At 38.1% G+C, this 72,089-nt stretch overlaps 1 long non-coding RNA gene across 1 annotated transcript; it reads left to right on the top strand.

Moving 5' to 3' along the window:
• Positions 1-11,514: 11,514 nt before the first annotated feature.
• Positions 11,515-53,774, top strand: LOC140595923 (uncharacterized). Its single transcript, XR_011997889.1, has 3 exons — positions 11,515-11,653; positions 42,170-42,235; positions 53,642-53,774. It is a non-coding gene; the product is annotated as an uncharacterized lncRNA (long non-coding RNA).
• The last annotated feature ends 18,315 nt before the right edge of the window (positions 53,775-72,089 follow it).

The raw sequence follows: 72,089 nt of genomic DNA, 5'->3' as shown, positions 1-72,089 counted from the left end.
TGTGTGTGTGTGTGTGTGTGTGTTTTGTTTTTTTTGTTTTTTGGTTTTTTTTTGATAGTCGCAGAGAGAGAGAGAGAGAGGCAGAGACACAGGCAGAGGGAGAAGCAGGCTCCATGCACCGGGAGCCCGATGTGAGACTTGATCCCAGGTTTCCAGGATCGCGCCCTGGGCCAAAGGCAGACGCCAAACCGCTGCACCACCCAGGGATCCCTGTTGTGTTATTTTGGTGGTCACTTTAGGGTTTATGGGATATATCTTTTTCATAGTTCACCTTTAAGCAATATACCATTACTTCACTTAAAAGTATAAGCTTGGATTTTTACTGGTGATAAATCTCTTATCATCTCTATCTTTATTCTTCTTAATGTAATGTACTTTTTTTCTGATTGCTTTTAAGACTTTCTTTTGTCACTAGTGCGCATAATTTGACTATCGTGTGTCTTGGTGAAGTTTTCTTCATATTTGTTATGCTTGAGTTCATTGAACTTCTTGGATATATGATTCATAGTGTATATCAAATTTGGAAATTTTTCTCCAAATAATTTTACTTGTCCTCTTCTCTCTTCCTGGGACTCCAGTTACATGAATAGTAGGCCATATGAAGTTGGCCAGAGTTCACGTATACTGTACATATTTGTTTTTTTTCCCCCTCCCTATGCTTCATTTTGTAAGTTTATATTGTCATTTCTTTAAGTTTACTTATCTTTTTTCTTCTTTGGTATTTTCCATCTCAGAAATTATCATTTCATTATCATTTTTGCCTTTCTACTATTTTTTCAAGTCTCCCATACCTTTTATTAATACGTTCAATCTTTTTTTTTCTCCCTTCTTGAACATGTGTGATATTATTATAAGTATTTAAGTATCCTTACCTATAAATTCTAATTGTTATTTCATTTCTGGATACTTTTGACTTATTGCTTACCCTTTTCATTATGATTCGTATTTTCCTGTTTTTACCTGTCTTGTGGGTTTTGATTTGTATGTGAGACAGCATATAATTTACCTTCTTAGATGCTGGGTATTTTGTATTCATAAAAATATTTTTGAACTTTATCCTGAGACTTGGAAAAAGTTTGCTCTTCTTGAGTGCTATTTTTATGTTTTGCTAGATATGACAGAGAAGTATAGAAGTATTTGGTCTATATCTAAATTTGCCCTATTATGTAGGCAAATCTTGATAATGCCCCTAATAACATCTACCCCTCTTTTTTATGAGAATAAGAATTATTCTTAATTCTTTGTTTCCTGGGTGCCATTTTCTTTAATTTTTTTAGATTAGAATCTTTGGCCTTGAGTTGTTTTCCCACATGCATATGCTGATTAGTATTCAACTGAATATACAAATGATTTCCAGAATTCATACCCTGTAAAGCTTTCTTGTCTTTGGTATTATTTCCTGTGTACTCCATTCACCTTGGCTTCCACACAGACCTCCAATTCTTTCTCCTCAATTCAGGGGACAGCAGACTCTGCTCAGGTTCCCATTTCCCATACCACCCCCTTGTAACTTTCTTCAGTCAGTAAAATAGCAAAGAAATCATTTTTGTTTTCTGTCTCTCAAAGATTAATGTCCTTTATCGACCTCTATGAAATGTCCCAAGACCCATTTTTTCATGTACTTTATCCACTTTTTAAATCATGTTATTTGGGAGGGTAAATTCATTCCCTATTACTCTATTCTGAACAGAAGGGGAAGTACTTCTCATTGTGTATCTTTTAAACCTCCTCTAGGTAGGTTTTTCTCTCTACCACTTTAGTAAATGCACTAAAGTCACCAATGACCTTCATGCTAATGAGTATAATGATCAAGTTTTCCAGACTTGATATTTGTCTTGAATGTTTAGAAGATATCTTGAACTTAAGTTATTCAGAAATTATCCCTTATTTTTCTTTCCCTCTACTACTACTATCCAGGATTTTCCATCATATTTTTATGGATTCTTATGTTTTCTTTGATCCATTTTGAATTAATTTTGTATATAGTATATGGTAAGGATTTAACTTTGTTCTGTAGTATTCCCTGTCTTCTTGTTATCCATAAATTTGCCTTAATCTCTTGGTCTATGTACCTTTTATTGCCTGTCTCCCATTACCAGAAGTTTAACTCTGTGAGGATGGAATTTGTTTTGTTTTTTGTTTTGTTTTATTTTGTGTACTTACTGTTATAGTCCTACTTTTGGTCATGTGGCAGGCATTTGTTAAATATTTATTAAATACATTATATTAAGCCAAATGCTTAATGAAATAAGTTTGTATGGATTATAAAGCTAATGTATAACTTGTGCTGTTAAACCTTTCTTTATCACACTTACCCCAATAAAGATAGGGAAACCACACAACAATTTGAGCAGACAATGTTTAATATAGAGAATAATCAACTATAACAGAGGATTGGAGAAATAACATATTGAGTAGTAAGAAATAAAGAGAATTATAATTAATATAAAATATCAGATGTAAGAAGCATCCCATAGCCCTAGGGCTAAAGTAATACATCCAAGAAGGAGATTACTAGACATTAGACCTAGACCTTATTGGAGAGGGTAGTACTTTGCTTTGTTGAATAGCACAGAAGTCTCAATAGTACCCCAAGGCAGAACTTGCCAGAAGTCTACCCTGAGTTTGCTGGGGGAAAGCTGTTTGCAGGAGGTGCTTCACCAGGATAGTCTGCAACAAAATTGCCTGAGAGACATGCAGCCATGGGATGATGGCTGCTGTGTGCTGCTGTTCACCATGTACAGCAGGACCTGGGCACTGGAAGCTCATGTTGCAGCTCTGCATGCTGCAGGATCTTGCTAATTGAGTACACTGGAGCCAGGAAGCAAACATCTTTCCCTCTCTCAATATCTTTCCACATTCAGTGCTCACTGGTAAAGAGAAAAAAAATATTTAAAAGGTCCATATCCATATTGACAGAGACATCTAACAGGTTGAATTTGGAATCAGGAGGCAAAAAATTGTAAGTGGCATACTTTCTGTGCAAATTAGTATATGAAATATTTTTATTTGTGGACTAAAACTGGGATCCAGAATATAAGGCAAGAGATTTTGTGATTTTATGACTTTGTGATTTTACTTTTACAAGATATAACGTCAAAGAGCCAAGGTAATCGCCTGATTAATATTTGGAAGGAAATTCAAAAGAGGGAACAACTGAGGACTTTCTTTACCTATGTGGCTCTATTAATCTAGAGAGTTAATTTGTTCAATCAGGGGGTCCTAAAACAGATTGTGAGTTTCTACTGTTTTTTTTTCTCTTCAAATATCTTATTTTAATTCATTTTCCCTAAGTGACCAGAAGATCTTACAGATAACTAAATTTTGACCCAAGTTTCTAAATTTGTGAGTTTTATTCTTCAAAGTATATGTGTTAATTCTTGAGCTTCCCCCCATATTATGCTTTATATATAAAGAAATATACAGTATATATGCTTTATTTAAAATTAATGGACCAATTTAAAAATAGTTTTGGGTTCACAGTAAAATCAATTAGGAAGTATGGAGAGTTCCCACATATCCCCTCCCCCGACACATACAGCCTTCCTCACCATCAACATCCTGAGCTAGTGTGGGCATATTTGTTACAACCTGATAAACCAACACTGACCCATTGTCAAACAGAGTCTGCAGTTTACCTTGGATTCACTCCTGTGTTGTACATTCTATGGGCTTTGACAAATGTAATGACGTGTACCCATCGTTGTGCTATCATAAAGAATAGTTTCACTGTCCTAAAAATCCCTTGTGTTTCACTTATTTATCCCTCCTATCACTAAACCCCCCAACCCCTGGCAACCATTGATCTTTTTACTGCCTTCATTGTTTTGCTTTTTCCAGTGTCAAATAGCTGAAATCATACCGTATGCAGACATTAGGATTGGCTTCCTTCCATAGTAATATTCATTTAAGTTTCCTCCATGTTTTTCTATGGCTTGATAGCTCATTTCTTTTTAACTCCGGGGTATCAGCCCATTGTATCGATGCACCAGAGTTTATTTATCCATTCATTTATTGAAGAATATTTTGAGTGCTTCTGAATATTGGCAGTTATAAATAAAGTTACTACAAACATCCTGTGCAGGTTTTTGTGTTTTGTGTGAACCTATGTTTTTAACTAATTTGGTAAATATCAAGGAGCACAATTGCTGGATGATATGTTAAAAGTGTGTCTGGTTTTGTGAGAAATTGCCAAACTGTCTTCCAAAATGGCTTTACTATTTTGCATGCAATGAGTGAGACTTCCTGTTACTCAATATTCTTGTCGGCATTAGGTGTTGTGAGTGTTTTGGATTTAAGTCATTCTGACAGGTATAGAGTGGGTATGTATGTTTTTAATCGAGCAACTGTTTCTATTTCTTTATAAGCTTATTAATTTACTACCTTTTGTAGTTACAGACAGAAAGATAAATAATATTAAAAAGTACTTAAGTTTCTTTTAGGGAGCAAAATGAAAATGCTCTTTTGCTTTCAAGTTTATATGGGCAACTCTCGTACAACATTTTCATATTTAGCATTTGTTTGGAAGTTCCAGGGCAATACCATTGATATTGATGAACAACAAGACAGTCTGATACTTATAAGGTAACAAATAAGATTTGAACTATTGAAGTCCAATTTCTTGAAATTTTCATATCCTACAATTTTAGTATTTTCAGCTGTTTTAGCATCATCTGAAACTGAGAAATGATATTAATCACTGCTAGACTCACACAGGCTAGATTACACTTGTTTAACATTTGAAACAGGAAATAACAACAATAATACTACCATTAAATGATTTTGCATCATCATAATATATCAGATACCATGCTGATAAAATTTGTACTATTTTTCACTCTCTTTTGCGATTATCCTTGTGGGATTTGTGAAATGCAGAGAATTGATGACTTTCACTTTGTTATTTGTTAGTGACATGAGTCTTCAAATGATCTCACACACCAAAGAGAAGAATGAGATATCCAGGGAACTTTAGCCAGCTTTGGATTGCTGACGGCAATTTCAAAGTTCTCACTTTTTCCTAATGCAGATATAAGTTGAGGCCTCTTTTGCTTGAGCTACCATCTGAATAGTGATGTATTATTGCACACATTATAACAGTCTTTGACTACTTGTGGTCATAGTTTGTAATATCATAATTTGTTAATATTCAGGACTGAATTGAAGACATCAATAATATCAGGTAACAGAATGACTTCTAGAAAGTGATCCACAGCTTCTTGAAGCTTTGTACCTTCTTAGCCTGAAAATTAAAATCTTTCTGTGTAGAAAATATCATCATGCTACCAGGATGACAGTTGCATGTATTGGAAAAGATATTCATTTTGTAGTTGAATCCATTTAGGTTCAATTCCGGGTTGAGTTCTTACTGGCTAAATGACTTTAGATGAGTTATTTGAACTCTATGGCCCTTCCTTTCCTCATATGATAAATGGGTTGTTAATTCTTCATTACTATTTAATTGTAAGCATTGGCTCAGTGAAAATAAAGCCCTTTGGTATAATTAATATTGCTAAACGTTCAATAAATTATAGCAACTTTTTGTTATAGACTTTATAAAGCTAAAATAATATTAGATTACCTGGGATTTGTGCACAATGATTAAACAGATACACAGATAAAGTCATTGTCCTTTGTAGTGTGCCCATTATCTGATAGTCATTAATTATCTAAAATCACCAGGAAGGATAATGTAATTATTATAAGAAAAATAATAAGGCTAAATTAATTGAATTATTAAATATAAAAAGATTAAAATATAAAAATAACTAGAAATAAAATGCATTAGCTAAGACACCAGTAATAATGGCACAATAGAATTCTAATATAGAAAGAAATAAAGAATAAAATAAAAATTAATACAATAGAAAATGAAAACATAGCGATGCCTGGGTGGCTTAGCAGTTGAGTATCTGCCTTTGGCTCAAGGCATGACCCCAGGATCCAGGATCAAGTCCTACATCAGGCTCCCTGCAGGAAGCCTGCTTCTCCTTCTGCCTGTGTCTCTGCCTCTGTGTCTCTGTGTCTCTCATCAATAAATAAATAAAATCTTTAAAAAAAAGAAAATGAAAATATAATCCTCAAGGCCCTAAAAGAAACGGCTAAAATATTAAAATAATGTTAACTGGCAATGAATAGCTTTTAAATAAGCATGAGAAAAATCAATTCTAATATGCTAGGCTTGAGATGGAGGTTATAAGGTAGGGAGAGTAGTATAGTAAAATGATTAAAAGCCTGGATTTGATGACAGAAAGATCTGAGGTTGTATCTGGGTATTTCTGTTTTTGAACAATGTACCCTTAAATTATTTATACACTTATTGAAACAGTTATGTCTGTTTCCTTCTTTATAATATGCCAAAAATTATTACCTATCTCACAGATACATTATAAAAATAAAATGTATTTAAAGATCTCAGCATGGTATCTGATATATTATGATGATGCAAAATCATTTAATGGTAGTATTATTGTTGTTATTTCCTGTTTCAAATGTTAAACAAGTGTAATCTAGCCTGTGTGAGTCTAGCAGTGATTAATATCATTTCTCAGTTTCAGATGATGCTAAAACAGCTGAAAATACTAAAATTGTAGGATATGAAAATTTCAAGAAATTGGACTTCTAAGCAAGTTTCATGAGAGGCAAAACTGTACTCTGAATCGCACTGGCAAACTTTCTTAGGGCTAATTTGATTCCCTAGCATTTATTCCCAAAAGGAAATGAGGGCAAGGCAAATCATCACAAACACAACGCGCCTTACACCATAGGCCAAGCCCCAGTCAATCATGTTCAGTAACTACTCATTCCTTCTGGTTGAATAGTACGTAGAAGACGCTGGGCTTGTTGGGTGGTAATGAGGGATGAACTTGGAAAAACTCAGGAGCCAGTCGATAGAAGGGCTTGGTCTTGATAAATGTGCATAGAAAGATTCTATTTCTTAACCAGATGTATGTTGCATATGGAAATAGTTATGTCTCTCCAAGAGGGGTTCGTGTTCAACACTCTATTGTGTAACATTAGAAAAGAAATTTTTTTCCATATGAATGTTGAGATGATGCAAATCAATTACAGTGTTTCTGCAGTCAATACAGAATATGTCCCATTTTAGACATGCTTAAGAATGACCTAAAGTATTGACCTAACTTTTGTTCTACATTTATTTGAATAACCACATAGGCAAAAGTAAAGGACTAAATAGCAGTATTGGCAAAACTTTCAGCATTTGTTTGCCAAACAGTGCCATCTTTCATGTCACATTACTACTTACTAGAGTTATACCAAAAAAATGGACTTACAGATGGAAAACTAAGAACGTAACAACAAATTTAGGGTTTAGGAGCCAGTCAGTGATATCTAAGTAGCAAGAATATTAAAAAAATTAAATCTTTCCGAGATCATGTCTGTAATTGCAGAAATCAAACTTTTCCTTTTTACATCTACAGAACTCTTTAATGGTGATAATATATAGTTATATTTGAACAATTGTCAGCCCATTATTTTCTCAATATTTTGAAGACTTGAATAAGTACTATTTGTATGATTATAATTTTAATTTCCAAGGAGATGCTCAGTGAGCCATTGTTTTCTGAGGATGATGATTTCAACAGTCAGAAGGTAGGTTCGTGGGATAGAAGGGTTGGCAAAACAGCACATCTGGTGGTTCATATTTCCTGGAGACTTTACACTTGTCCTTACTCTTCATCTGTCAGATTCAGATTTATTCCAAGTGGGATTCTAGCAGAAAGCAGGTGCTGTTTTTTGTATTCTTATGCAATATTTTATGTCTTTGGGAGGAAACTAATACAATACGGCATCTTGTTGAAATGCATGTGGAACATGTTTCTGAGAGCCTTATTCTTCCTTGTACCTGGTGCCTGCTCATATGACACCATAGAGAGAGTCAAGGAACACCCTTAATACTTGTCTTTCTTAAAAGTTTTAATTTAAATTCCATTTAGTTAAAATACAGTGTAATATTAATTTTAGATGTACAATATAGTGATTAAACATTTCCATATAACACCCAGTGTTCATCATCTTTAATCCCTGTCACCTATGTCACCCATCCCCCCACCCACCTCCCTCTGGTAACCGTTGGTTTGTTCTCTATAGTTAATAGTCTGTTTCTTGGTTTGCCCCCTCTCTCTTTCTTCCCCCTTTACTCATTTGTTTTGTTTAACTTCCACATATGAATGAAATCATACAGTATTTGTCTTTCTCTGATTGATTTATTTCCCTTAGCATAATACTCTGTAGCTCCATCCATGTTGTTGAAAATGGCAAGATTTCATTCTTTTTATGGCTGCATAATATTCCACTGTATATACATACCACCCCTTCTTTATTTTTTTCATCACTTGGTGGACACTTGTTTCTATACTTTGGTTATTGTTGATAGTGTTGCTATAAACATTGGGGTACATGTACCCCTTTGAATTAGCATCTTCCTCTTCTTTGGGTAAATGTCTAGCATTACAATTGCTGGGTCATAGGGTAGCTCTATTTTTAACTTCTTGAGGAACACATACTGTTTTCCAGAGTGGCTCCATGAGCCTGCATTCCTCCAGCAGTGTAGGAGGGTTCCCTTTTCTCCACATCCTCACCAGCACCTGTTGTTTCTTGTGTTATTGATTTTAACCATTCTGACAGGTATGAGGTGATATCTCATTGTAGTTTTGATTTGTATTTACCCTGATGATGAGTGATGTTGAACATCTTTTTATGTGCCTGTTGGCCATCTGCTTGTCTTCTTTGGAAAGAAGTCTATTCATGCTTTCTGCCCATTTTAAAAAATTAGATTATTCATTTTTTTGGTTTATCTGAAATGAAAGGATAAGATAAAGCCACAGCCAGAGATCTAAGTGAAATGAGTATAAGTAACATGCCTGATGGAGAATCTAAAGCAGCAATCATAAGGATACTGACTGGGCTTGAGGAAAGAATAGAAAACACCAGTGAGACATTTGCCACAGAAATACTTGCTTTTATTTTATTTTTCCCCAGCTTTATTGACATATAATTGACAATATTGTGTATATTTAAAGTATATAATATGATGATTTTTTTAATATGATGATTTGATATACCTGCTTCTGTTTTAAAAAATGTCTTGGTAGCCAATTTGATTTTGTCCAACTTTTAGGATAATCTAAATTATTTTCTTATTGCTATAACTCTGAGATTTTGAAGACTACATGTTAAGTAGATCTTTAATTTAAATGATTAACTACTCAGTACACTTATTACATTGCACTATTATTATTTCATAAACTCCATGAGGACATAGATCTAGACCTAGCCCTTAATACCTATTTATGACAAATACTATGCATTTAAAAATTGATTAAACAACTTTATTGACCTGATCAATGGAATTTGTATTTGTGTTGTCCTACATAATCTATATTCAGAACATATTAAAGTATATAATGTATAACATAGATATAATATTAACATATTTTCCTGCACTTTAACTGTTTTCTACTGAAAACAGTATTATAGAATTTAAAACTATGTAAATTCATCAGCAAATTTCTTTTTATATCTATGATTTGCAATTATGACTTAGACAAAGGCTTAGAATTCAGTTACAGTATTTCCTTAATATTTTATAGGAAAATGGAAAAAAAACTTCCTTATACTTTCTTTTATTACAAATGTGGTAAAATCAACCTATAATATATGACTATCTTTTATTTCTAACTGTCCTTTCCTTCGTTTTCCAATAAGCAGGACTCTTTCTCAGAATTTTGTCTTTTTCTCACTCACAATTATAAGTGATCACATATTTTATGGAATGATACTTGTTTATATTCTGAACTAGTACAACTGAAATTTTTTTGACTGCCCCTAGTAAACACAGAGGTATTCTTAAAAGAAATCAGGAAGGTGTGTTCTTTTCAATGCTACTTTATATTAATTTTCCTTTATTCCTTTTTCAATTAATCTCACTACATCCATCGTATATTTTATATTTATAGCAAAATATTAAAGGAAATCTTACATTCAGTGTGGCTGGCTGATCAAGTGAAGTTTGTTAATATTCTCTAGGTTTACATTTTAAAAGTTCTGGCATAAATAAATATTTTTTAAAAGTTTTGGCTAACAACCCAGAAATTTGGACTTTTTCCATGCTGTTTACATGTAGTAAATAAATATTTGGGAGGGAGATTAAATTTAATTATGTCTCCTGTCTCTGTCAGCTCTAAAATTTCCATGGTTCTCTGATTTTTGTCATTTCTCTTCAATATGCTAAACATAAAATTTAGAAAAAAAAAATCTTGTAAGATATTTGGTTATGGGAAAAGAATTTTAGCCATTAAAAGATGTTTATGCTCTGTGCTCATATAAAATACAGGAGACAAACAACATTTTATTGTCTACTTGTAAATCACTGTAGCAAAAAATAAGAACTCCAATTATCACAGTGAAATACTAAATCACTGCTCCCCTGCTGTACCTAATAAATAGTGTTCAAAAGACTGTTTATTATAGTAAACAAGAGGAAAGGAGTAACGGTTTCATATTTTGTTGTGCTTTTCTGTTTTAACTTTTTTATACATAAGACATTTATCCTAGTACACTTGAGGTACCTATTTGCCAGAGCAGGAACAAAGACTTGGTGAAACAAAGAAAAACAGCTAGTAAAATGTGATTTTCTTTGCTTTTTTTTTTTTTTTAAGTTTTATTTATTTATTCATGAGAGACACAAAGAGGCAGAGACACAGGCAGAGGGAGAAGCAGGCTCCTTATGGGGAGCGCGATGAGGGACTCGATCCCAGGACTCCGGGATCACGCCCTGAGCCAAAGGCAGACGCTCAACCACTGAGCCACTCAGGGGCTCCATAAAATGTAATTTTCATATCCAAATTTAGATTATAAGACCTTCAGGCCAGGGTGCTATCCAAAACAAGTTTCTCCCCCAATTTGTATCTCCATCTGATCTTAAAGAGAATCCTGTCCATGACTGAAGTGTCTGATTGAAACAGGATTTGTTACAAGGGCAATGGGCTGACCTGTAGTCAGAGAGAGAGAAAGGAGGTAGGGGAGACAAAAGCTGGGGAGCAAAATGATTCCAATTTTGTCCCAAACAAGATATAATTGTGTCAGACAAGTGATGGAGTTGAAGGCTTGTGTCTCAAGAATTCTAAGAATTTGGTTCTAAGAATTCTAAAAGGATGTGATCACAAGGTAGCCCCTGTATCAGCTGGGAGGGGGGTTGCCAACTGCATGATGTACTACTGACAGTAGAGCAGAGCCTTGAGGGTTAGCAATCTCCTGTGTCCTTTCATCTCCTGGGCTGTCGACAAGAAGTAGCAGGCCTTCTGGCCGGGAGATTCTGAGGGAGGGTGTGAGGATGAGATGAGGTGACCATATGCCTGCGTCCACAGAGCTGACCTCGAGGCCAGGCCAGAGAAGAGTGCAGCCAGATTCCAGGGCCTGTGGCATTCCAAGAGCTGGCTTTGGAGGAAGGCCATCTGGCTTTGATTGAAGCTCAGGTCAGGGTTACAGCAGCTACAGACTCAGCCGCATGGAGCAACTCAGAAGGACAAGGGACACAGGAGGAGACGGGAGCTGGAGGGGACCCCTCTTCCATCGCAATAAGATAAACACACCTTCTTGGTTCCCTACTTCCACCCACCGTTTAGGGCAGGTAAGCATGTGTGCAGAAAGCTGACTCTGTAAGGAGACTGAGTGACTGAATGTTCGTTTTGCATAATACATTGAACAATGCCTATCAGAAAATTTTAGGTGATAAGATAGGGCCACATTTAAAATCTAAGATTAAAAGTCTTTCCCACCTCCAGTAAATTATGGGCAGGAACTTTTGAAGATTATTAAATTAGTCACTTAAAATAAAACAGATTTTCTTTCTTTCTTTCTTTCTTTCTTTCTTTCTTTCTTTCTTTCTTTCTTTTTCTTTCTTCTTTCTTTCTTTCCTTCTTTCTTTTTCTTTCTTTCTTCCTTCCTTCCTTCCTTCCTTCCTTTCTTCCTTCCTTCCTTCCTTCCTTCCTCTTTCTCTTTCTATTTCTTTTTCTCTTTCTCTGAATTGTTTGAAGTTTGTACCAGCTCTTCACAGTATGAGATTAAAATACAGATTTTTATTCAAAGACATGATTTTGTAGTTTAGACATATTTGCCACAAATATTATATGCATGGAGTCTCAGATACTGACTTAAACTACTTTCAGGAAAAAAAGGTTTTTCCTTAATAAAACTACCCTCTAGTGTTTTTAATAGTTCTCATCTTTTGCAAAGTCTAACTGTATGTTGTGAATCTATAAGGTTTTCATAAAAGCCTTACTGCTTGCCTATTTATCTGCATGGCTGCTGTTTCGTTAAGATGCACCTGCCTATTTACACTTCCTGTGGTCTTAGAGGTTGGGAGCACATCTTTATCTAGATGGATAATACAATATCCCAACTATATTCCTTTTCTGAACACTATTCAGGAACACAACTCATCACTGTACAGTATACATATACCCACACAAGTGTACACACACACAACCTATTTCTAAATTTGTATAAATTATTTTAAACCATGATTATATTTTAGAGATAAACTACTTGAAAACTAGAGAAGAACGCATCATGCAATTTCAGAAACACTAAGAAGATTAATCTGGAAAAAAATATTGGATTTATACTAAAAAGTTATGAAAATAATTTTATTAATTGAAAAAATCCACTTTTCTATGTAAAAGATTTTTTTTTCAAAAATTTATAAGAGAAAACAATTATCTTTGGCTCTTGAATCCATTTGAAATAGTTCTGGTGGCTTCCTTGTTTTCTGCTGTGACAATATGTTGCTGAATCAACGTGGACATCTCCTGACTCAGATTTGGCTTCACACTGTTTTCCATGGATACAAATTCTTATTAAATGGGAACAGTTGGTAAATGATTTTTTCAGCCATCTGAACTACAAAATATGAATATTTTAAGAGAAAATATATCATGAGATCTTACTATTACTTCCAATTCAAATTAGGAGCAGAGAGATGTTATTAAACTCATCCATCTTACATTTATTAACTCCATTATTGTGTTCTCAATGATGCTAACACAATTACCCATTTGTTTTATCCCACAGCATATACACACCTACACACTGGACTCAGGATAAAACTAACATCTCTACCATAATAAACAAATTAAATAAACAAATAAATACTACAGAAAAGAGGTCAATGGTTTTGTGAAGTTCTTTTTCTTCTTAGAAATACCCTTAGATTATACCCTTTTTAGGGTATATCTATAGTCAAACCTCTGTGTTTTAAAGTCATTGTGTGACTATCCCACTAACTTGATATGCAACTTGGCTCATTTGTTTCATCTTGCTTTTAATTTTTTATGGATAACTTATCAAAAAGTAACTTCACTTTATATATGTTTAAAGTCCCAAATAGAATTGACATATAGAGCACACACAGAGAATTCTAGTTTCTGTTCAGTTTCTTTTCCACATGCACAGACACTGTACTCTACCCCCAAAATGTGGATAACTCTTATTTTAACGTTTTTTTTTTCATCTAATTCTTAAAGAAGTACATTCTTGGAACAATTTAAATTTACAAAATGTTTGCAGGAATAGCACAAAGAATTGCACACAACTCACCCACAGGGCCCCATTCATGCTCTGTCCGTGTCCTAGGTTGTCATGGAATCAATCCTGGAGCATGCAAGGCTCCCACTTGTTATGTTCCCTTGTCTCCTGGTTGCTGATCTTTCCTTGATTTCCGTGACCTTGACATTTTTGAAGCTGTCAGTCATTTTGTAGAATATCCCTCGATTTCTATTTGTCTGATGTTTTTTCATGTAACCTCATGTCATCTATTTGGCCCAGGGATAGCATAGCATTTGATGCTGGGTTCTCGCTGTGTCCTATCAGGTGGTGTAGAATGTGGATTTGATTAAGAGTGATGGCCAAGTCTTCGCATGATAAAATGACTTTGTGTGTTATTTTTCTTCATTCTTATTAATGAATAATCTGTGGGTAGATCTCTTGAGATTATGTAATTATTTCATTTAGTTTTTGAATTTTATTGAGTAAGTTTTATTGAATTTTTATGTTTTAATTTTACTGAAGATTCTGAAATAATTAACAATAAATGCTAGTAATTATTGGTGCAAAATGGTGATTATCCAATTCCACAACTTGGGATGCCTGGGTGGCTCAGTGGTTGAGTGTCTGCCTTGGGCTCAGGGCGTGACCCCAGGGTCCTGGGATCGAGTCCCACATTGGGCTCCCCATGAAGAGCCTGCTACTCCCTCTGCCTGTGTGTCTGCCTCTCTCTGTGTCTCTCATGAATAAATAAATAAAATCTTTTAAAAAAATTCCACAACTCATTCTGCATGTTTTTTTGTTATTCTGCTATACAGGTGAGATTTTTCTTCTTTCTTATTTACTAGTTGTTTTATCTGTGTGAACACATGAAAATGTATTGTATTTATTAACTTATAATCTCTGCTGTCTACTAAATATCTATCATCTATCTATATCAATCATCTATTCATTTTAAGTATAAGTTAGATGAAGTTTTGTAAATTTGTTGTGTATTCTGGTGGTCAACTCATAGACCTGCCTGGGGAGCCTCTTCAGGCTGGCTTCTGTATCATTTTGATATGTTTCATTTACCCTTTGAGTACTTCTTCAATTTTTGGATTTTTTTGAAAAGATTTTATTTATTTACTCATGAGACACACACACACACACACACACACACACACACAGAGGCAGAGACACAGGCAGAGGGAGAAGCAGGCTCCATGCAGGGAGCCCGACGTGGGACTCGATCCCAGGACCACAGGATCATGCCCTGGGCTGAAGGCAGGCACTAAACTGCTGAGCCACCTGGGGATCCCAATTTTGGGATTTATTTTTTTTTTTAAATTTTTTTATTTATTTATGATAGTCACAGAGAGAGAGAGAGAGGCAGAGACATAGGCGGAGGGAGAAGCAGGCTCCATGCACCGGGAGCCCGATGTGGGATTCGATCCCGGGTCTCCAGGATCGCGCCCTGGGCCAAAGGCAGGCGCCAAACTGCTGCGCCACCCAGGGATCAATTTTGGGATTTATTATAAGGAACTGGCTTACTGATTATAAACACTGAGAAGTCCCACTGTCTACCATTTGCTGGTGACCCAAGAAAACCAGTGTTGTAGTTTGAAGGCCTGAGATCCAGAGCTAATGGTGTAGATTTCAGTCTTAGGGTAAAGATTTGAGAACCAGGAGCAGCAGAGTAGGAAGGAAACTGATGTCTCAGCTCAACAATCAGGCACAAATTCAACCTTCCTCCTCTTTCTTGTTCTATTCAGACCTTCAATGAATTAGATGATGCTCGTTCCATATCAGGGAACACTACCTTCTTTTTTCAGTCCACCCATTCAAATCTCTTCTGAGGGTGTTTACCCTCCCAAACACACTTAGAAATAATGTTTCACCAGATATCCGGGAATGAAAGGCCTCGTCGAGTTAACGTACATAATTAATCCTTATGGGGCATCTGTTTAAAATCCCCTTACAGGATGCTATAAAATTGCATTAGCTAGTTTTAAAAGTAAGCGCAGTATAAAAAAGAGGTGGGTATTTATCACAAAGCTGGAAATTCATACTTTGCATGGACTGGCTGCTGAATAAATATCACCTCAATCAAAATACAGTGTTCCCTCCTTATCTGCAGTTTTGCTTTCTACAGTTTCAGTCATGCCCAACCACTGCTTCCACCTGATTCTCCTTCTGACATATTATCAGAAGGTCAGTTGTAGCCTAGAGCTGTGTCCAATGTCTATGTCATTCACCTCACTTCATCTCATCACACAGGTGTTTGATCATCTCACATCAGCATAAGAAGAAGAAGGGTGAATATAATACAATGAGATACTCTGAGAAGGAGACCACATTCACATAATTTTTATTACAATATATTGTGGGGGTTTTTAAAAAGATTTTATTTAATTTTTCATGAGAGACACAGAGATAGAGGCAGAGACACAGGCAGAGGGAGAAGCAGGCTCCATTCAGGGAGCCTGATATGGGACTCGATCTCAGGACCCTGGGATCATACCCTGAGCCAAAGGGTAGAGGCTCAACCCTAGAGCCACTCAGGCACTGCTACAATATATTGTTATGATTGTTCTATATTATTAGTTACTGTGGCTAAACTTGTGCCTAATTTATAAGTTGAACTTTACCATCAGTGTGTATGTATAGAAAAACATATGGCATATATAAGGTTCAGTATGCCCCATGGTTTCAGACATCCACTGGGGGTCTTGAAGTGTGTCCTCTGTGGTTAAGGGGAAGTAGTACAGTTACACAGCATTTTCATCTTAGGTAATTGTTATATTTGCGTGTTTATTCTTTTATGGCATTTACACTAACATTTCATTTTAGACAAAAAAAATGAAGTAATTGATAGAAATTCCTTATCTTTATTATTTCATGTTTTGAATAAAAGGGAAAAAAGGCAAAAATAATTGAGTTTTAAAAAGGCAAAAATAATTGAGTTTAATAATGATATTTTCTACTGTTCACTTTGCAAGTTTAAGGCCCCAAATTTTTTCTAAGAAAGTAAGATAGAAGTCAAAATATGTACACCAAGGAGTAATGGATATTTCAGGTTGCAATGAAATGTCACTGAGTAAGACCTCATCTCTGATAAGAAAATTCCATATTGTGCAGTAACAGATTGATTTTGCCAATGTAAAGGATTTTTATGTTTCCATGAAGATATTAATGATGATGTAATGTTTGCTATGGACAAAGTCTTATTCTAAGCTTTTTAAATATATCTAATCCTTTACTTCTGGCAAAAGCTGTATGAGGTAAATATTATTATTATCATCTTATTTAAACATAAGGAAGCAGAAGCTGAAAACAGTAGAATAATTTGCCCAAAGTCACATCATTGTTAAGTGAGGGAGCCAGTGTTTAGCCTGGCAATCTGGCCCATGAGGCTGCTCGCATGCATTCTGCTACAAAGCTCTACAACTTATAAATTAATAAATTAGTTGTCAGCAAATTCCATTGTATTTTCTCATCTCGTTATAGAGCAATATGAGATTTTCCTTGAAAACTTCTTTTTTCAGTGGCTTAGAAAATACATTTTTAGAAAGTAAGACCCTTTAGTGAAATACAGGATTTTTTTTTCTGACTTGAGATCAGATATTATTTTAAGAGTTTTCTCTTACATATGATCAATGTAATATGCTAAGTAGCAAGACATTTTAACCTACTTTTATATTATGTTTGTCAACATCCCATTATTTTTGATATCTTGATGAGACTACATATCTGCTCCAACTCAAAAAGGAGAAAGTGACTATGGATTAGCAAAAAGAAGACAGATGATTAGTCTCCTCGGGTTTATCTTTTATGTTACCATACTACACATTAATATTCTCTGTTAAAGATTTGGATGGTTGAGCACTTGACCAAATTGCATTCTTTATAAAAAGTGTTAATGTGAATGGCCAAATCCTCCTATATTGACGAAGTCTTTGGATAGCTGCTTAGCTATGTGTTTTGCCTAATGTGAAACAAATGAGAATGAGGCTATAATCCTCCAGAATGAGTTTTAAAATGACCACCTATGCTAGAGCTGTGGTATATTTAAAGATGAATTTTAGGGGGTGGGAAGATGGACTGTAAGGTGAAGGGAATAGACGTACAAATTTCCATTTGTGAAATAAGTCACAGGGATGCAAAAGCACAGCATAGGGAATAGAGTCAATAGTATTGTAGTAACTTCATATAAGGTGACAGATCGTAACTAGACTTACTGTGGTGACAATTTCATGAAATATAGAAATGTTGAATCGCTATGTGCACCTGAAACTAATATAATATGGCATGTCAACTATACTTCAATAAAGAATAAATTTGAGAGGCACCTGGGTGGCTCAGGTGTTTGAGCCTCTGCTTTTGGCTCAGGTCATGATCTCAGGCTCCTGGGGTTGAGCCCCGCGTTGGGCTCCACACGCAGCGTCGAGTCTGCTTCTCCCTCTCCCTCTCCCTCTCCCTTTGTGCTCTCTTTCTCTTGTTCTTGCTCTCTCTCAAAATAAATAAATAAAACCTTTTAAAAAATAAAATACCTAAAATTTTAAAAAATAAATAAAAGTGGATGTTATGAAGCAAAAAAAAAAAAATGTAGCACAGTGTGTTGCACATTTCCATTTGGAACGAAGGTACATTTTGGGACCATCAAGGTGTTTTTATGAGTAACCCCAAAACACCTTGTAGCTGTTTAAAAATCTATTGGGTCATGAGGCACACAAAGCTGAGGAAGAAGGGATGAAGGACATTTAGAAATATATACCCTCAAGGTAAAATAGAAGTTAATTAAATGTATCTAGTTAAAATAACATTGTGACTGCTCCAGTTTTAAAACTCATTCCCACTGTAATTTTTTTTTTTTTTTTTTATGTTAGAAAAGAAGATATAGGCATGTTTTAGAATAATCTAAACCCAAAGACACAAACCTGCGGCAGGAACTGAAAAGTGCCCGTCTCTGGGCATACACGGGCCGCGGTTGTCCAGGTTGTCTCCTCTGACGCGGCGCGTGGAAGGCGCCCTGGGCCCGGGGGCGGGGCGTGGGCCCGGCCGCCTCCGCCTGCAGCCGCGCCTCCGCCGGCCCTGACGCTTCCCTGCGGGGAGCACCCCGCCCCGCCGGGCCGCCCTCAGTGGGTCTGCCTTGCTCCTGGGTGAGCCTGCTCTGGTTTTTGAGGATTCAAGCTAATGATATATTACGACCGGATCTGCCCTTGGGGTCCTGTCAGGCGCCCGGGGGGCTCAGCGGTTAAGTGGCTGCCCTGGGCCCAGGGCGTGACCCCGGGATCCAGTCCCGCGTCGGGCTCCCTGCACGGAGCCTGCTTCTCCCTCTGCCTGGGTCTCCGCTTCTCTCTCTGCCTCTCAGGAATAAATAAATAAAATCTTTAAAAATACTTATTAAAAAAAAAAGATTCTCTCCCCCTCTCTCTGCTGCTCCTTCCCTCAAAAAAAAGTTTAATACCCAGTTAATATAAGCTAACACATTGTGCTCGATATTCTAAGCATTGTTTTACATATTTAAAGTACTGTATGCCAATCTTTTGAGACAGGTTATTTGATTATGCTCAGTTTATACATGAAGAAACTGAGGTACCCTGCAGTGTCTCAGAAAGACGCAGAATCTGTTCCAGGTTCACCATCAAACGTATTGGCTTTTTTATTTGAAAACCACTTATAGAACAGGGCAAAAGAAAGATGAGCACAAAAAAAACACCACTTCATCTATGGAAAATGCTTGAAGGATAATCTAAAATTTAACAGTCAGTAATACGCACTGACTCTTGTATGTGTAGTTAAATTTAAATGGATGATAATATGACTGAGATTTTGCACTTTTAAGGATAGAGATTTTTTAAAACAGCAGAGGCATGCCACCAGTGTAAATCTCAAGAGCTCAGAATTAAGAATTATTTCAACAAAAGTCATAGAATCTAATATTTGAGAGGGCAAGTGTGGGAAAATGGGGAAATAAACGTATTCTAAAGGTTTTTTACTAGTGGGTTTGGAATAACATAAATAAATGAGGCATCTAATTGAAATAATATCTTAAATTTATTTCCATATAGTTAAATTTAGAAAAATCTAGTTTTAGATATGAATACAAGAAATAGAACAGTAACACGTACTAGCTGAATTTCTGTGTCTCCCCAGATTTATATATTGAAAACCTAACTCCCATGGTGGGACAGAGCCTTTGGGAGCCCCTATGGGTTAGATGAAGTCAGGAAGGCAAGGTCTTCACCATGGGATCAGTGTCCTTATACGAAGAGATGGCAGAAATCTTGCTCTCTCTCTGTCCCCCGTAAGGATGCCGCAAGGAGGCAGTCATCTTCAAGCTGGGAAGAGAGCTCTCACCAGGAACTGAGTGGGCCAGCATCTTGATTTAGGACTTCTAGGATTCAGAACTGTGAGAAAATAAATTCCTGTCATTAAGGCATCTGCCCTTGGGGTTTTGTTATGAGAGTTGAGCAGACTAATACATAAACATTTGTAGAAATGATAAGCCATAGCAGAAACTTCCAAATCAGCAAGGAGGACAAAAGGAACACAATAAATTAAGTCAAGAAACAATCTGGTACAAAGTAGACTCTTAAAAGATCTAAATAGACATTTTCTCCAAAGAAGACATACATACAGATGATGAACAGGCACATGAGAAGTGTTCAATATCATTCATGATCCGAGGAAATGCAAATCGAAACCCCAGTGGGAGATCACCTCACCCCTGTCAGAATGGCTACTACGAAAAAGACAAGAAAGAACAAGTGTCGGCAAGATTGTGGAGAAAAGAGAACTCTTATTCACTGTTAGTGAGAATGTAAAACACTATCAAGATCCACAAAAAATAAAAAATAGAACTACTATATGGTCTAGTAATTCCATGTTTGAGTACTTTTCCGAAGGAAATGAAAACACTAATTCAAAAAGGTATCTGTATCTCTCACATTCATTGCAACATTCCTCCAATAGCCATGAGGTAGTAGCAGGCAGCTCGTCCACTGACAGAGGAACAAATAAGGAAAGGGTGCTCTATGTACAGTGGAACAGTACTTAGCTATAAAAAATAGTGAGACCTTGCCCTTTGCAGCAATGCAAATGGAGCTAGCAAGTATAATGCCAAGCAAAATAAGTCAGAGAAAGAGATAAATACCACATGATTTCACTCATCTGTGGAATTCAGGGAACAAAGCAAATAAGCAAAGGGAAAAGGGAAAGAGAGAGAGACATAGTAAGAAGCAGACTTTTAGTTAGAGGGAACAAACTGATGGTTACTGGAGGGCAAAGGCTGGAAGATGGGTGAACTAGGTGATGGGGGTCAAGGAGGGCCTGTGTGACGAGCCCCGTGCTGTACGGAAGTGTTGAATTACCATATCACACCTGAAATTAATATAACCCCGTGTGTAAACTAACTGGAACTAAAGTAGAAACTTAAAAAGAACATGAGACCTTGAAATATAATCATTAAACTTGCGTGTTTGTGTAAGTACGGTTGTGCATGGATGGATGCTGTTCTCTGTATTATTGCTTTTGGCTTTGGGGTTTCACTCTAGTTACAAGCTAACTTAGCCTATGACTGTTAAGTGAATATTGCATAAGACACCAGACTCCTGGCTGAGAGAAAAAGTATTCATTTCTGATGCCATAATAAAGCATGTGAGCATGCTTGAATCATTTCCTTGTATTTTCTGCTTCTTTACGTGGGTGAGACAGATAATGAAGGTGCATGCCTGCCCTTGTAGTGGACTGTATCATGGATCAAAAAGACTGCATTTGAGGAATCCATCACTTTTATAATGAGAGGCAAGTAAACGTGGTCTTTATCGAGAGACAGAGAGAGAGAGGGCTTCATCCTGCCAGGTTGTTGCTGCAGATACAACCTGGAGAAATCACCTGGATTCAGAGCAGTGAGGGCTTTTCATTCTTAGGACACTCAGCAAGAACACAGAGTGATGCAAATGCTCACTGAGTGATGAACACACACGATGGAATATTACTCAGCCATCAAAAAGAATGGAATCTGGCCATTTGCAGCAGCAGGGATGGAAATACAGAGAATAATACTAAGCAAAATAAGTCAACCAGAGAAAGACAAATGTCCTATGATTTCACTCATATGTAGAGCTTAAGAAACAAAAAAAATGAACATGGGGGGAAAAAGAGAGGCAAACCAGGAAACAGACTCTTAACTACAGAGAACACACCGATGGTCAGGAGAGGGGATTTGGGGAGGGGTGAGTGGGTTAAAGAGGTGTTAGAGATTATGGAGGGCTCTTGCGATGAGCACCAGGTGCTGTATGGAATTGTTGAATTACTAAATTCTGTACCTAAAACTAACATTGTACTGTATGTTAACCAGCTGGAATTCAAATAAAAACTTGAGGAAAAAAAAAAAAAGAATATACAGGGATGCTCAGGTCCCACAACGGGTTGACTTTCTCAACAAATATATTGGAGATTTCAACACACTCATTAAAAACATTAACTGTTCCCCTAGGAGGAAATAAAAACAGACCCCAAGATACTGCATCCTATGATAAATTATGTATACATTGAAATAATTGAAATATTTCCTTTTTAAAAAAGATGTACATGATTTAGGGAGGGAGGGAGAGAGAGAGAGAGAGAGAGAGAGAATGTAAGTCTGTAGGCATGCATGAGCAAGGGGAGGTGCAGAGGGAGATGAAGAGGAGTAAGGTTCCTCTGAGCGCAGGGTCCAAGATGGGGCTCAATGGCACAACCTGAGATTGCAACTCGAGCTGGAATTAAGAGTCAGACGTTTAGCAGACTAAGCCCCCCAAGTAGCACTTGAAATACTTCGATAAATCTAAAAGACATTTTTAAAAAAAGGGCAGGAAACAATTCTAAAACAATACCAGAAACCTGGAAGCCAGAAAAAAAAAAAAAAAAAAAGAAAAGAAAAGAAAAACCTGGATAATTTTTTACTAAGCTGCAAAAAAATTGTTTTGAATGTCAACAGAAAAACAAGCTAGGTGCATATATTTCTGCAGCACAGAGGATTACTATCTGTAATGTTAGTGGAAGAATAAAATCCGAGAACAAAGAAAAAGAAGAGATGATGTGAGTGGGAAAATCACAGAAGAGCAAAGCTCAATAGTAAGTATTAGTAGTCGGGATAATGAAATCAAGGCAAAAGTGAGATAAAAATTTTCTTTAGGAATGGCAAAAATTGTAAAAAGCGGTAACACTTCTACAGTAGGTCTGGATGCTGACATAAATCTGATGATCCCACTCCTGGGAAACTAAAAAGCTTAAAGAATGAGTATGTTCTCCCCTGTTTCCTATCACGTCATGTTACATAGAATGTCATTCTTTTTGCAAAAATCTGGAAACGATGTAAATAATCCATTAAGGAGCAGGCACCTGCCCAGGAGGGGGGCATTCCCTCAGGCAGGATGCGCTCTGGATGCCAGAAGGTAAGGCCAAGCGGGGGGGGGGGGGGGGGGACGTGCAAGCAGAGGCGGAGAAGCGGGACCGGGTACATGCGGGGGGGCTGCCGGGGGCGGGGGGAGGGGGGTACAGCACGGGCCGGAGCAAGGACCCGGGGGACCTGCAGGCCCGGCCGCCAGGGCGCGTCTTAGGCTGCGCGGGGTCAGCGGTGACGTGCGAGTGACGCGGGGTCGGGAAGGGAAGGCGAGCGGGGCGCCCCGTCCGCGGCACGAACGCAGCTTCTAGGCTCGGAGGAGCGCGAGCACCGGCTGTTTCGTGCAGCCGCGCGGGTCTGCCAGGTGTGTGCAGTTACACTGGCAGGCTTGGAGAAGCGACTTAATAAGGAAACCAATACAAGAGTGAGGGCCGCCACGTCCTCCCACGCAGAGAAGGCAGAGTCGTGTGAGCCGTGGGGGCGGGTGCTCCCCACCCCCGGGCCCTCGGCCACGTCACGCGGAGCGGGAGGAGCGAGCGATGGGAGGGGCGAGCGATGGGAGGGGCGAGCGATGGGAGGGGCGAGCGATGGGAGGGGCGAGCGCTGCACGGGAGCCGCCTGTGCGTGAGCTGAGGCTTCGTGTGCAACCCGCGGGATGTGTCACGGGGAAAACCCACCTCAGGGATCGCACTGTGAGGGACAAAAGAAGTCTGCGGTTCTGGAGGTGTTCGTAAGGATTGACTTAGATGCCTGAGAGAGAGAGAGAGGTCACACGGGGCGGGGGGGGGAGAATCCCAAGCAGGCTGCGGGCGTGCGCAGAGCTCGGTCCACGCCGGGTCACGGCCTCAGCCGAAGGGCCGGGCTCGCGACGGCCCAGGCGCCAGGCGCCCGGTGGCCCCTCCGGAAGCCCCCCGGGAGCCCTTGTATACGAAAGCTTTTAAAGAAAGATTAATGATTACTCCAAAAATAAACTATGTTAAAAATATGAAAGAATTTCTTAAAGATGGTATGTAGGCTTATAGGGTATTTATTTCTACAGCACATATGAATCTCTGGAGAAAGCTCTGCCTTTTAAGACCATAGGAAATTAGAGGAAGCCGGAGAGAGAGAGAGAGAGAGAAACTCTTAAAAGGCACAACGTGTTGGTTCGCGTCAGCATTTCAGGCATTGCTTAACAATCTGTTGAAAATGCAACTTGAACTAAACAAGAAGCGGGCACATTTTACTCGCTTTCCAAGAGCGACAGGTGCAAAGAAGCTTGAGGAAAAGGCATTCATTATGGCAAAGGTTAAAATTAGGTACTTAAAAATCGTCATCTAATTTAGGTCATTTATCATCCTCCTCAAAGCCCCTTTTGTCCGACTGAATACTGAAGCACTCAGCTTACTATTAGCTCATCACAGCTGCTGCAGCATCACTCAAAGCAGATGTTCCGCAGACAGAGAGAGCCCACTAATTTGAACAGAAACACGGTGACTGCAAGTCACTTCTTGGCAGGCCCAGCAGTGACTGTGAATATACCATGCAGGTGCAACTGTACGTGGTGAATTGTAGGATAAATGCTTTGGGAAAGAGAAAAGTGATATTGGTGAGAGATCCCTGAAAGGCTCTTGTTCCTGATGGATTAGAAATCTGGAGCCTGTGGACGGTGGTCTGCTGTGATGTGACTCAAACTATCCCTACCCTATGGAAAGGGGGGAACAGACACGTAAAATGGTGGGGCTAATTATCCCGTACCCTTGCGATCATTTTCCAAATCAGTTTACACTTGGAAGTAAAATATTGACAACATTTCTTTCACTTAAATCAAGAATCCTTGTAGTAACATCTTGCCGATTTTTGCCCCTCCTGACCGCCGGGTCGGTATTTATATTTCTATATGTTTAGGTATATTTACAAGCATACGTAAAGATTAGAAGAAACCTGAAAAACCCAGAAATACTGGACACATACCGTGAATTCCTTATCTGATTTCTTATTATTGTAATTCACAGCATGACATTTCTGTGGAAAGGAAAATGGTCCTTCCGCTTACAAAAACCAGGTAGAGAAGTTTGTGACAAGTGGCTAAGTTAATTCTTGTGCTCGGAAGACAACTAAATATAGTTGAGTTAAATGGGAGGGAAAGCCTTGATTAGTTATAAAAAGTTTAAAAAATATGAATTGCAGCCATTAGATTTTAATTTCTTATCCAATCACTGTCCTTGATATATATATAATGTACATATTCATTTACATATATTTATCAACATATATGCATATGTATAATGCATTTTAATTTACAAAAGTATATTCCTTTTTTTTTTAATTTTTATTTATTTATGACAGTCACAGAGAGAGAGAGAGAGAGAGGTGCAGAGACACAGGCAGAGGGAGAAGCAGGCTCCATGCACTGGGAGCCTGATGTGGGATTCGATCCCGGGTCTCCAGGATCGCGCCCTGGGCCAAAGGCAGGCGCCAAACCGCTGCGCCACCCAGGGATCCCACAAAAATATATTCCTAAAGAACATGTATGATATTTTTAAAAGTTTTTATGACAATAAAACCTTTGGCATCATACCAGTTTCCTAGGGCAACTGTAAAAAATTACGATGAATTGGGTGGCTTACAATGGCAGGAATTAACCGCCTCACAGCTCCGGAGGCCACATGCCCTCCAGCGTCACTAGGGGAACATCCCTTCTTGCTGCTTCTGGCTTCTGGGGGCTCCCCGTGTTCTTTGGCTCAGGGCAGCATCAATCCAATCTCTGCCCTCATTGTCACACGATCTTCTCCGATTTCTCCCTCTGTCTTCTCCTCCTGTGTCTCTCGGAAGAACACGTAATCTTGAATTTAGAACCCGTGTAGGTAATCCAGTGTGACCTCCTCCCAAGGTACTTAATTGCCCCTGTAGAAGTCTGTTTTCCACATACAGTCATGTCTTTATGGGTCTGGGGGTTAGTTACAGACCAAACTTTGGGGGAGCTGCCATCCAACTCACAACAGACATTATAGATGGAAACAGATACCTTAAGCAGTGCTATTCGAACTCCAGTTCTCAGACAGCTACCGAGTTGGTCCACTGTCTGCTGTTGGTCCACAAAAAGACAAGGAGCTCACTCGCACCAGGATGTCAAGCAACTTCATTACAAAGCACCACATTGGGTTGGGCTAACGTTTTGGGGGGAAAGATTTTTTGATAACAGAAATGGTACATTGGTTGGTTTTCTAGAACAAGCTCCTTATTGCATCACGGACCAGCACTTTCCGAGTAGTAGAACTTTAAAATATGTTGGCGCAATTGATACTACGTGGCCATGTCAAGTGTAGTCTTATTGGACTGTGAGTCTCATATGGTAGTGATGGAAAACTTCTGCTGGTTGGGGTTGGGGTCATTACATAAGATACCTGGTCATTGTGGAAACTGTTGATTTATGGGTGCTAAGTAGGCTCGGACCAGGTGGCATGGAGCAAGGTGATGCCATTTAAACGAAGAAAAACGAGCATCTCTAAGTGTTTGGAAACATCGTTGCCTAACCATCCATGGATTTGTTCCGCCTTTGTTTCCTGTTTCACATTACTTCCCACAGAATCCTAAGTACAGTGTGCAATACAGTATATAAAGTTGTTTTTATTGTCATTAAATGGAACATGTGCTGTCAAAATCACAGCCACTGGATTTTTACCTCACCTATAAAACTGACGTCATCATCTCCAAGGTGTCATTTGCGAGCTCCATCTGCAAGCCTGTTCAAATCCATGGATGTCTCTGTTGGCTAAGAAAATTCGATTTGTCCTCCATTGCGTGCAAGGCAGCACAACTCCTCCTCTGGCTTATCTTGAAGTACAGCATGTTTCTTCGAACTTTTAAGCTAAGATAACCATTAGAAACTGCAGTAATATTTCGTCATCCAATGCCATATTCACTTTTCTCTATTGATCATCATCTTTGCTCTTTAGAGATCTGTTGCTTTTGGTAACCAGAGTGACTCAGGGATGTGTCTCTAGTCAATTGGTTCTTAGGCCACATTCATTTTTGTTGTGTATTTCTGTGTTCATCCTATTACATATTGTTTTCATTTCCAAAGTTAGGAGCATAAAATCATATTTCCTAAGGATAAAAAGGGCCTAAATCAATTTCCCTAAAGTACATTCTGAAAGCAGCACTGAGTGTGGCATTCACCTTCATTAGCCATTGAACTTGAATTTGTTGAACTGGGGAAGTTAAGATGTTAATGTCAGACTAAATCACAAAACTAGTCTTGGGTCATCACGGTCCATTCAGAATTGTCACTTGAGTATACAGTATATAGAACGACCCTGTAAAAATCCCAACATATTTTGAAAATAATTTCTTTTTTTTCCCCTCTGTCCCTAGGGAACAGTTTTAAGCAAAGCATTTCCATATGGAAGGAGTGAGGGGATTTAACGGGCTGTACAGCATCACTCATGAATAGTATTTAAGTCTCGAGAGCATAACTGGGCTTGAAGATTAGGGTATATAAAAGCATTTCATTCCCTAGTATGTTCATATACTGTCAGGGCAGGAAACTCCACAAACACAATATAAACAACCCCAAAAGCCATGTAATCAAGCCTGCCATCACACCATCTCGTTGGACCTGGAGGCTCCCACTGTAATAGTAAAAAGGAAAACAATACAGTAGCTTCCGGGTCACTCGTTCTTGTGAAAGTAAGGTTGGAATAGCATTTGGACATTAGCATTTTCACACACTGGAAGGAATAATCGGGCAAAGATGATCATTTTTAGACTTAGTGATTTAATAATCGTTTCTAGATTATTGACCTCAGAATGTCCCTTTCCATGGCTTTCTATGAACTTGAAGGGAGGCAGTTGCTCTCAGGCCTGAGTACATTAGGGGGTGAAAGAGCTGGCAACCTTTAACAACGTCAGATGCCCAGGTCCCGTGCTGACCTAAGATTCTGATTCATTTGGTTTAACTTTTTCAAAGTTAATTCACTTTTTTTCAAAGGTGAATTAAATGTGCCAGAATTTGGACAAGAAGACTTGTTCAAAGGCAACGATTATCAAATTCTGGTATATAAGAATCATATGGTAGTTTAATAAATGTATATTCTGGTGCTAACCTTCCAGAAATTTCGATAGAGTATGTCTCAGTCAAGATCCCATAATCACATTTTTGAAAGCATCCCAGGGGATCCTATACCCATGGTCCATGTGCTATGTTAGTTGAGCACGAATTAAGCAGAGTCCTGAGGGAGATGTCCTACCCACTCGGGTACTGCTTCATACAACATTGATCTTGCAGGGAGTTTAACTACCGTGGCTTATATAATCACATTCATGCTCAGTTTCCATTTATGATTGGGAAACATACAAAAATTCCAACTTTATAAATGAAAAAAAAAAAAACAGGCCACAGAATGTTAAACTGGCTTCACTAATTCTATAAAAGAGACATATCACACCCAGATTAATTCTGGTTGATTGTTTTGTCAGTCTCCCCAGATAATCTCAGATTATCTACATGGCATCCAAATACAGTCACAATGGTCTTGCTCTGGGATCAAATACATTATTTTAAGGCAAAACAATACCAGAAGATATGTCAGCATAGAAACTTCATACCTAAAAGGCAGTATAGTCTAGGGGACAAGACAGGGGCTTGGGAGCCAGAGTGTAGGGTGTGTGTAGACACTGGCGCTGCCGCTAACCAGCTGTGTGACTCTAGGCAACTTACTTAATTTCTCTGTGCCTCGGTTTCCTCAATTGTCACATAAGGGTAATTCCTATCTCAACGTTTTTTGCAAGGGTAAGTGGATTATTATGTGTAAACTCCTCAAACAGCATAAATAAGTGCTATGCTGACGTACTTGCCATACATAGTCGGCTTCTACTATTGGACAGAGAGCACCAGGTATTTGTAGGGACCATATTTAGATGAGGTGCTGTGACTGATGTCATATGGGGAAGACCACGTTTTTGCATTTGGTAAATTTTATCGAATTTTCCATTGTATGTAACCATAGGCTACATTTAAAATACCTTTTCCTTTAATCAAATGAGTTGAGAATTCTATGGGAGGGGATTTATAATCCAAAATTTCTTTTCATTCTATTTGGCTAAGCATCTGCTCTACTCCTCCTCCATAAGAACAGAACAAAACCATACAGAACTTGGTTTGCAACTGTGTGATGATATCCCAGAATGCATGCTGTGATATATATTATATATATAAGATAGATATCTATAGCTATCTTATATTATATATATATATATATATATATATATATATATATATATATATATATAGATCCCATGACACCAAAAGAAAAAGTAATGCTTCCAGGCCAGTTGTGAAAGTTGGGGTGCACTGACTGCAGGCTCATGAAGGGTGGGTTCTCAAAGAGAAGGCTGGGATGGGGGTATATTCTGTACCTGGTTTCTAGGAGAAGCACGAGCCCATCATTTTGGGGCACTTTTCCACGGCCAGGTCTAAAAGCCAAGCCAGCTTTGCCCAGCAGCAGGGGCCCCCACGAGCAACATCCAATGATTTTGACAAACTGTGGTGAAAGACTCTAATGACATCGGATGGCAGCCATGGGGAGTGGGGACACTGTCACCGTAATGAGCAGTCTTGAAATGACAATAATTATGGTGCAATGAGTCTGAGAGGAAAGGTTTTAGAGGCGAGTTTTAGGCTCACGTAATGGCCATCTCTTGCTTTTAGCAACTTCCCTGGACCACCTGGTATGGTTTGTTGGCCCAGTTTCATAATTTCCCTTCTCTGATTTTCTCTTTGCTCTATGTCACTCGACTATGCACTGAATCCTTTTGAGGTGGGGAGGGGGTGCAAAGCAGGGACTAAAAATATGTAAGTGAAAAGAAATAATGTTGCAGTGCATGAAGGAATAAAATTTTGCCAATAGTATGTGGACTCGGGATTTCAGGTTACCTATGGTTTGATGGTCTCCCTTCTGATAGTGGAACACTTTCTAAAACAGGACATAGGATAAACTCTCTATTTTTTTTTTTAAATTTTAATTCTAGTGCAGTCAACATATAGTGGTATATTAGTTTCAGGTGTGCAACCCGGGGATTCAGCAACTCTATACATTATTCAATGAGACAGAAAATCATTTTTTACCCATGAATAATTCTGTCTTTGCTGAGAGGAGGAATGAGTGTTGTTACCTGCTGGTCTCATAGGGTAAATGATGCATGTTATTCCACCCCCTACCCACAGGAAGTTGTGTTTGGGTTCAGAAATGGATTGAGTGTTTTATTTACTTTTGTTTTTGTCATCATAGTTGTTTTACAAAGCCACCAAAGATACGTAGCATGGGCTGGCTTCGGTCACCCCCCAGACAAGGAGTTGGCATAAGAAGCCAGAACTCTGGGTGTGGAGGAGCAAGCAGCTCGTCCCTCAGTATTTGTGATGGTTCCTTCCAACTCACTAAAAATTCTTGCCTCTGTTGCCAAGTGTTTTGAATGTGGAAGTGTTTATAGCTTGGGTTGAGGAAAACACTAGCTGATCTAACATTACTTGTGACACTGATAAATCTCTTCTATTACAGGGCGCTCCGCCCCTGAAGCGAAGGCAAACAGAAGAGGGGGGCCATGCCATGCTTAGGGTGTCATCTGTTCCTTTCCTTCTGCCCCATTTTCCCTTTGTTCTACTTCCGCCATGTGCGTTAATTCCTGGCTTCTTTTTCTTTCCTGTCTTTTGTCCAAAACACACTGTACTGACAGAAATATTTAAACCTGAATATTGTTAACAGAAAGCAGCTGTCTCACATCTTCTCGACCTGGGAAAGGGATGAGCCTTCTTTAAAAATTGGGGGCCTCGAATTGAAGTATTGTCCAGGTTTTAACCTAAGCATGCTACATTTTAGTGACTATATCTAAAGTGTGGCCTTGCCTAGTTTTATTTGTAGAGTAAACCCAGGCCAGCAGCCCCGACTGGGGCTCTATGGCCGCTTGGTGGCGATGTTGTAGAGGGGATTCAACAGAGGACAGGGTAGGAAAACCTAAGGCCCTTTCCGACCCCCGAGCTCGCTCTAGGATTTACCGGATCTCAGTTCCTCTTGATGACTCAGAGGGCCTGAGAGCATGGGGACTGGCCCAATGTCCCACAGCAGAGATAGAACATGTGCCACACCATCACTTTTACATAAATAGCTGCCATACAAGATTCTCAAGGCTAGCAAAATTAAGGCAAAGTCTTTTTTCCCTTTCTTTTTTCTTCCAAACAACTAAAAATACCTGAAACGTAAAATAGATACTTAAGAAAATAAAAACAGCAACAACAAAACAGAAACCGAAAGAAACCCGAGTTCACATTGTTTGTTAAAAATATATATATATAATGACATACCAAGTCTTACTAAGTCCGACTTTAATTTTCCAACTACAGGTTCGTGTTGTTCAATTTTCTCCATGAATGAAATGCTGAGGCCACAGTAAACACATTTCCCCTTATAGATCCTATGCCTTTTAACAACATCTCTCCATCTATGTGTCTGCTATTTCGCTTGCACAAAATTCCCTGCCACCCACAATCTGCCCAGACCTCTGCAAACCTCTCGTTCTTCAGACAGCCTCCTCTGTTTGTCACCCCTTACTTACTCCTCAACAAAATGTTGCAACTGTACTTTAATCAGATGCAGGCATGTCTCTCTCCCTGGTCAGTTGTGAGTTTTTCAAGGGAAGGGACCAGTTTCATTTGCTGTTTTTGCGATTCTCGATTCTCGCGCTTTCCTGCCTTCTCCCCCCACCACATTCTCTTTAAGTAACTATAATGCATCTGTAATAGAACGTACCTTGCGTGGATATCATGGAGATGATAAGTCCAATATGGCACCTAATTTCATAGTATTTACCATCTCATAAGAAATAAACATTTATTTATTTGGCAGTTAGGAATAACAGTAAAAGCTAAAATATACTGAGTCGTTACCATGTCATAGACACTTATACGAATTTTACTCAAATTGACTTTTTAATCTTTTTAAAAACATTTATTGATATGTAATCTACATACTACAGAGTTCTCTCACTTAAAATGTACATGCACTTCAATGGGAAACCATCACCAAAAACTAATTTTAGATCCCTCCATCATGCCAAGAGGAAGTCCTGGACCCAGTAATAGTTACTCTTTACTCCTACCTCGCATCTTCCCTTAGTCCCTGGCAACCCCGAGTCTATTTTCTATCTCTATGGATTTGCCTATTGTGAACATTTCATATAAACAGAATCATAGAATCTGTGCCCTTTTTTGTCTGGTTTTCTTCAGTTAACACAACGTTTCCAAGGTTCATCCCTTTGTATGTGTCAGTACTCCATCGTATGCTATTGCCAGATGGTATCCTGTTGTACGGATAGACCACATTTCGTTCTTTCATCAGTTGATAAACATTATGGTTGTTTCATAATTCATGTACAAGTTGTGTGTGTGTGTGTGTGTGTGTGTGTATAAGTGTTCATAAATTTCATATATACATACCTAAGGAGGCAAAATACTGGGTTACATAGCAACTTTATGTATAAAGTCGGTCAGACTTTATGTATAAAGTATGGCCAATTGTTTTTCAGAGCTGTGTTATTGTTTGCATCCCCACTAGTAATGTATGAAAGTTCCCATTTCTCCACATTCTTGCCAACACTCGTTATTGTATTTTTTTATAATAGTCATCTTAATGGTGTGAACTGGTATCTCATCACAAGTTTGACTTGCATATCCCTAATGATTGATAATGTTGACCATCTTTTTTACGTGTTACTGGCTATTGATATGTCTTCTTTGGAGAAGAAAGATATATTAAAACCCTTAACATGTTAATCTTGATTTTAATCCATGAATTTGACGCAATTATTATACTCATTTTATGGATGAGGAGGTAGAGGTCAGGCAAAGCCTAGGGACAAACAGCTGGATTGCATCTAAGGTGCTCTGATTCCAGGGTGCATATTGCTAATGACTGTCTATTGCTTCTCATTACATGTAGGTAAAAACACACATGTTGAATGTTGAAGTAACTTCTTTTTCACATGTGATAACCAATTCTTAATAATAAACCATAATCTGATATATTATTTTGAAATGTTTCTATTGATATGCCTTCTAAACTTTTTATCTAAATTATAATTATTTGCTTCTGACTTATACTTACATTTTTTATATTCCCAGTTAAAGTATAAATTCTTAGAAAACACAGACTTCATTTAAGATTTCTTTTCCCCTCTGTTTTTGGTATGGTGCTGGACACATACAAAGTTTACTTACAGTAAAGACCTGACTATTAATTGATTTATTTACAATGCTATTTAAGCTTGTAGATGTTTTTCAAATTTACCCCTTATTGAATTGTTTTTAGTAAAGAATGTAAACCAAAATCATCTGTGGAACTTTTTTTCTCAATGCCCGTAATTGGACTTAGTGTATCATTTTGGATCCAGTCAATTATTAAAACTTGATCTTCTTGCAAGAATTAGGGCTTGAGAAACCAACTCAAGAAAATACTGACACTTTTGCTACTGCTATTACAGGGGATTATGATGTCCTTTGTCTTTGGCCCCAGAGTCTTGTGTTTTCTGCCTGAATCCATAAAAATGTGACAAGCTAAGTTGTTACCTTGCAAGTAAGATAAATCCCAGGTCCTTCACAGTTACTGATATACTTTTTTCCAGGAGAGGCTTATCAGCAACACCTCAATAAACGTTCTCATTTGATTTGAGTTTTAATAAGACCCAGAATCATATATTGAGATTTCATGTAAAATATAAAGACTGGCTGACCCATAATTAGTCCACTTTCTAAGTTAACATTTTCCCTCCAAAACATCTCCTATTCTGTTAACTGTACCGTTCAGACTGTGACATCCACAATCACTATCCTTGGTATAAGTCTCTTTCACCTGCAATCCTCTCCCATAATATTGTTATTCAGCTCTAGCAACTCCTCCTTCATCCGTTAGCTTTCCCTTGGACACTATTACCTATGCTGTTTCTCTCAAGCTCTCTTCTAATAGCTGAAATCCCACCACAAAAATCTTAAGTAATTTTGTTTTCCCCTCATCTGTTTTGGTTCCTTTAGTAGGGAGGAGTAAGGGAATTTTATAGCATTTGTTTTATACTACTTTACAGCCAGTTACTATTATGCTTTTGCCCTTTCTGTATTGTAAACTCCTTAAGAATAGTAATGCAAAAAAAAAAAATAGTAATGCAAGTTTTATTCATTTTGATACCCTCTATCCCCCATAGCCTGGAATAATTACATGAATTTAATGATTAGTAAAACCCTTTATGAATGAATAAATTTTAAATATGTAATTAACATAATTATTGCACATTCACCAAGTGTGTAATATGATTTCAATATAGGCACTTTACTACTTTTTATAAGCCCAAAATACATTAGATGAGCATGGTTTGTACTTACAGAAGGAAATTGGTACATAACTAGATTATTGTCCCAGGGTTTTATTTGCCAAGTTAGGACAGTTAAAATAAAATATCAGTAAGTTTTTAATATTAGGCTAGGTGTGTATATGCAGTCTCTCAACTTGAAAGTTTCATGAATAATAAAATGGGTATTAGGAATATAAACACACCACAAATAATCCAACCAAATTATGCCCCATTAAAGACATTGCTTTAGGCTAAAACTTTAAATCAAAGACCCACAAACATTTGTGTTTTATGAATCACAACAGTTACATGAAATCAATGGTAATTCTATTCACCAGGAAACTCTTTGTCCAAGACATCAAAGACAAAGAATGTCTGGCTGGCTCAGTAGGTGGAGCATGCAACCTACCCTCCTGGAGTTGTGAGTTTGAGCCCCATGTTGGGTGTAGAGATTACTTAAAAAAATAAAATCTTAAAAAAAAAAAAGACTTCAATTACAAAGTATGAAATATATAAAGGAGTTTGTAGGAAGGTGGGGTTTTTTGTGTGTGTGAATCCCATGCATTCTATTATATATCTCCACCTTTACATGAAATCTCGATTTTTTTGAATGTTGCTTAAGGTCTTAGATTAGGAACCCAAATTCATGGGTCCACCCCAAATGGGCTATATAGGGATTTAGACAAATTCTGTAGATCAGTGGCTAAAAAATTTAGGGCTATGCTTGCTAATTTTATCATTAGATATGTATTATGCAACTCAAAACATTATTAAAGCTCATAAAAGCTTATTTTTGTTGTACGGCAATATTTATTCTTGTACAATATATTATGTGATTTTTGTGTAGTATGAAAGTTTTTTCTGAACACAGGAAAATTGGTAGCAAAGGAAGGTGATTTAGAAATGCATTGGGTATTAAGACATTTTAGCTCATTTTTGCTTTTATTTTCTTTGCCTGTGGTGATGTGTCTAGTAAGAAGTTGCTATGGCCAAGGTCAAAGAGGTTTCTCTTCCAGGATTTTGACCATTTCCTGACTCATATTAAGATCTTTATTCATTTTGAATTAATTTTTGTGTATAGTGTTAGAAAGTCCAGTTTCATTCTTTTTCTGTTCAGTTTTCCCAACACCTTTTGTTGAAGACACTGTCTTTTTTCCAATGGTTATTCTTTCCTGATTTGTCAAAGACTAGTTGGCAGTACAGTTGTGGGTCCATTTCTGGGTTCTCTATTCTGTTCCATTGATTCATGTGTCTGTTTTTATGCCAGTACCATACTGTCTTGATGATCACAGATTTGTAATACAGCTTGAAATCCAGAATCATGATCCTTCAGTTCTGTTTTCCTTTTTTCAGAATTACTTTGGCCATTTGAGGTCTTTTGTGGTTCCATACAAGCTTCATCAAGGTAAAAAGCTTCTGCACAGCAAATGAAACAATCAACAAAACCAAAAGGTATCTAGCCTATGCAATGGGAGAAGATATTTGCAAATGATATATTTGATAAAGGATTAGTATCCAAAATCTACAAAGAACTTATGACACTCAACATCCAATAAATAAATAATCCAGTTAAGAAATGAGCAGAAGACATGAATAGACCATTCTCCACAAAAGACATTCAGATGACTAACAGACACATGAAAAGATGGTCAACATCACCCATCATCGGGGAATACAAATCAAAACTATGATGAGATATCACCTCACACCTGTCAGAATGGCTAAAATTAACAACAGAGGAAACAAGTGTTGACAAGGATGTAGAGAAAGGGGAACTCTCTTACACTGTTGGTAAGACTGCAAACTGGTACAACCCCTGTGAAAAACAGTATGGAATTTCCTCAAAAAGTTAAAAATAGAGCTACCCTATGATCCAGCAATTGCACTGCTAGGTATTGACCCAAAGAATACAAAAATACAGATTCAAAGGGGTACTTGCACCCTAATGTTTACAGCAGCATTATCAACAATATCCAAATTATGGAGAGAGCCAAATGTCCATCAACTAATGAATGGATAAAGAAGATGTGAGATATATATATATATGTATATATATATATATATATATATATAATCTCCATATAATACATATTGAATATTACTCAACCATATAAAGAATGAAATTTTGCCATTTGCAATGACATGGATGGAGCTAGAGTGTATTATGCTGAGTGATATAAGTCAGAGAAACACAAATATCATATGATCTCACTTATATGTGGAATTTAAGAAAGAAAACAGAATGTAGGGAAAGGGGGAAAAGAAAAAAAAAAGAGAGAGAGGGAAACAACTGTAAGAGAGTTTTAACAAGAGAACAACCAGAGAGTTGATGGAGGGAGGTGGATGGGGAATGGGCTAGATGGTGATGGCTGTTAAAGAGGGCACTTGCTGTGATGAGCACTGGGTATTATTATATGTAAGTGATGTACCACCAACTTCTACTCCAGAAATTAATATTGCATTGTATGTTAACTACCAAAATTCAAATAAAAATCAATTAATTAATTTAAAAATAGACATCTTGGACTTAGGCAAATATCTATAAAAGAAAAAGAATTTATTTTTTCAGTGAAAATCTGAATTTAAATCTTGGCTCTGGAGACAATATGAAATCAGTGAAAGAATCATAGTATGTATTTAATAAAAATGACTTTGGGTTCTGTGGATGATACTTTGGAGGGAGAAATGATTGTTGGTGGGGTCATAGTTTGATGACTATTAGATGTAAAAAAAAAACACTATTGCATAAATTGTGGAGAAAAAAGATTTTATTTGATTTTTTTTAAAGATTTTATTTATTTATTCATGAGAGACACACACACACACACACAGAGGCAGAGACACAGGCAGAGGGAGAAGCAGGCTCCATACAGGGAGCCCAACATGGGACTCTATTCCGGGTCTCCAGGATCATGCCCTGGGCTGAAGGCAGCACTAAACTGCTGAGCCACCAGGGCTGCCCCCCCCCCTTTTAAGATGAGAGAAAAGATTTTAAAAATCTATGAGAAGAAGTTTTTAAACAAGTAAAAAAAAATGATCCTCTGGTTCTAGGTTTTCACAATTGGATAGGTAGAGTTACCATAATGCCATATATATTTCCACAAGTTTGCAAATAGCAACATTTAATTAGAAAGAGGAACATTAATAAATCATTATCTTTGTGAAAGGAGAGCATGGGAGAGAAGGCAGGATGGGAATATTTCTCTATTATGTTTTATATAATATTGACTTTGAAATAAAAACCATTCTAAATATTCAAAAAGTAAAATGGAATTAGAAAGGAAAATTCAATGGAAGAAATTTCCTAAAAGTAGAAAGCCAACTGGAAAAATGTGTTTTTCAAGTTGCTGACATACTGCATGGAGAAAATAACTACTTCTGATGCTTTTCAAAATTTAGATTGGGAATCTCATACTTAATAGAGTCTATTCTAAAAATTAAAGCAGCCTAAGACTCATTGTAGGTTGCAATATTGATATTTTTATTTGAAAATTTTGTGTGTGTGCTGAGAAAAAGCATATAAATAATTTTGTTAATATTGTCAGGAACCAATAAGATACAAGAAATGTGATTTCAAAATCAAAATGATTGCATGATATTTATTATGAAATGGAGTCCAGCAGGAGCTCATAATCTTTTAAATTAAGTAGTTTCTAATTCTGCTTAATGACAAAGCCAAGATTATGTTTTGCAAAAGTTATTCCCCAAAGTGCAGCATAGGAAATATAGTCAATAATATTGTAATCATGTTGTATATAACAGATGGTGACTACACTTATCAGGTGAGCCCTCAGTAATGCATAGAATTGCTGGATCAATATGCTGTACACTTGAAACTAAATTCACATTGTATATTAATTATAAAAAGAAAAAAGCCTCTTCCACACTAAAGAGAAGAAGGGCTTCCAAGAATAACTGATGATTCTGGGTCTGGGGATAGAAATATACAAAATATATCAATACAGTTTAGAAACAGAAGGAAGAAAAGAGTCTTGGACATGTTGTTTCTGAGTTCCCCTAGGACATGAAATTATGAAAAGGTGTTAGAAGTTCTGATTTTGGACACTGCAGTTTGGAAACTGCAGTTTAACTTTTATAATTTAATTTCTATAAAAAAATTAAATAAAGAGCATAAAGAATTAAATACAAAGATTTTTATGATACTGGCAATTCTCAAAAGTGTATGATTCTATGACTTTAAGTAAAGTGATTATATTCAAGAAAACTCAGAGATATAACATTGGTGCCTGATGAGAGGTCCTGTCATAATCATTTGGAATAAAAAGGATAATGTCAATTCCAAAGTCACTTTGGAATTAGTTGGAGTTAGTGACTTACAGGGGGTAGGTCAAGGAATTTATTTAGTAAAACTAGTGAGGCCTTTTTTTTTTTCTTTTTAATGATTTATATCTAGTTTGATTTGCATGACTGTTTATTTTGACCTGTTTAATTGAAGTTAAAAATAAGCATGTCAAACTGTAAAAATAATTATGTATTCTCTTATTTTATATTCCACATTTACAACGTGTATTCAAGTTTCTTCAACCACTACAGCCAATGATTTCACTCCACCTTTAGTTTTTCCATTCAGACTTCTTCCCCCAGTACTTGTGGTCCATTTTATGAAAAAGTACTTCCTGACATCTGCCTTGAATTTCCTCTTTCCCCCAGTCCCATTCCTGAACCCTCATCTTGTTATCTTCTTTAAGTGGAAAATAGTCTGCTTGACATTATTTCTATCATGTTCAGTTCTGTGTATTTCAGTGAAATCTTTCTTAATTATGTTCTTCCCAAGGGAACACTTAATCTTTTTTAGCCTGTCTTTATAGATTTTTACCTGTTGGCCCCAGGATAAACCCTATTGCTTTTTAAGGCAACTTCAATAGTTTGAAAGTCTTGGATACTTTGTTAAAAGAATCCCCACTAAAACAATATCACAAAATAAAACTCAATTTTCATGCCTTGAAAGAATTTGCTTTCTCTGACAATAAGCAGAAATTCCAAAGAACAAAGTGACATCAAATATGTACAGTCACTCGTACATTTTTATTCCAATCTTTTCCCCTTGGTATCTTACCTTTAGTACCTCGAGGATTCAAACAGAATGATGAAACAGTATTTTTGAGTGTTCATTTGCCTTTAATATTTACTTTCGTTCCAACAGAGCAGAAAGATCTACACCTAGATCATTAAATTAATGTTTCCATTTAGGCTGTTTCTTGTATTTATTCACCTAAAGTCAAAATGCAAAACGGGCCAAGATAAAAAAAAGAAAAAAAAGAAAGAAAAGAGGTATCATGATAAAAATGGGAAAACAAAACAATTATTACTTCTATTTAAAAGGCAATTAATATAATAGCTCAAGATTCACAATGAAGGGAAATATGAGAGGAACTATACATTCCGTCAACCAATATGATTGTACCGACCAATAATATAAATTAATGACTCTCTCTACAGAAAACAGTAAAGAAAAAAAGCTGATTTTACTTTGCATAAGTGCTAAGTATTGTCTATGTTACAACAGTTCCAGTTAAATGGATGTTTTAGGTGAACATGTTGAAGTAATTTACAGAGTACATACTAGTTGGCAATATGTCAAAGATTATCAAAGATTGTGGTTTACTGTGTAAATGGCAGAACAGCTATACTCAAATATTAATAACCTTCAAAGTTTCGGCCTTCTAAATATTTTAATGAATACTTGGTCCCAGTAGCTATTTAATAGGTGTACAAATTGATAAATTTTTCAAAAGTATCTCTATATCAACAATATCTTTAAAAATTTGATAGAATTTTGGATGCTGAACATATGATAGAGCAAAACAATTCTAGAAATTATTTGGAAGGTTTTGGTTTTTGGTCTTTTCCCAGGAGAATTTACTTCAGCTTAGAACTCTGACCAACTTCAGAAGAGATTTTTGCAGTTATTTCAGATCTTTAAGTTTTTCCAGGGAAAGAGTAAAACTGGCCTTCAGACAACAGCAAAAACAAACCATTCAGTCAGTGCTTCTTGTGCAAAGCAATTGTATTCTATATTATGAAGCAGTTTTGGAAAAAGTACAAATGCATGAACTTCCTAGATATCCCCCGTATAGGAGAAAAATGAAACTGATAAAAGCACCACTGCATGAAGGCAGGTTTTTACCTGCTTCCTAAATAGTGGTCCAAAAGTCTAATTAAGTATTTTGGAGAACATGATACAAAGTAAAGTTGCAGATGCTTGGTATGTCAAAAAGAAAAAAAACAACAGACAAAAAAACCACTGTCCCAACTTTGTGCGGTAGCTTACCTGGTGTAAAAAATGATCAATCAACTACTTACTTGTTTGCATTAAACAATATATTTGTTTAATTCATTCTAGGTAATTGTTTAGAAGGCAAAACAAATAGTTCTGAACTATTTGCATCTTTTCAGTTTAGAATATTATACTTTACTAATTAGAATTATACTTTACTAATATCTCATGCACGGGTTTGGGGTCACAAAAAAGCAAATCACTCCAACAGACTTTTGTTAAGGAGTTTACCTGGGCAGTGAGGCTTCATGGATGTAAAAGTATTCTTTTCTCTATTATAAATCTTGATGAATAAAGCAAAAACTGTTATATAAGATAAACCTTTGGGAAATGCCATTTGCTATATCAAGAAAATAAACCAGGAAAATAAGTATACTCTCAAGTATTAAGAATGGAAAATAAATATAAGTGAACAGTGATCTACCCCAGGCCCATCGTGTTCAACTATACTTGTATTTATTTTAAAAAAAATTTTTTTTTAATTTTTATTTATTTATGATAGTCACACACAGAGAGAGAGAGAGAGAGAGAGAGGCAGAGACACAGGCAGAGGGAGAAGCAGGCTCCATGCACTGGGAGCCTGACGTGGGATTCGATCCCGGGTCTCCAGGATCGCGCCCTGAGCCAAAGGCAGGCGCCAAACCGCTGCGCCACCCAGGGATCCCTACTTGTATTTATTTATTTATTGTTCACTTTTTATTTAAATTCCAGTTAGTTAACATACAGTGTACTATTAGTTTAAGGTATATGGTTTAATGATTCAACACTTAGCATACAATACCAAGTGCTCATCGGAAGTGCTCTCCATTATCCCCATCCTCTATTTAACCCACCCCCCTCCAGCAACCGTCAGTTCATTCTCTATAGTTAAGTCTGTTTATGGTTTACTTCTCTCTCTCTCTTTTTCCCTATACTTGTTTGTTTCTTAAACTGAACTGTGGTCTTTCTGAACAGTTGATTGCAATAATAATGTTGCCCTGAACACTATACTTTACAAAAGGTCCCCTCCCTCTTCATAACACTCTTATTTACTAGTAATTCAAACATTACTTCTTCCATGATTCAAGCTGCTACAGATTTATTGCCAATGATTTAATTCAAAGTTTGATACTTTTCAGATGTAAGTCTTTTAAAATATATATTCCTCTTAATATCAAGATAGGTACCTAGTATTGTTTATTAATAAGTTTTCTATACTTGTTTTAATTATTTTTAGTTTAAGCTGAGCTAATGGATAGCTATATATTTTAAAACATGTTTTTATAACCAGCAATATAAATTATTTGTTTTTCCGACTTGTGTTACTTTAAAAAAAATTTGAAAAGTAACCTCTCAACCCTAAAACTCATTTTGGAAGGCAATTTTAAAAAAGAAAAATGGTTCCACTGTTAAGATTCATACTTGCCAGGCCCTCTCCTCAGAATAAATTATTTCTCTTCTAGGGAAATAACTTGTCATTTGGAAATTACCTGGCTCTATTCCAGCTCAATCCATTAAAAACATGAAATGCCCAGTCAAAAAATGGAAAACTCCAGTTAAGGGTTTTTGAATTGTCTTTCCAGGATTGAAGGCCAAAAGTCAGAAGGTCGGTTCTGGGCATTCCAAAGAGAAGTCAGCCCACACGCCAGGTGAGTCAGCATAGCATATCCTTGATTTTCCACAGTCAAAAATGAAAACTGACACAATAAAGAAAGCTTTTGGCTTCTTCTTGCTATTCTTTATGTTTGTTCTCCACATTATTCCACTAAACAACTTCTTTATCCCACTAAATCCTTTTAAACCCCAGTTCTCTTTGCATAACTTTCAGACTGAACCAATCTGTTTTCCCAGGCATGCATTCTTCAAGCTTCTCTCAGTGTTGACAAACCTTTTTGTGTAATGTTCACTTTTCCGTTTTTTGTAATCTCTCATTTCTTTATCTCTCACACTTAGCCTCTTATTTTCAAGTACCATATTAATATTTTAAATAAATGGCTTTAGAAACACCCTAGGGTGAGATGTATAAACAGTATGTTCTCGTGATATGTGAAGGCGTAGCCTCAGAAAAGCTTGTTACTGGCTATTAAGGTTTTGAACAAATAATTTAATTTCTTTAACCCTCTTGATCCTCATGTGTAAAATAGAGGAGATAATAATGCCTCCCTTAGAGAAGATATTAATACAGTTTTCTATTGTTACTATGCAATTATTAACTATTCTTGCCTTTATTTTTTTATATGCTCATTCTCTAGGTAAATCAAAGTTGGCACTGGCTATGGGAAATGTTCTAACTAAAAAAAAAACATAAAATTAATAGGTTATTTTTTTTTCTCCACCAAAACAAATTGAGAATACTTTCTTTTGTTTAGTGACATAGTTTTGTTATCCTTCTTCAACTGTAAAATTTCCAGAAGGCAGCCTACCAGCTGAACCTTAAAGTCCCTTGACAGATACACACCATTGCAGGAAGATGGCCATAAGGTTACCACAATGCAATGACACAATCCTGTAAGCAGATACCATCGCCTTTATTCCAATTCTTTATTCATCATGCACTTTCTGGCATTAAGGAATTTCACAAATGACTTTTCAGTTGTTAAAAGAATATAAACTGGTAATTACACATTTCCTTGTATAGGTACTCTTGATTCCTAGGGCTGAGTATCAATTATAAAACAGGTTTTTGGTAGATGGAATGCTAAGTAGGTTCTTTGAAACAATGAAAAATTTGTTTTTGATTCAATTTTATCATTAAGTGACTGGTAATAAATAATCAAGACAAAAGCAAGTCTGCAAAACCTTTACTATATTTTTTATCATGATATTTTGGATTTGCTATTCAGATTGGATAGAAATTTAATTAGTTCAAGTTGAATCTATAAAGGATAAATTCAACTGAACACACAGTACAGCTCTATTTTTCTCTGTAAGTGTGTTATCACACAAATGAATAAGTTCTGGTTCACTCTCTTGGCTGGGATTCAAACATAAATATATTTAATCAGGTAAAATTATTAAATGGCTTATGAATGCACTAAAAAGACTAGATTATATTCCTGGGGCTGGTGAATATAAATGAGGGATAATTTTAATATCCACTTAGAACAGCTCATTTTAATAGATGACCCAAGGATTTCATGACACATTAACTCCCAGAGCCCCTTGAGATCTGTGGAGGACTAGTAAACTTGTCTTTGTCAACCTACTTTTGAATATCCCTTCTGTTTCTTTTTCTTCTGGAAATTCAGCTGTTCACTGAGGACACACTTCCCCTACAGTTTTGTCAAGTGGAGACATTTTTCCTTCTCGCTCTCATGTGACTTCAGGTCCTATGGGGAGTGGTGTCCTCTGTGCTTCCATTTGCTGTTTTTCCAAACAAATTCTCCTTTCTCTCCCACATTATCTCAATATCTCTGAAGTGCATGCTATGAGACCAAGCTCCAGTCTGAACTCTTCTTGTTAATGTCATTAGCTTATTTCTGTGTCAATTCCCACCTTCATGCCACATTTGTGGAAGGCTTTTTGCATTTCTTTCCATCATTACTCTTGCCTTGATTTTTAGTGTCTTCTATAACCCTGTTAATTATTCACCAAAACTCTGATCCCCTCAGTCGCTTTTCTTCTACTCCACTTCTTCACTACTCAAGATATTCCCATTAAAAATAATTATATCCCAGCTCATGTCTCAATTTTAGTCATTCTATACTATGGCCAGCAACTTCCAGCTCATCCCCATTTTTACAGTATCCAATAATTCTTTGACTTCCATTAAGAGTGGAGACCCATTGATTTCATCACTTTTCCCCTGCAAAAGATCCTTCTTTGTCTTTCCCTTCTGACCCAGCTTATATTCTGTGATATACTACTAATGCATCTCTATTGAAAATACCCTTTACAAATGCACTCTTCTTTTCCTCTGCCCTATCCCAAATATATTTCTACTGAAAAATCCCCAATCTTAGTCTAAGGCACATCTATACAGTTATAAATATAGCCTGATAAATATGGAAAACCATGATGCAGGAGAGAAAGTGAAGATTTCAAGAACAAGCTATTGGGTTAGGTGGAAGGTGATGGAAAACAGGATCATACACAGGTGCAACAGTGGGCCTGAGATAACTTATAAACAATCCATACTTGAACCAGGCATCTTGAGCTTTAGTATCTTCAGGGGTGACGCTTTGGTCAAGTAAATATAAATTATGAGAGAAATGAGCAAAGTAGTTGTGGGAATGTGCACAGAAATGGTTATAATAATGAGTCATGAAATTTAAATTGATTACAAAGGGAAGCATGAACATGAGGTGAGAGATGAGAGGGAATATGCACATTGGAGACCCCGAAGAAATTGAAGAGTCTTTAGAGTGTAGGCAGTGTAGTTGGTGTACTTAGAGGATCAGTGAAAGAATTCAATGCTTGAAATCAAGATTTTGGAGATGGTCCAGTTATTATTAATAAAATCTAGTATGTGGTCATAGGAAAGGATTTGTGAATGGACACATTCCTGTTGATTAAATAACTAGATTTATAAGAAAGTTTTCCTCAGTGCGAAATGATATAATAAGTTACATACTGTTTTGTAACAAGAATGAAAATTATTCATTCATTTCAAAATGTCCTTAAATTTAGTCACCTTCTAATCTAGATTCTAGGATAGCCAGTCTGTGCTTATAATCTCAATTCCTTTCCTTAAACCATGAGAGTCTGATCAAACCTATAAAAACTTTCCCTAAAAAAAATGCTCATAATACAAAATAAGCACATACACAAAATTTCAGGGGATTCGGGATCCCTGGGTGGCGCAGCGGTTTGGCGCCTGCCTTTGGCCCAGGGCGCGATCCTGGAGACCCGGGATCGAATCCCACGTCGGGCTCCCGGTGCATGGAGCCTGCTTCTCCCTCTGCCTGTGTCTCTGCCTCTCTCTCTATCTCTCTGTGACTATCGTAAATAAATAAATAAATAAATTTAAAAAAAAAATTAAAAAAAAAAAAATTTCAGGGGATTCAAATGCCTCCTGAAGTCAGTCATTGGATACTTTTAGGGTAGAAGTATTGGACTGTTAGGGTAGAGCTGTCCAGGTTCTCATTTTTCTAGTTGCTTTGAGCTGCTGCTGCAACTGCCATTTTGAATTTTAAGCATCAGGTGTAAAATGACAAAGGCACTTACTGGAGGAAACTTTCAAATTAGATAAATTGCTACACTTAAGCTGTCTCTTACCTGATGAGCATTTTCTTTAGATACAGGTGCATACTGAAACAAATTTTCCTTCTCAGCTTCATCTCAGGGGATTCCAAATTAAACTGAAGTCTTGAGATGAAGATAGAAAATACCAAGACCATTAACAAATTCCAAGAGAGCTTATTTTGCCCAACTAAAGAGACTTCAAGACTATATTTTAAGCCCAAAGTATATACTTCTCTAACTTTGCAGTTAAGATTTCCATGGTTTCTCCTTTACTTCATATGGCTCATAAAACAGACATCATACCTAAAGATTCTCTGGGCTATGGCCTGACACACCTACTTTTAGTCTTTCATTTGTGTGTGTGTGTGTGTGTGTGTGTGTGTGTGTGTGACTCATATGTTTTACCTTCCTCATTCATAGCAAATTACCTATCCTACCTAGTGACTATTAGATAATTCATGTGAATGTCATTCAACACATACAAAAGGAGAAAAATAATTTTGTATAATTTATTCTAACATAATAACATTCTCAAATTAGCCTTCTTGAGAACATAGTATCCTAGGCCTGTATGCCATAGGTAAGTGTGAGGATATTATTAATAACACTCATATTGATAATCTAAATATTTCCAAAGAAATTGCTTACCACCAGAAGTCTTTTTATTTAAAAAGTTGAATATTATTCAAATAGCTAGTGATTGCCTTTTATTAATTTTTTTAAAAGGGCATATTAGTTAGGAGGTGAGCTTCAAATGATGTAGAAAGATCTGTTTTCTGAAATTGTGTGTGACAACATTAAAAATCAAGTTTAATAAATCAATGAGTGCATTTATTAGAAACCCATAATCTATTCAGTGCTATCTTCTGTAGCCACTATATATAAAGACTAGGGGAAAAATCCATGTTCTCAAAAAGTATATGATTTATTGGGGAATAAAAAATTAAATATAAAATTTATGTATTTAAAATTTATTAATAAAGATATTATATAAAATTGAATTTTAAGTTAATTACAGATTATAAAAGACATAATATTTTATGGAGAAAAGTTCCTTTAGATTATAGAAGTTGTACCGGATTCATTAGTTAATTTATCACCTTAAAAGTTTTATGTTGCTCTCCTGCTATATGTTAGACATTATGATGAGCCTCATAAGAGATGTTGGAAATCCAAAAGTGAATAAGGCAGAGCTTGTCAAGAACTGTGAAGGTTCTGAGATTTTACCCTATGTGCAAATAAGTCACCCTGCCAGTTTTGTGGATAATGGCAGAGGGTATGAGTCTCCTGTTCTTGGAAGTCTTTATACTTAACAGCACAGCAAGAAGGATCTTCATATGTGGGTTAGTTTTCCTCGTATTCCAGGTCTCATGGAGGTGACATGAAGGGAGACAGGTAGATGCTTCTTAGGTAGTGGCTTTGCATCATGGCTGAGGAACCTTGGGCTTAGGGACCTTGAATCTATTACTATGGCCAGTAAGCAAATTTGCCCTTTGCTCTAGGAGGAGACATTCATTATATTGATTAGTAAATGACTCTGTCTTCATTTGTAGGGAGAGACTATTATTCCAGAGTCACTTTCCAAATAGTCATTCTGGACAAGATAGTTCTGAACAAAAGCCATTGATGTCTGTATTAGTTTTCTATTGCTTTTCAACAAATCACCACATACTTAGTGGAGTAAAACATATTTATTTTTTTAAATTTTTTTATTTTTTGTAAAACATATTTATAATCTCATAGTTCCCATAGGTAAAGATTCTGCGCATGGTAACAAGATCCTCTGCCTAAAGTCTCATAGACTGAATTCAAAGTGTCAACTAGGTTAAGTTCTTTTCTGTATCTCAGGATTCTCTTTCAGGCCCATTTGGCTGTTGGCAGAGATCAGATTCTTATGGTATAAGACTGAGAGAGAGAGAGAGAGAGCGAGAGAGCACATGCACATGCAGGCAAGAAGAGGGAGACAGGCAAAGAGGGAGAGAAAGAATCTTAAGCAGGCTCCATGTCCAGCACAGAGCGCAGTGCAGGGCTCGATCTCATGACCCCAAGATCATGACCTGAGCCAAAATCAAGAGTCAGAATTAACTGACTGAGCCACCCCCAGGTACCCCCATGGTGGCTAACTTTTATAAAGCATGCAGGAGTCTCTGAGTCTAGTGTGCTATGATAGAGTCTTACACATAATCATGGGAATGACTATTCCATCATCTTTACCATATAACATAATCTAAGCATGAGTATTCCACTGCTTTTGCTATCTTCTGCTACCTAGAAATGAGTCAATGCTTTCTCTCACACTCACAAGGAGGGAATTACACAGAAATGTAATTAATTAGAGGGTCATTTTAGGACACTTCTATTCACAAGACATTCACAAAAATGAGAGTCAGTGGGAATTATTTCCTGATATGTATCTTGGTAAAGGAAAGCTTAAATTATACTGGTCTTTCTGGTCTTCCAAAACATAGATTTTATATGTAGGTTATATATAAAATTATATATATATATTACATATATGAGTCATAAATTCATAAATATGAATGCACATATTCATAAACACAAATTTGGTAATTAAGGATTGTGATAAATGATACTAAAGAGATATATAGAGTTTGATAGCATAATAGAGGCACTTATTTGGAGACTTAAGATGTTCTTTGAGAATGAATAAGTTTTAGGTAAGTCAGGAATTAGGAGAAAATTGTAAGTAATTGGAATGGTATACAGAAAAGAGAAAGAGAATCACAAAATTTCTTGGGGGGCACTCAGTGAATGTCCAAGTGAAATGAAGCTTACATAACTATTAGAAAGATGAGTAAGCAGAAGAATGGAATAAGGATAGACATTGCAATAAGGATGGAAGTTTACTTGAAAATGATAGGCTAGAGAAGTTAGACTTTATTGTACAGGCAGTGAGAGAGTGAAGGAGGCTAGGATGGAGAGAGGAGGTGTGATTAAGACAATAAATATTTGAACATAGGCTGTGCTTTCTAGGATAGTAAGATGTCCAAACAGAAATATTCAGCAAGCAAGTGATTAGAAATGGGTGACAGGGACTCCGAATGGAAGTAGACTGTAGATTTGAACCCTTGGTGTAGAGTGTGATTTCACATGCCATGAGACTGAGGGAGCTATTAAAAGAAGTGTACAAAGAGAAAAGAAAAAAAAAAGAAAAGAAAAGAAAAAGAAAAGAAAAGAAAGAAAAGAAAAGAAAAGAAAAGAAAAGAAAAGAAAAGAAAAGAAAAGAAAAGAAGGATAAAGGCCAAACTGTTGAGCACAGGAGAATGTTAAGAAAGCAAATCTGATGATGAAGGGGCCTGGGGGACCAGGCTCAGAGAGTGCCATATAAAATAAGGAAACAAACAAAAGAAATGCTGTGGAACATATCTGGAGAATTTGAAGATTCTCTCTGGTTATTTTCAAAGCATTTTGTGAGTTGAGTAGGGTAGACTTTTGACTGGAGACAACCCACAAAAAAGGAAAGGAGGCTGAGAACTGAAACAGTAGGAATGGGCCACTTTTTCTAGACATCAGTCAGGGAAGCAGAGACATTGTTACATAAATAGGACTACTGAGGTCACTGTGACTTTGGCTGGGCCTGAACTGTGTAGAGATTTGGAAGTGCTTTGTAGAGATGCACTTGCAGACAGACCTTGTTTTATTGTACTTTGCAGATACTGCATCTTTTTTTTTTTTTTTTTTTACAAATTGGAGTTTTGTGCCAACCCTGAACTGAGCAAGTCTATTGGCACCTTTTCTTCCAACAGCTTTTATTCACATTCTGTCTCTGTGTCCCATTTTGGTAATTTCAACAAAATTTCAAACTTTTTCATGATTATTGTATTTGTCATGATGATTTGTTATGGCGATCTGATTACATGTCACAGCATTTGGAAGAAGTTAATTGCAGCCCTCATGGAGGACTCTGAGGGGTTCCAGACTTCAGTGGAGGAGGTGGCTGCAGACGGTAGGAATACAGAGACCTAGAACCAGAAGTGGAGCCTGCAGAGGGGGACGAAATCTCATGATAAAACTTTAATGGATGAGATTTTGTTTCTTATGAGTGAGCAAAGAAAGTCATTTCTTGAGATACAATCTATTCCTGGTGAAGACGCTGTAATGATTGCAGAAATGGCAGCGCGGGGTTAAGAACATTCCGTGAGCTTAGTGGGTGAAGAAGTGGCAGGGTGGGAGAGGACGCACTCCAAGTTTGAAAGAAGTTCTACTGTGGGTAAAATGCTATCAAAGTGAGCACATGCTACAGAGAAATCATTTGTGAGAGGAAGAATCCATCAATGTGTCAAATCTCATTGTTGTCTTAAGAAATTGCCACCTCCCCCCCCCCCCCGCCCCCGCCCCAGCTTTCAGCAACTGCCACCTTGGTCAGTGAGTGGCCATCAGCATCAAGGCAAGATCTTCCACCAGCAAAACGGTTACGGCTCACCAACAATGACTCAGATGATGTTAGCATTTTTTTAATCAATAACATATATATTTTTAAAGATTTTATTTATTTATTCATGAGACACACACACACACACACACACACACACACACACAGAGGCAAAGACACAGGCAGAGGGAGAAGCAGGCTCCATGCAGGGAGCCCGACGCGGGACTCGATCCCGGGTCTCCAGGATCACGCCCTGGGCTGCAGGCGGCGCTAAAGACCGATCTTTATTTTTAAAGCATATTTACTATTTATTCAATTGTAGTTCATTAGAGATATCTCAGCTAAAGACCGCTGAGCCACTGGGGCTGCCCCCTATTTTTGTTTTAGACATTATGTTAAATAATAGTCATAATAATCCCAAATAAATATATTAGTATAAATAACTTCTTTTTTGTTTGTTGAGAGAGAGAAAGAGAGTGAGCACCTGTGAGGTGGGGAGGGGCCGAGGGAGAGAAAGAAAGGGAACCTTAAGCAGGCTCCAAACCCAGCCAGGAGTGCAAGGTGGGCCTTGATCTCCTAACGCTGAGATCATGACCTGAACTGAAATCAAGAGTCAAACACTTAACTGAGACACCCAGGTGCCCCATGAAAATAACTTTTAAAATAAGATAATCATAAGTAAAACATAATGAGGGCCTGAATTAGAGTAGTGTATTATGTCACTTGGTGGGTAGTTGGGAAGTAGGAACAAATATTTTTCCTGTTGGTTTTTAGGAAGTGGACTTGGCAGGACATAGTGACGATTTGGGCAAGGTGGGCAAAGAAGTTTTGCAGTTATGTCATGACTCAGTTTCCTGGTTAGTATATTTTTCACCTTGGACTATTAAGCTTTGGATAAAGATTAATTATTAAACACTGTATAATGCCCTCTTGTTTAACCCGAGAAGATATATAATGACCTAAATATTTCCACACTGCTACTGTAGAAGTAGATAATTTTTCTTTAATAGGAGAAATTGATATTAACTCAAAATATTAAAAAGTGATTCTGGTAAGTCTAATATTTTTAATCTGGAAGCTCCACAGAGATGGTAGGGTAAAAAAAATTTTTTTTCTAATTACCTAACAGTGTATTTTGTTTTTTCTTTTTTTAATATGCCCTACATTCCAGGATCAGGGGCAGAAGTTCCTTAGAATTAAGGCTAATAGCTCTTAGTATTAAATCCAGTGAGGGTAAGATGATGGCCACTGTCTCATACACATACGCACTTACCTCTTACAGTCTCTATTTTAATTTACTCAAGGATAAACAGAACTTAGTTATTCTAGGCATTAAAAAAAGTGATTTCTGTAAGCAGCATGCACATTTCTACCAAGTTACCCTGACTATTCACTTTATCAGTGCCAGAAACATTTAAATCTCTAACTAAATCTAATCTTTGATAACGTTTGCTCTAGTTTTTGCTAAATCCTATGGATAAACTCCTACTAATCTGAGAAACAAAGATCTTTATTTTTAAAGCATATTTACTATTTATTCAATTGTAGTTCATTAGAGATATCTTAAGAAATAAAGTATATGATTTGCTAACAAAAAACCTCGTTGGAATTCATTACTAGGCACAGTATCTTGCCTTTTTTTTTTTTTCCTGAGAATTTGCTAATCTGTAACCTATAGGATATAAATATTTGAAATGGGGACGCCTGGGTGGCTCAGCGGTTGAGCGTCTGCCTTTGGCTCAGGGTGTGATCCTGGAGTCCCACATCGGGCTCCCTGAATGGAGTCTGCTTCTCTCTCTGCCTATGTCTCTGCCTCTCTCTCTGTGTCTCTCATGAATAAATAAATAAAATCTTTAAAAAAAAATTTGAAATGAGTCTTATGTTTCCACAGTGGAAAAAATTAAGAAAATGTTGGTAGTTTAACTTTGCCTATAAGAGAAAAAAAATCATGAATGGTTGATGCCATATTTTATTATGAGCGTATATGTGCATAATACATTTGTGCTTTAATATTAGTTTGTATTGACCCTAAATGTTTTAAAGCAAAATTTATTTTGGATTAAATGTGTGGTAGCATTGTTCCAAATTAGAACAAAGAAAGAGTTTTAATATTACTTTATATTTGTTTCTGAAGAACATTTTTTATTCATTTTCTATAACACATAATTATAGTACATGCCCCATAGTTACTTTCAGAATTGTAGGAGTGTATTGAAAGGTTTATCTAGAGAAAAATCCATTGTTCTAGTTTTAAATATCCACTGTTACTCTGCAGCCTTATCTTCAGTCATATTGTCTTGTCATAATAACCGTTGTGTAGGAAGGGCAAATTGTTGTGATCAAAATTCCCAGGTGATGTACAGTTTTTAAAAAAAACTTCTAAGTCAGTAACTGCAAAAATTTGCATATAGCTCAGTACGAAGTTAAAACCATTGTTTTGGTCTTTGAAAACATATGAAGAACTAAGCTAAAGTTTATAAAAATTAAATCTGCATAAACATAGATCATATTTACACTCTTACTGCTTTAGATATGCTTTCCTTAATGAATAGGCTAGGCACTGAATAAATGAAGTGTTTCCTTTTTCTGGAAGACAAAAATCAATTTTATCATTATGTTATTTGCCAGTTATCTTACGGATTTTATTTCATGGTGTTTCCAGACAACTTTGAATTGAATTATTCAGTCTTTCCGTTGTAGCAGAATCAACTAATTTCCGTACTATGACTGTTTGGAGCATATTTACCCTTAGTATCTGCAGTAGGTATTGCATGGTGCCTACTGTTCAGGCTCTGGATCCAGAAACCACATGTGACCTTTCTCTGTCTGTAGCTATATGAACTTGGGCAAGTCACATCTCTGTGCCTCATGTTTACAAGATAGTTAATAACAATAAGAACCTGATGGAAGTTTTGGTGTAAGGATTAAATGACAAAGAGATAAAAACATTCCCTACAATACTCGGATTTTTATGACATCCCTGATTATTGTTTTTGAAATGGTTAAAGTGCATAAAATGATCAAATGGCTATTCAAATTACAGCAACTCATCATCCGTTGTCACATATTTATATTTCTAACAACCATTCAAGTCCATTTACCCAAGTTCCAGCTCCGTCACTAGTTGCCAATGAACATTATCTTCTTGGATGGATTCCATCACCGTAAGCTTAACAGATACCAAAACAAACATATACTTCCCGTTCGAAATCAGCGCTTCTTATCAGATCTCCTCTCCCTATTAAGTTCCCAGTCACTTAAGGATTAAATTTTGGAGTCGTCTTTGACTTATTCATTTCTTTCATTTAATTTTTGGAAATGGAGATCAGGCACTAAGTCTATTTACTTTTATTTAAAAATGTTTCCATTTCTGGAGCTCTCTCTCTCTCTTTTTTTCCTTGTCCTACACCCTCGTCAAAGAAATTACACTCAATCCTGGTTTATAAGAGTAGTTCCCTAACTTGTTTTTTTATTTCAGTCAGGTCCATTCATCACTTCTGAGAATCCATGCGTGGATGCCAGTTTCATACGTTGCTGCCCTGCACAGCACCGATTATTCGGCACCAGCGGTGCCCAGCCAAGGCGAGGGCCCTGCCGAGGGGCGAGCGCACCAGCACCCCAGGCCCGCGCCCCGGCGCCCCAGGACGGTGCCGCCCAGCTGCAGCCACAGGAGCCGCACGTGGCGTCTTCGGGTCTTTGTCCAGGATTAGGGCCACGATGGGGCGGCCAAGAGCCCCCGCCGCCGTCACCCGAGGTCACACAACTTTCAAAGCCGGCCCTGGAGCTGCCCCTTCACCCTTCCCGCCCCCCCACGTCTGTCACCCACGAGGCCTCCTCTTTCTTTAGACCCTGACTGAGGCGCCCTCCCCAGACCCCTCCCGCCGGCGGGCCCCTGCTCCCTCAGCCCCCCACCCCAGCCCGGGGCGGATGCACAGTCCCTGGCAAGCCCGTGGGCCTTGGCCTTGGAGTCCTTTCTCAGTGGGTGCCGGGTTCTAGGTTGGGAACCGCCCCCCGCCGCTGCGCTGGGGACCGGGGGCTGCCCCGCAGCAGCACGGAGACCACACCTGCGAGGGGGCCGGCGCCAGCCCCCCAGGCCCCCGGCCCCCCGGCCCCCCGGCCCCCCGGCCCCCCAGCTCCCCGGCCCCCCGGTCCCCCGGCCCCCCAGCCCCCCAGGCCCCCGGCCCCCCGGCCCCCCAGCCCCCCAGCCCCCCAGGCCCCCGGCCCCCCGGCCCCAGGGCCCCCCAGCTCCCCGGCCCCCGGCCCCCCAGCCCCCCAGCCCCCCAGGCCCCCGGCCCCCCGGGCCCCCAGCCCCCCAGCCCCCCAGCTCCCCGGCCCCCGGCCCCCCAGCCCCCCAGGCCCCCGGCCCCCCAGCCCCCCGGCTCCCCGGCCCCCCGGCCCCCCAGCCCCCCAGCCCCCCAGGCCCCCGGCCCCCCAGCCCCCCGGCTCCCCGGCCCCCCGGCCCCCCAGCCCCCCAGCTCCCCGGCCACCCAGGCCCTCAGCCCCCCAGGCCCCCGGCCCCCCAGCTCCCCGGACCCCGGCCCCCCAGGCCCTCAGTCCCCCAGCTCCCCGGCCCCCGGCCCCCCAGCCCCCCAGCTCCCCGGCCCCGGCCCCCCAGGCCCTCAGCCCCCCAGCCCCCCAGCCCCCCAGCTCCCCGGCCCCGGCCCCCCAGGCCCTCAGCCCCCCAGGCCCCCGGCCCCCCGGCTCCCTAGCTCCCCGGCCCCCGGCCCCCCCAGCCCCCCAGCCCCCCAGGCCCCCGGCCCCCCGGCCCCCCGGCCCCCCAGCTCTCCGGCCCCCGGCCCCCCAGCCCCCCGGCCCCCCAGGCCCCCGGCCCCCCGGCCCCCCGGCCCTCCAGCCCCCCAGCTCCCCGCCCCGGCCCCCCAGGCCCTCAGCCCCCCGGCCCCCGGCCCCCCAGCCCCCCAGCTCCCCGGCCCCGGCCCCCCAGGCCCTCAGCCCCCCAGCTCCCCAGTCCCCCAGGCCCCCGGCCCCGGCCCCCCAGGCCCTCAGCCCCCCGGCCCCCCAGCCCCCCAGCTCCCCGGCCCCGGCCCCCTCAGTCCCCCAGCTCCCCGGCCCCCGGCCCCCCAGCCCCCCAGCTCCCCGGCCCCGGCCCCCCAGGCCCTCAGCCCCCCAGCTCCCCAGTCCCCTGGCTTCCCAGCTCCCCGGCCCCCAGCTCCCCGGCCCCGGCCCCCCAGGCCCCCAGCTCCCCGGCCCCGGCCCCCCAGGCCCTCAGCCCCCCAGCTCCCCGGCCCCCCAGCTCCCCGGCCCCCGGCCCCCCAGCCCTCCAGCTCCCTGGCCCCGGCCCCCCAGGCCCTCAGCCCCCCGGCCCCCGGCCCCCCAGCTCCCCGGCCCCCCAGGCCCCCTGCCCCCCAGGCCCTCAGCCCTCCAGTCCCCCAGCCCCCCAGGCTCCCGGCCCCCCGGCCCCCCAGCTCCCCAGGTCCTCAGTCCCCCAGCTCCCCGGCCCCCCAGCTCCCTGGCCCCCCGGCCCCCCAGCTCCCCAGCCCCCCGGCTCCCAGCCCCCCAGCTCCTCGGCCCCCCAGGCCCCCGGCCCCCCAGCTCCCCAGCCCCCCAGCCCCCCAGGCCCCCAGGCTCCCAGCCCCCCAACCCCCCAGGCCCCCAGCCCCCCAGCCCCCCCAGCACTTGGCAGGATGACACGGGGTGTATGCTAAATGTTGGCAAATTAAACTCCAATAAAAAAAAAACAAAACTAAAAAATAAAAAGGATCTTTCAGCTTCACTCACGGGCTGCTCAGGCATCAAATCACACAAAGTTTTCTTCCCTCGCGGAGAGGATTGTGCGCTGGACCTCAACCAGCCACGGCGGACGCGCAGCCCGGTCCCCAGGCACAGCTCCCACACTGTCCTAGGACGCTTAAAATTCTTCCGAGTGTTTTATTTATAGCGGTTGGAATTGCAGGAAAAAAATTTCTACTCTGTTTATGATACATTTAATTTTTTAGAATTCTTTTTTCTTATTTTGAAAGTGGGAATTCACTTAGAATTTTTCCCGCTGTATTAGAAACCAGTTCAAATAAGTACGACATTACTTTTAGTACGTGGGGAGAAGGAAAGCCTATGCTTCCTTTTATATCTGTTGCCTTTGTAGAAATGGGCTGGGTTGGTTTGTTGTGTTTTTACTCAATTTTTAAAGTCCTTGATATAAACTACTGCTATTGACAAAATTATATGAAATTTCAAATGGCCAAAGAAATGGACAAAGCACTTCTTTTTATTGATAAAACCATTGTCTTCATTTACTGAAAGTCATATTTCTTCCAAGTAAATATATGCTTTTAAAAACATTATTGGGATGAAAGATTCTCAATAAATTTAGCCTCCCTTGCTGTCACTAAACTTGTCTTTCAAGGAAATATATTTCATTATTTTAGTCTCATATTAAATACTTAATTTTTTAAATAACTTCACTAAACTCTCTAGGAAATTGATATAAATAGAGAACTAATGTTTTATTTTATTTTATTTTTTTTATTTATGATAGTCAAGGGGAGAGAGAGAGAGAGAGGCAGAGACACAGGCGGAGGGAGAAGCAGACTCCATGCACCGGGAGCCTGATGTGGGATTCGATCCCGGGTCTCCAGGATCGCGCCCTGGGCCAAAGGCAGGCGCCAAACCGCTGCGCCACCCAGGGATCCCCTGAGAGCTAATGTTTTAAAGGATAAAATGTGAAAAGACTACAAGGACTTGGTGTTCTCCAGGAGCCTCAGAAATTCATCACTCCTTGTGTGTCATGTATTTTATTGCCTCCAGGAAAGCAGGGACCTTGAATCGAAGGACATTCTCTGGTTCTTTAATGGATGTTGACCATTCAAGGCATTAGATGAATTGAACACATTTTCCATACTATTTTTCCCTTTAGTTGACTCAATTATGATGAAACATTTCCTATCTTCGTGAATCAAATTTCCCAAATGACATAATATCATAGATTTTTCTGGATTATTATAATTTGACAGTTCTGTTTTTATCTGATACTATTGGTCCACTGAAGTGCTGGTGCTTCAGTTCCTGATACAAAGAATAAAATTGTAGCGCAGGTGCTCAAGGAGTAAAGCATCCTTGTTAGCATTCTGAAAGCTCATCTGCATAATGTAATGATGTAGATGATGCAGAGTCACATCTTAATTGCAGATGTTATTCTGAGGTTGAAAAGTAGGTCAGTGTCATCTGCCTCTAGATCTTGGAGAAGTGGAGGGACTTCACCTGAAATATTTTTTAAAAAAGCAACTTTGTTGGGTGATTAAGAAATCAAGAAAATCAGCTCATAACGCCTTCTTCAATCCAAATGGGATTTCTCCCTATATTCATGTTGAAATGCTGCGACATGTTTTTTTTTTTTTTTCTATCAAAGTTGATGTGGTTTATTGGAGCTTCAGTCACATGCAGAATATGCACTTTCTAAAAAAAATGTTGACTTGGTATTTTTTTTTTAAACCTTAGCTTCTGCTTATAGGCTAAGATTCAGATTAATTTTTGAACAATATATAATTAGCAAAATTGACATAAAATGAGCCACATTAATATTTCTTACAGCTGTGAAATTGTTAGTTTTGATTACCATTATAAAATAGCATTCAAATAACTAAAAATAGAACCTCTCACATTTTATTTGTCTTGCTCATTTTACCATGTATGTTATACTTTACACAATTCTTTAAAATATCTTAGTTTTTAATTTTTTTATGGCATCTGATGCATTCTATACTTCCTTTGCATACCATTTCTTCACATTATTGAACATATTTGAATTTGCAGGCTTCAAAATTAGCATCTGTTTCTCATTAATCAACTTTCATTTCCTCAGGTGTTAGTGATGTAATTACAGTCAGGTGTACAAGCCTGCTTTCATGTATTCTTATTAGTACAACTTCATATTATTATCACTTTTACTATTTGGCTCTAATTGCATTTTCTCACATTTTCTATGTAAAATTTCTATAGGACTTTTTATTGCATTAGCATTATTATGTACACTGCAATTTGCAAAAATAAGTTGCTGTTTTAAAAGAAAAAGTTATAACACACTCCTTAAGAAAAAAAAAAGTGATTTCCTTTCTGAGTCTGCAACCCTCATTTTTGCTATATTTAACTCAAAGAAAAGATGTTATTTATTTATAGCTTTTTTTTTTTTTTACCTGATTCGATGTAGTTTTGTGGCTCATAAGATGACTGATACATATTGTTCTCTCAAAAGAAACCCTTGCTGGTTTCCATGTAAATTAATATATTTTATTTTCATCTCTATTATCTGAATCTCCCTCTTCCATCCTTTCCAACCTCCCTCCATCCAGTCATCCCTCCATCCACCATTCATCCATCCATCTTTCCACCCACCCGTCCACACACATGATTTTTCAGAAGTAAAGCTTGTTCAAACTGCCTTATTTGTAGACATACTAATTCCTCAGTTTGAGTATTTAACAAGTTATGATTCTTAGAAAACACATTTACTTATTAACTGATTATCACTACACGTTTGTCCTGAAAAGTATTTTCAGGTGCATCCTCACTCAATGCAGGAATCTCCTAGGAGTCTAATGTTCTATCAGGATATTGGAATAATGTCAGTCTAGCTAATTCCTTTTTTTAATGATCAGTATCTACTTCATTATTTTTTTCCTTTCTTTGGAGTATGACTTGGGGAATCAAAATGGGTTTATTATTTTGTGCTTTGAAACATTTGTAGTTTTTTTTACCCCCAGAATCTTACATCATATTTTTATATTTTATGTGAGGGGAAAAAAGCAAAAACCAAAGGAATATTTTCTAATTAGAATAATATCTTTTTTCTTTAATTTATTCATTTTGGGTTTTACTTTTCTTTAACTTTTCATTTTTTGGAGCAAGTCAGTTAAATACTTTCTGTATTATGCTGTATTCATAAATATACAATATCAGATCATACTGATTATTCTAAAGGTTGCTTATCTTATATGAATATAATAAATAATTAAATTTAACAAGTTTTAGAAAAGCACATTAAAAAATCTCCAACAGAAAATTTCAGTAGAAAATATTACTGAATTGCTGGTGTTGCCTTTCATTTTCAAATGCTTAGTTAATAGATCCTTATAACCATCCTGAAAGTGCAATTTTCTACTTAGTTTTCTTCTTGATACTATGTTTTTCCCCTTCATTATTACATACTTATTTAAAGTATTTAATTGTTACATATTGTATTACTAAAATTTCATCAAGAGAATGTACCATAAACATTTTTTCTGCTTTACTAAGGATTACTTTCTACAAATACCAATAGTTTAAAATGGATTCACTGAGACTATAGTTAACTAATGGTTAGACTATTTTAAGGTTTTAGCATGTTTTAAAATATTACTTTAAAAATAGCTAAGTCAATTTATGCTGGGGCTAGCGGTCATTAGGTAATATGGTTTTATTGTTTTGTTTTGTTTTTAAAAATTTTATTTATTTATTCATGAGAGAGAGAAAGAGAAAGAGAGAGAGAAAGAGAGGCAGAGACACAGGCAGAGGGAGAAGCAGGCTCCATGCAGGGAGCCCGACATGGGACTTGATCCCAGGTCTCTAGGACCAGGCCCCGGGCTGAAGGCAGCACTAAACCGCTGAGCCACCGGGCTACCCTTGCATCCTTAGATTTTAATTATTTTTTTGCTTAATGGATTTTATTTTCCTTTTTGCATTTAATTTATAAGTTCTACTTTATTGCTTCATTGTTAATAAAATATGATTTTTATGTCTTTGTATAATATGAACTTTATGTCTTTGTATAATATGATTTTTATGTCAATGTCTTTCCTCCTTTTTTACCCTCCTTTTATTGCTCTAGGTATTACTATGGATTTGAGAATTTTTATATATTCAGTGTTTTTAAACTATTCTTTTTTTCAAGCCATTAATGTTCTTTTAGCAATCACTTTTTTTCCAAATGCATCTAGTGAAAGGTACTTAACCCTAGCTCCCGGGTCCTTTTGAAATGTCCCTGTTTTAAAATACCAACAATACAATTCTTTATAAGTTACATAATATTGTTAATATTAACAATAAACTATGTAAGTTTATTGACTTTTTATAACTATTAAAATTGGCAGAGCTTTGAATTGCAGCATTCATAAAGGCGTGAACTATGACAATTGAAGTGTCTCCAAACTTTTACTCATAGACATAGATAATTAGATATTATTAGATCTTCTTAATTTTTCATTGACCTTATGATTTTTTAGTTTATTCATTGTTTAGCCAGTCTTCAGGAGTATACATTGATTCTCTCCCCTGTTCTAAGCACTTCAGTCTGTGTTGGGGCTTTGATTTTTTAATAAATTTACATTTTTAGAATGTTTTAAATTTTACAGAAAAATTGTGGAAACAGTACAGACTTTACATCAGGCTGCCCTTACTTTTAACATCTTACATTAGTATGGTATATTTGTCACAAATAACAAACCAACATCGATGCATTATAATTAGCTATAGTTCATATTTTATTCAGATTTCCTTAGTTTTTACCTACTGTTCATCTCTGTTTCAGGATCTCACCCAGGATGCTGTATGTTTACATGTTGTCTATCATTATGTCTTAGGTGACCCTTGGCCATTAGTATTTTCTTAGACTTTCCTTGATTTTCATGACATTAATAGTTTTGAGGAGTGTTGAACAGGTATTTTTTAAAAATGTTCCTCTATTGAGATTCTTCTGATATTTTTCTCACATTTAGATTGAGGTATGGGTTTGAGGGAGCAGGACCGCGAAGACAGAATGTCATTTCTATCACATTTGATCAAAGATGCACGTTAACAGCATGACTTACAACTTCCCCTTGATCATTTTAACCTTCATCACTTACCTAAGCTGGTATTTGTCAGGTTTCTCCACTATAAAGTTATTCATCACCCTCCACTCCAAATTTCTATACTGTATTCTTTTGAAAGATGGCACTCTGGCACAGTCTACATTTAAGAAGTGGGAAGTTCATGCTCAATCTCCTTGAGCATGGACTATGTACATAAATTATTTGGAATTCTTCTGCATGTGAGATTTCTCTTTTCTCTATTTATGTGCTTATTCATTATTTATTTAAGCATATTCATATTTATTTGTTTTGTTGCTCACATTGTTCCAATTTTGGTCATTGAGAGTATTTTTTGTAGGTTCCTATGTCCATATGACATACCCTCATGAAAGTCTGTGCGTTTTGAAAACTTCATTATTTTATGGCACAAAAATGTGGTCCAGGCTCATCTTATGTATTTCTTGCTCTAGTCCTAGAACCAGCTATTTCTCCAAAAAGCTCTAGTTCCTTTTGTCCTTCCTATTGTTCATGGATTTAATCCTCAGTTTTATGCATTTTCTGCGTAATGTTTGTAATGTATGACCTGATCTGCTTTCTCTGATATACTTTTGCTTTGGGATTTTGTTGTCAATCCAGGATATGCAAATGTCTCCCAGGAACATAGAAGAAACCCTCATAACTATAAGGTTATGAAAAAGGGAGTGCCTAAAAATCCAAGGGGATGCAAAAATATGCAGCCCTGAGTGAATTTTTTTCACAGATTCAATTCAAAGTGTGTTGAGAAATGGGGTAATAAAAGTATTCCTTTTATAATTAAGAAAGAAAATAAAGATTTTAGTTTAAGGGCACTGTAAAAGAGAGAGGCCTTGGATAAAGAAGGATAGTAACTAAGGGAGTTAGATTTTCTAGAGGTATGGACCTCTAGAAATTTTTGTGTTCATAATATAATATTTATGTTCATGATGTAATTTTTGTGTTCATAATATGATATAAACTTTGTGTTCATAAAATTAGGGCTCCATCAACCAGTTGATAACTTAATATTAATATTTTAATAAAGACTCCATAATGACAAATGTGGAAAAAATACTTAGGATGAAATATGTCTTGGAAAAACAAAACTAATTATGCAGAAGTAGATCCTAAAGGAACAATTTAATTATTCTTATAAACTCTCTAGAAGGAAATATGTTTCAGAAATAACCCATGGTAGCATGGTTTGAAAAAAAAGTTCATAAAATCTATTAGGCTGATAAATACAAATGTTATCAAAGAAGAGTGAAGAGATACTAAGTATATATAGGTATAATGAAATATGTATTTTCAGAATTAATGTGTTTGGGGAAATATATATATATTTATAAATACATAAATATATATAAATATACACACACTTTATAAATAATGGCAGTATTGTTTATATCAATATTTTCATGACAAGTAACTGATATAATGGATTTAAATGCTGGGCCTATAGTAAATACTTAAATTTTAGGCATTATTATTACTATCATTATCAGAAAGAGTAAAATTGCTTTTCACTCGAAAGCAGGTATTTCTGAACTTTCCATCTAGTAGAAAATGAAAAGTTAATTTTAAACCAAAAATTTGTTGTTAGATTATAAGTGGTTCCCTAGGGACTCTGTGTATTTGCTTTATTTAAGTGAAGGGATATATCGTTTCAATTTTCTAGAGTACATTTTAATATATTGCCTACAATAATGTAGAGTCATTTACACAGAGTTAGATAGTTGGATGAACTCAGGGGACTCCACTGAGTATACTAATGTAAAGCTTTAATAAAAATGAATAATATGGTAAAGAAGGAGAAAGAAATCATAAGCACGTATCCGGGGCCCCAGAAACTTCCAGGTGCAGCTCCCCAGATTCCTTCCCCCGTCACACAGGATGTACTTTGTCTCTGGATTGTGAGCCACAGAGATATGCGTGAGGAATCTTGATTTCGAGATAGCTTGGGCAAACGGTTCCAGCAGGGATTTTTTATACCCTACTGGTCAGGTAACCACACCAGGTGAAATAGGTTTAACTGGGTGTAAACCATTCCCCTGTAGATCCCTAAACAGTATAGACCAGTTAGACCCACGTGCTGCTAGAGGAGATTCACGATCTAAGCTGCACACTATAGGTCCATTGCTCGCACAACTTGTCTTTTTCTTGTCCAAGGTCTAAGGAGTCCTTGGAGTAAAGCAAAGACAGTCTTAAGTTCAGCTGTGTGAGAACTCCGTGTGAAGCAATGGTTGTGGACAGTTACTTCACTTCCTGCTTGTGCATGCCTCTTTCTCTGTCAAGAGGACAGTTTTCCCTCTAATCTGTTCTGAACTGGGCTTTTGACATCTTTTGGCCAATAAAATTTGGTGGAAGTGACATTGTGCCAGCCTCAAATGAGAGATCCAGTGGTTTCTACCTTTTCTTACTTGATGCTTTGAGCTCTCATGTTGAGACATGTGGACTATTGGAGAGACAGGCCCTGGAGAATGGGAGCACAGAGACAGGCCGTGTGGCAATAAATAGAGGAACCAGACTGACAACCAATATCAATGTTCTAAGCACATTAGAGGCCTTGAGGAGGCCTTGAGGAGGCCTTGAGCTCTCAATCTCCAATGGAGCTGTAAGAGCCAAGGACAGATGGGACAGAAAAAAGTTGTCCCTACTGAGCCCTGCCCTAATTCTTCACCCACAAACTATTGATCAAGAAAATGTTGATTGTTAAAGCTAATAAAGTACGGGGATTTGGGGGATGGTCATTGAGAGGACGTAACTATTGGTTGACCTGAGAGCTGGACCAGGGCTCCTGGAGGCTTCCCTTGTCCTGATACCGTGCCTTTCCCTTGCCTCCCCCTGCCTCCCAGAAGCTGTGCAGGGATACAGCCTTGAGACAGTAATGTGGCGACAAGACCATCTGGAGTGTGTATGTGAATGAACCCTCTGTGTAAACTTTTAAGGTTTGACAGGTGCATGCAGAGAACGTCTCATGTTGTGGCCCCCCAAACAAACCTAGGGGTAAGTTCCCCTGCTTAAGAAACCTGCCACCGATGCATTGGGACTGGTCTGCGTCTTCTGTTTCTCTCTGCCCTCCTCCTATGATGGGCGCAGGGAGCTGGTTTCAGCTTATGCTTGGGAAGCTCCAGAGGGGCTTGTAAATTAACAGGGGGGGATTTGTCAGGCAGCAAGACCTAAATGAAATCAAGTATATTTACATGTAATTGTACCAAGTTCTAATTTTGAGTATTAATGATGCCCAAACCTAATTAGTCATAAATCACATTTCTTGGGAAAGAAGCTTACAGATCTAATATTGCCTTAGTATTTAATCACTAAATTTAGTATTTCCACATGAAAGTTTGTTATTGAAATGAGAATTTTGGATTTTAAATGTTTGTATCAAACATAAGGAGAATCTTGCCTTTAATTTTAGAAATATCTACAAATTCTTTAGAAAACGATCATATTGTGATCATTATTTTTTTTTAAAAATACACTTTTTTTTACTAATCAATTTAGAAATGAATTTCACTGATTTTTTTCCTCTAATTTTTATTATTTCTTTTCTTCTGCCTACCTTTTGTTAAATACTTTTATTTAATTTGCTCTTTTTTTTCTCTAGTCTCCTAAGGTGGAAACTTAGATTATTGACTTTACATCTTTCCTCTTTTCTAATATATGCATTCCTCCATGGAGCCCTTATCATATTCATCATAGTTATCTTAAATTCCCAGTCTTATAATTCTTGTATCCCTACCAGGTCTGACCTGATGCATCTCTGTCTCTTCCTACTCTGTTTTTTGTTTGTTTGTTTGCTTGTTTTTGCCTTGTAGTTTTTTTCTTGATGGCCAAGATGATATGCTGGGTCACATGGAGTGTGATAATGGTCCTTAAGTGACTTGGTGGTGAGGATGGAGGGAGGGAAAGTGTTCCCTAGTCCTGTGATTAGTTTTTTAGTGAACCCATGCCTCTGAACAGTGAACTTTGCAAGTGCTTCTCCTTGTTCCCACCTTAGAGTGAGACAGGATGGTAAAGTGGGCTGGAATTTGGTATTTTCCTTCCTCAGATCAGCTAGGCTCTGATGACACCAATTTTTTAGTCTCTGGCAAATGGTGTCCTTGAAGGCAGGTCTTTTTAAAAGCAGAATGTTCTAGGGCACTTCACAATGGTTCTTTCCTCCCCCTGGCAAAAGCAGGAGGGAATTTTTTTTCTCTGAAATTCACTGATTACCTGTTCCAAATTCTGGAGGTAAGACTTACAAAAAATGTGAGGGCTCGCCTATGATTGGGTCTCCATGGAGTGTTTAGCACTCAATCTTGTCCTCACCAAACCCGCAGCAATTCATCAGTTATAGTACATGTTTTGCTACCTCAGTGTTGGTGCCAGTGGTGGTTTCTGTGTGGGAGGTTCTGCTTTCACTGTGTTCTCTCCGCTTTTCTGTCTCTCCAGTTTGGGGGGAAGCACCTTGCCGGGTCACTGCTCTGACAATCTAAGAAGAATTGTTGGATGTTTTAGTTGTTCAGCTTTTTATTTGTTATTAGGTCAGAGGGGCAACTTCCAACCTCCTTATAGACTAGATTGGAGATTACTGATTGTTGCATTTAAAAGAAAAAATCTGGGGCATCTGGGTGGCTCAGCGGTTGAGTGTCTGCCTTTGGCTCAGGTCATGATCCCAGGGTCCTGGGATCGAGTCCCACGTCGGCCCCTGCATGGAGCCTGCTTCTCCCTCTGTCTATGACTCTGCCTCTCTCTGTGTGTCTCTCATGAATAAATAAATAAAATCTTTAAAAAAAAAGAATTTACTGTTAACATTGCTACTATTTTAATTTAAATCCATCATTTCACACATTTATTCTCACTGATTTACCTCACACTTATAAACTATCATGCTTTTTTCAAAATTTCTAATGCATATATCTCTGCCTTTTTAATACATTGTTTCCATGCAGTCCAAGTAAATCAGCACTGTATTTTCTTAGAACATTTTCTATAGATAATTTAGATGAGTTTTAAAATGATCAGCTAGCAAGCTTCTCAAACAGGAATAACTTACATTCTTCTATGTATTTACTTATAAATACATAACATTTGCTCCTTATGAAATTGTAGCAGAGTCCAGGTATTAAAGGTTATCATCATTCATAAGACTCTTCCTGAGGGAATTTTACATGTCCCTACCCTGATGGTTTGATCTTTGACAAAAACATTGCTCAGTATAGGACCTCAGCCGACCTATGATGGACATGCAAAAATAAATCTTTATGTTACTTCAGCCACTGTAATATAATAGACTCTCTGCTGATTAAGGGTTATGACTATGTATCAAAGATTACTCTCACAAATTTAACTTATTTTTTAAATTTTTAAAAATATTTTATTTATTTATTCATGAGAGGCACAGAGAGAGAGGCAGAGACACAGGTAGAGGGAGAAGCAGGCTCCCTGTGAGGAGCCCAATGCTGGACTTGATCCCAGGACCCCAGGGTCACGCTCTGAGCCAAAGGGAGATACTCAACCATGGAGCCACCCAGGTGTCCCTCTCACAAACTTAACTTAGACTATGTAGGTTTATCAGACTCAAATAGACTAAATCACTCAAATCCCTGTATTTAGTCATTCCCCCCCCCCCCCCCCCGAAACTACTGAAATTTCCACGGAAGCATCTGAATATGCATTTATGAAGAACTTGTTACTTCAGTGATTTCACAGCTAAAAGGGAAATGACCAGATAAATCATTGTAAAGTGAATTAAAGAATTAATCCCCCTTTTTTTTCATATGGGAAAAATTTAAATGGCTCTAGGAGGGAAAAAATGTACAAGTATTAAAAGTTTCCAAGCGACATAGACAATAAATCTAGAAGATTATTTTAAATAAACATACCCCCACACACTACAAATTAACTTACCTCACAGTTTTGGAATTTTAATGATAATGATGAAAATATTATCTACAAATGAAAAGATATGTCAAAAAGAGGAGACATTCATACATATCTTAGATGCTTTGAAAAAAGCATCATTCTGTGTATATCTATTTTGCTGATCACTGAGACATGAAGTATATATGATAAATTTTCACAAAATGTTAGCAGGCATACCTGGATTTTGAAGTCTTTCGGTTTGAAATGACTCAGTTTCCTGATGCTCCTGGTGTTTCTTTGTCTATTGTCCCTGGATTCTTAAGCTCATTCTATGACAACAAAATATTAAAGATGGAGCCACAAAAAAATGTCTCTGCTTCTGCAGTGCTAGTTTATGGTGAGGGTATTTTGAGGCAAATAAAGCCTAACTAGAATCTAAAAGGTGAAACCGCAGAGTCATTTCAAAGGCTCCATGACACCTGAACTTTTTGTCATGTGACGATGTTTCCCATATTGTTCAATGCAAAAATAACTTAATAGCTTTTCTCCTACAGCTAAAGAGGCAGTTATGTGGTTATTCTAATGTTTTCAAATATCTTTAAAGGCTCCACCTGTAGACGAAGCTTAAAGAGTGTGTAAAAAAACGCTAACCAGGAAAAAATATATAATGTGGTTGACTTTTCTGGGGCATAAGCTGGGCAAACACACACTGTGCAAAAATAACATATACTAACATCTATTTTAAAACAATAGAATAATCCATAAAGCCTGAGTTTTTGAGTAGGAAGAGGCATATGTGCCCACCGGGATGCTTAATTTGCATATTGCTCACCAAAGGGCAGCACAGGTGCTAAGGGTGACTTCTGGAGGAAGGTATCACCTCTGAAAGGACAAAAATTCGCGGTGTGTGTCTACCTCCCTGCTCCCGGTAACTAAGCAATACTGTTACTTGGCTGATCTCCTAATAAACTACAGGTGGGTGGGTGTTGAGGTTGTGCCATTACAAATCATCATCTGTTAGATCAAAGTGCAGAGGGGAGAGCGGCAGGTGTGCAGTATTAATAGCTACATTTATCTCCCCAGTCACTTAATAATTGCTTCTGGTGGCTTCCGTAAAGCAGAGCATTTCATGGGCTCCAAAAGCATTTTGATGAGGCCTAATGTGTTCCGTGCTGGCAGAGTTCTCACGTGCTAAGCGTAGGGGGGTGTGCGATTCATTTCCTAATGAGGTGCTGGCGCAGCAAACAGATATGGGGACCACTCGGAAGTGGTTGCTCTTCCATGAGCAGATATTAGAATTTGCCTTTACATTTCTCATAGGATTCTGAAAATAAAGACGAATATATTCTATGTTTAGAAATAGTCTCCCACACTTAACAGTCATTGATGTTTATCAGGTGCTTTCTGTATGCCGAGAAACATATATGCTGCTCTTCTGTTGCTTTCTAGCCCTTTTCTTCCCATGTACGCCCGGTGACCCATGTATTTATAATTATTTCTGGGCTTCTGTGAGGTGGTTTTTCAGATAATGGCTTTCTTGGCATTGGAAATATCACTACCTCTACTTCATTCTAACATCCTGAGATGCCACTATTAGAATATGTGGGATTCAAAGTGGAAAATAATCAAAATTTTTCCTTTGGAGTTTCTAACGTGCATTAACGTAATAAGAAATCATTGATTTCTTTGGATTTGCTCCTGTTATTGGCAGTAATGAGATGTTACACGACAATGTATTAGAATGTACAGAAATACAAAATCTTTTAGAAGTTATGGAAAACAACACTTTTTTCTGGTTTTTACTGATGTCTAAACATTCTAATGCAAATTTTGCAGTTTAATTTCAGTATAATTTTTAGAAGCCAGATCATTGTTGATCCCATGTATTCAAGTGTGAGATTTTGATAGTACAGTGAACACTGATATATTTATATACATTAACACGTTTAACCCACCCTTATCTTTTTGCATATCTTCAAGTATTTCCCGGTGCTTGCTTCCCAACTGTCCAAACCTACATCTACATTCTAATGATATGTTCAAGAAGACAGAGGTGTATGGCTGTCCTGTGAAATCACTGCATACAATAGCAGAGATTGCTGGCCCTCAGCAAACCCACCCTCCCCGTCCACAGTAGTAGGATTGTAGCTGATATTATGGCTAAATATGTTTTCCAGGCTCTCTTAAAGGTAAATGAGTCCAGATGACTAGACCTTATCAATAGAATGAGAGAGGCCATGATGTGAATCACCTTTGAGACAAGGCTTTCAAGATGGATGTTTGTCTTCTCCATGTTCTTTCTTCCCTTTTGCTATAGCTGGATGAAGCAGCTAGAGGAGAGCCACAAGGTATAAGGAGCCTGGGTCATTGAATATTGACATTAATATTAGTGCACCTCTTACGAACCAGAAATAAACACCTTAGAGTATTACCTAGAAAGGAAACACCCATTGCATTCCTGCAATACGTATTTCTAAGTTTATGTGTTATAGCATTGTTTAATATATAATGTCTATTGTATTTGTTACAGCATTTCAATTTAACCTAAGTAACACCTAAGTAACACAATACCAACGTAGGAAACAGTAAAATGAAAAAGCTTTCCCCAAGGCAAACGCAGGGATTCAGCAGGGCTACTTATTAACTCCAATCCACAAATGGTAGGTGTTTGGAGTATTAGGGGTCAGGGTTTCGAGAATTCCTTAGGACTCAGGACTATAGACTCCACTGTGACTGCTCAGCGTAGTTGTCATGGCCAACAACTATATAATGGTCACAAGTGTTTCATATATTTGCCAAACTTGATTTAAATAAATTAGAGACTGCCTTATCTATAAAATGAAGATATTATTAAAATTAATACATAGCAATATACAATATGGAACAGATTTATCTTTAGAGATTTGGAGGCATCATAATTCTTTAATATTTGATAATCTCAGCTATAATGACATCCCCATTAACTTGCCCTCCCAAATGACCATGATTACTTTCCTCCTCCTTCACTCTTTTTCCCCAAACCAAAAGTTTGAAAATTTAATATGAGTAATCTTTTCCTTTTGTAGAGTTTTGATAATTTTAAACATATATATATGTTTAAAATTATATATAGTATATATATAGTATACTATGTATGTGTGTATGTGTGTGTGTGTGTGTATATATATATATATATATATTTTTTTTTTTTTTTTTTTTTTTAAGAAATCTCTCTGCTCTGTGTGTGGCTCAAACTCCTGACCTTGAGATCAAGAGTTGCATGCAGGGCAGCCCTGGTGGCTCAGAGGTTTAGCGTCACCTTCCATCCAGGGCATGATCCCAGGAACCCGGGATCCAGTCCCATGTCCGACTCCCTGCATGGAGCCTGCTTCTCCCTCTGCCTGTGTCTCTGCCTCTCTCTGTCTCTCTCTCTCTGTCTCTATGAATAAATAAATAAAATCTTTAAAAAAAAAAAAGGGTTCCATGCTCTATCAACTGTGACAACCAGGTGCCCTGGACTTTAAAAAAAAAACAAAAAACAAAGTATTTATTTATGGAGTCTATCAAAGCCTAATACAATCCAAGATACTTAACATTCCTAATAATATAGTATAAGCTTTGAAGATGTATGTATTACAGAGTATGTTATGAGGGAGATGTATTGAGGTTAGCACCTCATTCTCCAACCACACCCAGAAAGTTGGAGAATAGCATCATGTTTTGGTTTATTGAAACGGGAAGCTTTCAGTGATTCTTTAAGAAGGGAGATGTTAAAAAAAAAAAAAGATGGGAGATGTTTTGTGAAAAGGAGAAGATAACGGGATAATTGGAGAAGGAGAGGAGAGAGTGATGGGACTTGGTGGAAGGGAAGATCCCTCCATGTGGTAAGGACACTGGAGTTTAGCAGCTCCTGCCCTGATCAGGGAGGCACCTTCTGGTGGCACCCAGGTGAGAGGTGACGGGAGTTTACAGAGCGATGGCTGCAAGATACCTGGAGGAGTCTGGATAGGCTGGTACCACCAGCCTCCACACAGACCTCTGTGTCCATGTGTTGCCCTTGCAAAGCTTGAGCTTTGTCCTCAGTGGATCTGTCAGGCATGGGCAATGGGCATCACAGGGTCTCTCAGGCTGTGTGGAATGATAACGTTCTTTTAATACCACAACATTTTTTGTTTAAATATTTTATTTATTTATTCATGAGAGACACAAAGAGAGAGGCTGAGACACAGGCAGAGGGAGAAGTAGGCTCCATGCAGGGAGCCTGATATGGGACTCGATCCCAGGACCTGGGTTCATGCCCTGAGCCAAAGGCAGAGGCTCAACTGCTGAGCCACCCAGGCATTCCCTACCACAAATGTTTATTTATATTTCTAGGCTGTCCTAATAGAAAGGAGGAGGGGAGAGGCTTCAAACATGTCTGAAATACTAATTCTCACACTTTAGACTGTGGGAATTATCTTTATATTAATTGAGAACAATCAGTGTGGAGTGGATTTTATTCCTGGAGCTTTGAATTCAGTTTTACCCAGTCACTTTTGACACAACAAAAGATACCAGTGTTCAGTATTAAAGCTCTATATTGATCTTGTTTGTTTTGAAGTTATAGATAATTACTATATCTAATGATTTAGCTATGTAAGATACTAACATGAGGGGAAGTGGTAGACACAAGGAGAATTTATACTATTGTGCGAATTTCTTGCAGGTCTAAAATTAGTTCAAAATAAAATGTTAAAAATTAAAAGATGCAAGTATTCAAAAATCACTCTCAGCCTAGAGCCATTTGGTTCATATCATCTTAAAAATCTTGAGGTCCTTATGGTCTTTATAATAAGCCATAGGAATACAGTAAGTTGCCGAAACATAGGTGTATCAAGATGAAACAGAGCTATCAAATATGCTTTCAGTTAAACTTCTATATTAGCAGAAACATTATCATGAAAATTGTTTTAAAAAGGTAGTCTTCGGTGAAAAATGAACACAACTACATGAGCAAAGCCTGTAGGCAAATGAGGCATCTGTGTGCGTGTCCATTGAGCAGAGCTGTCGGTGAGGGGTTATTAAAGAAGTGGAAACATGAGGAGTCAGTAAGGGAAGGTTCAGAGGCAGGTGGGTACTGGTTGAGAGAGGACAGAAGACACTCCTCTAGGATGAGAGTCTCGGCCAAAACCATAAAGGGAGGCCGACCTTTCCCTCCAGGTGGGTACAAGTGAGAGGTTGATGGTGGCGTGAGATGGGAAATCAAATTCATTGGGAAGGAGAGACTTGCCTATGGTGTTTATGACCCTAAGTATTTACAGGGGG

Source organism: Vulpes vulpes, chromosome 1, assembly GCF_048418805.1.
Source record: "Vulpes vulpes isolate BD-2025 chromosome 1, VulVul3, whole genome shotgun sequence".
Lineage (NCBI taxonomy): Eukaryota > Metazoa > Chordata > Mammalia > Carnivora > Canidae > Vulpes > Vulpes vulpes.
The sequence above is the reverse complement of the archived record's forward strand: the minus strand, read 5'-3'. Positions and strand labels throughout refer to the sequence as shown.